Source organism: Capra hircus, chromosome 8 (genome assembly GCF_001704415.2).
Source record: "Capra hircus breed San Clemente chromosome 8, ASM170441v1, whole genome shotgun sequence".
In the NCBI taxonomy this organism is placed as follows: domain Eukaryota; kingdom Metazoa; phylum Chordata; class Mammalia; order Artiodactyla; family Bovidae; genus Capra; species Capra hircus.
In genome coordinates, this window is record NC_030815.1 from 87,140,272 (window position 1) to 87,212,360 (window position 72,089).

Consider the following 72,089-nt stretch of genomic DNA (forward strand, 5'->3'; position numbering starts at 1 on the left):
GAAATAGAAAATAGACCTAAACTTAACTATAAATTTGCTGAAAGAAAATAAGAGTATATCTTCATGATTTGGGGAAAGGCAGAAATTTTGCAAATAGGATATATACAGAAAAGCACTAAATATAAAAACTTTTATAATGATACACTGATTATCATAAATACTAGAATATCCTGTTTATCAAATACATCATGAAAAGAAAACAAAAAGACACGCATATACTGAAAATAATATTCTTGGTACATATACAAATGATTTATATCCAATATACTAATGATATCTTACTAATTCATAATAAAAACACAAAAAACTCCAAAAATGGTTAAAATATTTGAACTTTGCAGAAGATCATAAATTAATGATCAGTAATCAAGTGGAAATATTAGTGTTAGTATTAAGTATTAGCTAAATGCAAATGAAAACTAAAATGATATATAGTTCCACATCCAGAATAGCCAAAATATAAAGACATTCACAACACCAACTATTGGTAAACAATGGAATAACTAGAATCTTGAGTTATTGCACTTTGGAAATATCTTTCTAAAATGTGAAGCATAATGTCTATCCTCTGATGTAGCAAGTCTACTAAGGAATATGCACAAGAGAAATAAAAAATATATGTTTAAAAAAACTTACACAAGAGTATTTATAATAGCTCAGAGCTAGAAAAAACACAAATATCCATCAATAAAAGGATGAATACATTATTGTGGTATATTCATCTTAATGAAATTCTACTTAGTAATAAAAAAGAATTCACTGCTGATAGACTAACAACATGGAGGAAACTCAAAAACTACACTTGCAAAAGAAACAAAAAGTACATTAGAGTATAGTAGTGTAATTCCATTTCACCACAAGTTCAACAGCAGAGAGAATTAGTCCATGGTGATAAGAGACCATAGTGGTTGCCTATGGGAGGAAGAGTGGCTTGAGGCAGACTGGAAAGCAGCATGTGGGAATCTTTGGGGGTTGATGGAAATGTTCTTCACTTTGGTGTGGGTGTTGGTTATGTGATTTAAAATATCTAACAGAAACTCATTGTGTTATATGCCTAATTGTTACAAATTTGCCTATACATCTTCCTTCAGTAAAAATATTTAAAAACACAGGAGCTAATATATGCGAAATGTATGCATGTTACGCCTCACATAGAAGATAACCCTAATGATACCCAGAGACTGCAAATTTTATACAGAAGATGTGTAGAAGAGGTTAATTTTACTCATCATGCCCTAGATTTCACAAAATCACAAAGGCATTAGAGTCATCACTAGTTATGAGTAATTCAATATTTATCACATAAAATTTGAAACACATAATGACTTGAATGCCATAAAAGCTCATTTATGAGTCACATAATTTCCAAACTGATGTTCTTGATTGGTGGGTAGATCCCTTTGAAGTGTCCATTCAGGTAACAACAATTCCACTGGTGGTTCTGCCATTTTCAAGGGCAGACGCCATGCTGTCTCCATCCCAGCCTACTGGAAGAAAAAACAGCTTGGAGAATCACACCTGGTGAGCTTGAAGGTGCTGGGACTGGAGGGAGCACATACCACTTTTACTGACATTCCACTTCTAGAACGCAATCACATGGATATGTCTCATTGCAAGGGAGAATGAAAATACAGTCTAGCTATGTGCTCTGTGAGAATGTAAGTCTAGTGAATGGAGAGCCAATCCTGTCACATCTATGAGAAATTCATGTGCAAGGAGAGAATTCTGTTTCTTTTTTCCTCCTTTTCTTTTCCATTGTCAGCTTCCATTGAAGATGTGCAAAACTTACCCTGTATGAACCTGAATATCAAGTAGTTATCAGTCATTCTTAAATATTCTGAAAGCCAAATTTCTAGGCACGTGTATGAAGCTATCACATTTTTTTTTTTTATGTTTGCTGGGAACAAGTAACCCAGAAGAAATGAGTACCTATCTATAATCCAGAGAGCCCTGGAGACCCTCAGAAAATTATCAAAATTCCCATGAATTCATATAAAACTAAGTAAGCATTGTCTGCAGAAATTTCTCACATTTGCGTCCTTCATTCTTCATAAATAATAGCACATTCTAATTAATGTCTCACTAAATCATAGTAGATTTTTGTCACCATACATGCTTTGAATTACCTTTTATTTTCATTTTAGAATGAAGCCCTTACATTACAGCACTTGGGAATCACATAGTGTAGATGATTACCAGCTGTCATCATTACTGAGGCCAAAACAACAGACTGTTTCAAGACATGAATTAATTCAGATTTTTAAAAAATCAATTAAACTGTTTCTCAGCATTAAAATCTTACACATTCTTAAACTCTCAAAGCAATTATTTTTTTTTACAAGACTTTTTCATTTTAAGAATTAGAAGTCATCAGAACAAATTTCCTGTTGGGAGGCATTCAGTCACCTGAGTAGGAAATAACAAGACCACTGAAGGTTTTTATATAATCACAGATTTATCCTCTGGCTAGGTCTCTTAAGGAAATATTTCTTTCTATCACTCTTCAATCTTTTTACTTTTTTTCTTAGATTTTTGAGATGGGTAAAATCTCAAATTTTCACTCAGTTTCTGAGGATTCTCTCAAACTGACCATCAAAGCATTGTAGTGTCGGTTACTCAGGATTCTACTTTCTATTTTCACTGTACCAACTGCACCAACCAACAGGTTTTATGATTAGTATCTAGTATTATACAAGAATTATATCCTTTGTATTATTAACTCCATATAAAAACACAACTCATTCAATCTATTCTCACATCTACACCAAGAAGAAATGTTATTTCTCTAACAGTGAGAAGTACACAAAACCAGGAATAATCCAGAAAGTTATGAAGCCTCGGCTTTCCATCCAGAATCTAAGTTTCCCATGAATCAGAGCAACTAGAATCTAGCTATGAAAAGAGTAGACATGTAAAATATTCCCTAAAATTTAGAAATTAAAAAAGATATGTATCCTTCAGAACCTTTCATCTTGTGTTTCTAAGGCAAATGAAGGCTAGTCATTTTACCCCATAAAAAAGTGTTATGTCTTCTCTACTAAGAAATAAACCAGTGATGAAGGTAGTATAAGATGCTGTGACACTGATGAATGGAACTGAGTTGAAACATTCCAAGTTCCTCAGTGCCGGGCGCTGGACACTGTTTCTTCCTGGAAGTACAGACTCCTCTCATGACAAACCTAAGATGCTTCAAGTGGATGACAGCTTTTAAACAACAGAGGGCAATGTGAGTATTGAATGAATGAATATTTGTCATCTTGATTTATTTCATTATTAAACAGTGAGTCTTTTAAATCATAATCAAAACAGGGATTTCCAAATAACCTCCATCTAACATCAGATTGTATAATTGGTATTAATAAGTTACATTTTATAACAAAGTTCAAAACACAGATTATTCTAAAAATCACAGAAATATCTGTGATCATTTCTTATGAACTTCCTTAAAAACATTTAAGATATTAAAAGCCTTCCAAATCAGGGTAGCCTGTGGCTGCCAATACCGTTGAGTTGATTGCCTGACTCTAAGTGAATTATTCTAGAATAAAAGCTTATGTTGTTGCCTGAGCAGAAATGAGAAAAAGCAAAATCGTCGATGACAGTTTTTAATAACTAAATGTTAAGAAGCAATGTCTCTTAACACCCTCATTAAATTATCTCTTAAAAGTCATTACAGATACTCTTCTTCTCCGAGGGCTGGGTTCCCTTTTGTGCTCTAAATAGATGTGGGGGTGGGGAAGCTACCGTCACGCTGTCACTGTTAATTAGCGTCTCCTGCATACCTCTTCCTGCCCAAGGCACTCGCCATCCTCTGCCAGACCCAACAGGAACTTGCAGAAAAACCTTGTTTACTCAGCGTGGCTCTTATGCTTGTATTATTTGATGGCATTATGGAGAAGAACTCATCAGTGCCTCTCTGTAGGGGTGAAAGTCAATTTTAAATGTGGTGAGAACTTCACCTAAGCTAATCTTGGAGTGATGAATCCTCAGCTGGACATAGAATTTTACAAAAAAAAAAAAAAGAAAACACAAAACCAAAAACCCTGTGAGGTGAATTATCAGGCAGATTATAAATTGCAAGGAGTGAAAACACTTCTGTTGAGTTATCCTTACAAATTTATTTTTATTCAAGGTCATTTCACACATTCATTATTATTAATTTTCCTCTTAAATATTGTGTTGCTTCTCATGAGAAAATGACTTTCTGAGGAAATAGACATGGCAGTCTTTTCAGACCTGGCAAATAGTTTTTTTGTTTTTTTTTTTTTTTAAATTTATAGTTATAATTATAGAAATTCTTTCTGAGGGATTTGTAGACCCAGACACACACTAATGTGCCAAATTGAGGCATATTTTTGATCTAAGGTATTTTAAATGTATATATTGTTTTCATAATTCTTTCCATTCTATTTTTCCTTCTTCTGGTAATGAGATTGATCTTCTAGAAGTGGGTTTAAGACCCACTCAAGACCTGTTGTGACCTTTCCAGGACTTTTCTCACTGCACTGTGGAGAGAGGAAGCTTGCTGGTCTGTAGCTTCAAGCCTGAGAGGAGGAAGCTGTTAGCTGCTGGCAGTCATGGTCCTTCCTGAAGGAGAAGCAGCCTGGGGAGATGAAGCCGAGGAGGGAAGAGACTCATAGAATATGGAGTGAGGCCTGAGGCTCTTGAGGGTTTGAGGTTGTTGGTAAGGCAGGATCCCCCTTTCTAACGTATGGTAGTATCAGATAATGACCCCTCGCTTTTATTTAACAGCTTTTGAATTGGATGTCCGTCCTTCAGCTGCTCTAATCAGTCTGGGAACCAATGCCTGTCTGGAATGGAGGACGCCATTCGAGTCTTTCTAGTGTTCAGTCCCTCTGCTTTCCATCCCTACCTTCTCTGATTAATGATGATTAGAAATAGACAATAGCTTCTATAAACTAGTACTTGCTGTATGCCAAGCACAGGGCTAAGTATCTCACAAGCATTATCATGTTGAACTCTCTCCACCACCCTGTGAGGAAGATACAATCATTATATCCTTTTGAGAGATGCAGAAGTTACTCAGGCAGGGCACATTGCCAGTAACTTGCCTGATTTGAACCCAGAGGCTGCCTTCTTAATTTCTCCATCAGATAATCTGGAATTCTCAACAGTGGGCTGTAGGGAAGCGTCCATGTAAAGGAGTGGCAGAGGTGATGATGTCTCACTCTCCATGTTTGCTGATTTTGTTATCAGTCCACTCTTAGCATAGGTGGTGCCCAATTTGTTTCTATGGGTTTCTTGTTCACAAATTATAATTTGAAATCTCTCATTTACAAAAAAAGTTAATTTTTGGGACCATAAACCAACTTCAGATTTTTGTAGAAAGCTACTGAATATTCATCGCTTTCATGCAGAATGATGGCCTTATAGTTTCCCATATACTCAGTGTTCCCAGGTATTGACATAAAGAAGTGATTTCTCAAACACCCACAGAATCCTACAAATGCTATCTTCTGAGTGATATTTACAACAAAAATGTTCACACTTTCTCTCACTTCCTGATACAGAGGAATGAGAAACTTTGCAAATGACTAAATGACAGTAATTAATTTATAGACTTTTTTTTTCTTTCAAAATCTCTGGGCTCTTTGTTTGATGCCCAAAAGTCAGAAATCAGTTTTGCCAAAAATGTTGGACTGTGACTCTGCTTCTAGTTTTGTTAGCAATGTTGTATAATCCATATGAGCTTTTGCTTCTCCAGTCATAAAATGGAGATAATAAGAGTGTCATAACATATGACTGTTGTGAGAATTACAGTCACGTCAACACACACAGAGTCGGACACGACTGAGCGACTGAACTGAATTGAACAACACACGGTAACTGGTGGAGAAGGCGATGGCACCCCACTCCAGTACTCTTGCCTGGAAAATCCCATGGATGGAGGAGCCTGGTAGTCTGCAGTCCATGCGGTCGCTGAGTCGAACGAGACTGAGTGACTTCACTTTCACTTTTCACTTTCATGCATTGGAGAAGGAAATGGCAACCCACTCCAGTGTTCTTGCCGGGAGAATCCCAGGGACGGGGGAGCCGCGTGGGCTGCCGTTTCTGGGGTCGCACAGAGTTGGACACGACTGAAGTGACTTAGCAGCAGCAGCAGCAGTAACTGGTGCCGAGCACGTTAGTGATAACCTAAAAGTCACTATTGTTAACTGTACAAGTAGCTTTGTGGATTTATGCCTGTAGACTGTCACCCGTGGGCGGGCAGCTGCTCCTCTATACACACTCCATCATCTCCTTATTGCTCACGGTCTTTATGCTGTTTGTGACTTTTGGTATAGCTCCACCCTCTAAGCAGTTGGGAGACAGTGAAAAGAAAAGGGACACAAAAAAATGGAGGTGTGTTGCATAGAGCCTACCAAGAGTAACTGGGAGCTTAGAGAGAAGGGATAAGAGGACAGCTCTCAAGTGAAGCTCAGCTGCTTCCAGAGACGGCTGAGTAGACTGTATATAGACTTGTCAAATGAGTGTGGAGGTTTGGAATCGTCTTGAGATGTCGCCACTGCCAATTCCTTCTGTGATGGCAGCAAACAGTTGTTAGCTCCTAATACTTGGTGCCCAGAAGTCAGCCACATCTGGGATAATCAGTGGTCAAGTCAGTGGGCTTCAAGAATTGGCCAGAAAAGAGCCTGTAAAGAATGAAAGCTTTAATGCTCTTTACAGAGCTGTAAAGAGAATTACAAAACTCCTGCAAAGCATTTGGCCAATGAGTTAGATCACCATGAAGTAGGTACTGTTTTCAGAAAATAAGGCCAAAATGAACTCAAGTGATAAAATACATCAAGTGAAATTGTAAAAGTAGTCTAAGAACTCTACTGAAAATGAACCAGATCCAGATTAAAAGATGAGCACTATGAGTTTTTAAAGAAAGAGCTATCTCCTATGGCATAAACCAGGTCTATAAATTGAAAGAAAAGTTATCCAACTCAGTTGTCTGAGTTTGCCAAATTATGATAATTAATCTGTACTAATGAAAAAAAAAAAAGAAATTCTTTTCCGAGGATATAAAAAAGATATAAACACATCAAGATGATGGTATTTCTAAAGGGTACACTCGATCTGGCAATTCTCCCCAAACTGATAAATTTAATGTAATTCTAATAAAAATTTCAAGACATTTTTATGCAACTTGACAAGTTAACTTTTAAGTGCATATAAAGGAAAAAATATAGAAGATTAGCTAAATAAATTATGGGAAAAGAAAAATGGAAGTGCTCACTCAGCACATATCATGAGACATGTAAGACAATGAAATGATAAAAAGCAAGATAAAAGCAAATTAATAATTCAGGAATCCAAATGAGTTCACACACACACATATGCACGTATGTACACAGAGTATGTATATCATGTTATAGATCGTGCTGTACATATTATGGTGCATGTATAAGAGTCACAGTGTTTCAGTGTAGTGATGAATGTATGGAAAGGATACACTTGTCACCTGGCGTCAGATATTCTTGATGGAGCGTGTGAGACTGGAGGATTGTAAAAGGGTGTAACCCCATATATTAATAATTCCAAGTGTTTTAATCTTTCATACCCAGAAGTATTTTTGCAACGAATTATGTTATGTTTAAAAATCTTTTCTCTGAGCATTTGTGTATTTTCTATTTGCTCGCTTTGCTATTACATTTATTTTGTAAAATGGAGGAAGGAATTTTAAGAGGGAAGACTTTCCCTAGATAGGAACTGTGTTTGGATCCTGGCTATCCCATTTTCTAGCTGAGGGACTCATGGATGAATTATTTATCTTCTTCCCCTCTCAAGTTCCTCTTTCTATAAAATGAAACTAACAATACTTTTGATGTGGCTATTAGGAATGTTGAATAAGATAAAACATGTCATGTGCTTAAAATAGATTACTAATGAAGCCCCTTGAGTTATTAGCGTGATTCATGTGAGGCATAGAAAGAAAACAAGCATGACTGGAAGGTGTTGGAGTTTTGGGGCTTGGTCTACGAGAAATATTTCAAATTTTAAAGTGATTCCTAAAGGCAATGGGAAGCAATAAAATACTTCTATGCAAGTGAAAGCATGACATCAGATATATCCTTTGAACAGATTCTCTTGGCAAAGTTATTGCAGTGTAATTTATTATATTTTATAGTTTAATTCTATTTTATAGCTAAATCTATTGCATACTATATGTCAAGAACCTTAGTTAATAGTCAACACTCAATGTGAACACAGATATGTAGAGGAATATATATTTTTGAAAACCTGTTAAGTATAATTGTGACAATGATATCTCCCAAGAATGCATATTATGGCTTAGTCAGTTCAAAGGAGTTAAGTTTTGCAGCCCATCTGATTGCTTATGAATAGTAAACTGTGGGAAAGAATAAGCAATTCAGGCAGCTCCAAAGAGTCCTGGGTATTCAAGCTTGTAATATTTCAGTCTTGAAACTGTATGTACTTGGTCGCGCAGGGGTGTCTGACTCACTATGGCCCCATACACCTTAGCCCTCCAGGTTCTTCTGTACATGGTATTTTCCAGGAAAGAATACTGGAGCAGGTTGCCATTTACTACTCCAGGGAATTTTCCCAACCCAGAGATCCAACCTGCCTCTTTTGTGTCTCCTGCAATGGCAGATGGATCCTTTTCCACTAGTGAGAGGGTAACAGGCAGGAAGGCCAGGGGTCTCCAAATGGAGGAAAGAGCCTGCGAATGTCAGATATTTTTTTCTCTCTTAAGCGGCAGGAGGAAACAAAGTAGCGATATTTTTTCCTTCCCTATACAAATTTAAAAGGAGGTTTCTCTTAAAATTCTGTGTTGCCATGACACCTGGTTTCACCTGAAGTTAACAAATGCCTTTTTCTTATGAAAATCTTTATCTTAAGCTATGCTAATGTACTATGCATTTACCCCAAACTCTGTCTTCAAGTCGGTTCCACCTTTTGGGCTCAGAACCTACTTGATAAACCAGTATGTTATACTCCAATATTGTTCCTCTAATCTATGTAAATAACACTATTTGTATGGTGCTCTGCCCTTCTTCAAGATTCAAGTTAATCCTTTTATGGCCCAAGATGAACCAGTTGGAGCCAAGATTATCCCAAAATACATCCTATGGGTGAGGGGCCTGGTGCCATTCTAAGTTTTGAGACATTCTTTTCTTTCATTAACATCCAGCTAAAGACTAACAGGGGGGTACTCTTTCTGCCCCCTTCTGATGCCTATGTCAGAAGCTTTCTCTATCTCCTTTATACTTTAATAAAACTTCGTTACATGAGCTCTGAGCGATCAAGCCTCGTCTCTGGCCCCAGATTGAATTCTTCTCCTCTGGGGGCCAAGAATCCCGGCATCTTAATTCAACAACAACCTTTCACTAGCACCACCTGTGGAGCCCTTAATCTGTATATTTACTTGTTGTTCCAACTTTTTACTTTTTGTCTTATTATCCCAATTAATTAAATAAATACCTTATTAAAATATACCCCATATATATATATTTAATTCAGAAATGTTAGCACAGATATAGGTTTCCGAATAGATATTGCAGTAAAGTAACGTTGCTCACTCGTGTCTGACTCTTTGCGACCCCATGGGCTGTAGCCTACCAGGCTCCTCTGTCCATGGGATTTTCCAGGCAATAGTCCTGGAGTGGATTGCCATTTCCTTCTCCAGGGGATCTTCCCTACCCAGGGATTGAACCCGAGTCTCCTGCACTGCAGACAGACGCTTAACCATCTGAGCATGATCAAAAAGTTTATAGAGAATTTTAACACATGTTCAAGGTTTTGAGAATAAATAATTTTAAATTATATATATTGTTGGCCTTCAAAAGCAGCATACGAGCTTTAGTGCCTCTTTAAGAGGCAACATTATCAACCTCTTTTTCATTTACTCTAAATAAACACATGTAAGTCTTATGACATGGAGGGTATCATAGGAAGCTATTTTTTATCTCAGTGACTTTTGTTTCCTCAGCTTTTGACATTTAATCTTTCAAAAAAAAATTGTGAGAATAGTCAGAGAAAAACAACTCCCTTTTATAATGCCAGAGAGAGGAAAAAAAGACCTCTTGTAAAACACCTTGACGTAATGGGTATTTGGCTGCCGAATGTAAACAAAGATATTAACGTAACTATTGAGCTAAGAAAACAGCTGTGAGGAAGCAGGAACACTTGCTCATAGCTTTGGTGTTAAGAAAGAGAAATAGATGCATCTAACACAGAGCATGCTACTAAATGTTTAAATATATACTTACTAGTCATTTTAAGAAAAGTGAATGGATGGTAAAATATATAATGAATATATTTATAATAGATGACACAGATATTTAGTCTTAAATTCGTATCAGAAATGTTTATGAAAACTCAGAACTCTGCTTTTCTAAGCTAAATCGTGGTCTTATGTGTGAAATTTCTAGGGTCAGAGTTCTGGAAGAGGAGATTCCTTCTGCCCAGGCAAAGATACAAATGCAGCCTTCATTCAAATTTTGTGAAATTTATTGAAATCAAATAATATGCAAAATAGTCTACTGAGTTCAGTCACTGGAACTTTTCATCTCTGGGAATACTGCTCTTTACAGCAAATCTTACTAATCATTGGTAGACTGCATAATTTTTAAGTGTTTATTATAATTGCCAATATTTTTATTATTAGTCTCATTACTAACGCCCTTAATTGGAAACATTTTAAATTTCTAATGGAATATTTGTGAGTTTGTATTTAAATACATAGAATTTCAGAGGAAAAATGCAAAGCATGAACAGCCCCTAGAGCCCTCACTTTCCACATTTCTGCTTCTGTTCACTACTCCTTCCAGAGAGAGCTGCTTTGAACACCATGGAACAGGTTTGTCTGCTTTCATACTTTGTATCAGCTGGTTTTTAAAGTCTTGGCTTTAAAATATAAGGGGTATATAGACTCAGTCATGGGAGAAGAGGTCTATGGATTTAGACCTCAGGGCCAGTGTCAGATGGGGGCTATCTGTGTTTTATACTAATGCAACTGGAGAATCCTCAGGGTGACTAATGAGGATGTCCTGGCCAACATCCCCAGTTGTGTAAGGTAAGCTCAGGGATCTCACCTGCATCAGACTTTTCCCCCCAAACAACAAGGGTGGAAACCAGTAGCAAATAAACTAGATCTTGTCAGATATTTTCCAAATCACCCCTCATATTTACTCCATCATTTCTTTCCACCCTGCTCTGTGTGCTGGGAGCTGATTGTAGGAACCTGTAAACAGGGTCCCCACACTCTGGTTCCCGTATGTGTTCCTTTAGTGGGAAGGACTGGCAGGAGACCTGGGGAAGGAGGAAAAACAATCAGGAAATTGATTCCCCCAGAAATTTGTCCAAAGAGAAGCTGTTAAAGAAGAAGTTCTGACACTTGTGAACATGGTAAGAAAGATTTTATTCAGGATTATTGCAGTTGGTGTCAAGAGTGTTGCATGAGGGAAGCAGAATGAGGCCCAGCTCCTAAGACATCAAGTATGAGCAAGGCTTTATAGCCAAGGAGCAGCTTGAGGGTCAGTGGATGGAAGATGACTAAGAGTAAATATCAAGGGTGGGGCACTATTGCTAAGCTGGCCTGCTAGAGTTCAGTCAAGGAGAGAGGTTATCTGTGCCACGTGGGGTCCATTCTTCTTTCTCACTGCCCATTGCCCCTGAAGCCTGCAATTGGGGTTGGTTCGCTGATATTTCAAACTCCCACTTTTTAGCTTTCCTTGACTTTGACCATACCTTTGCAAATAGTGTCTAATAAATTCTCCTCAGTTACCCCACTGAATAATTCATCTGATACCATTCCTAGTATTTTTCTCTCTCTCTATCTCGCTATGTCTCTGACCCTCTTTTACCCAAACTCTAGCCAGTTGACCTTCTTCCCCTTATTAAAATTTGCATCACATTCAAGGCTGATATTTCCTCTGACCTGAAACTACACTCCCATTCTTCTCTCTGCTACCTCTCTCTTTTTACTGTGGTCTTAGCTCACCTCCCGTCCTCCTCCAAAACATTTTTTTCCCACTATGCCTTGTTCCAATATTAAATTTTATTTTATTTTTCTAAGCACTGATTCCAATCTGAAATTAGATTGTTTAGGTACTTGTTTCCTTTATTGGTTATGCCTTCACTGTAGGCAATGACTTTACCATTTTTAAGGAAAAATAGTAGTTTTTTTTTTTTTTTTTTGCTTTGTTTATTTGTTTGCTTTGCATACTTTGGTTTACAGAATCTCAGAGAGGTTTAGGAAACAAAGTTTGGTTGTTACACACCAAGAAGAAATCTACCTAGAAAACTACCCATCCATAAGGTGGAACTGTTGACTATCCCATTGCTACTGTCATGTGCTGCTGGGGGACCTACAGACCAAACCTAAGATTCTCAGCAATGATAAACAGTACATCCAGGCCTGTTCATCATGAAAAACACAGGGCTTGGCCTCCTGAAACTCACTTCACCTCCCAGGTCTTCATGACGCAGAACCTAGCCGCAAGAGAGTCTGTGAAGTGGATGCTGATGTCCTAGATTCTGCCAAGGAGGGTCAACTTCAGGGGATGAAAATGGTGTTGAGAGAGCTGGCTACATTTTCTGTCCCACTACTGCCTGTAAAAACTGAACTCTCCTGACCAGCAGTGATGTAGATGGTTTTTACTACTGAATAGCCAGGATCTTAACTACTGAGCCACCACAATGCAGGAGACACAGGAGATGCAAGTTCATTCCTGGGACAGGAAGATCCCCTGGAGGAGGAAATGGCAAACCACTCCAGTATTCTTGCCTGGGAAATCCCATGGACAGAAGAATCTGGTGGCCTGCAGTCCATGGGGTCACAAAGAGTCAGACACAATTGAGTACACATGCAGTCAGGGTCTAGAATAATAACGGCTCTGCTCTAAGTGTTCAATAATGTTTTTGTGGAATAAATAAAGTTTAAAATATATATTTGATTTTTAATTACACAAAGGGGTTATACTATATATTCTGCATGTTTTTCCTTTAATAATATATCTTACAAAATTTCCCTATATCAGCACAGATAGGTTTATCATGTTATTTTTAATGGGACACATAGTGATCAGTATATCATTGTACCATAATAACAAAAAATAAGGTTTTTTTATGATACGTTTGTAATCAATGTCTTTTTAATGTTTAAGTAATGACAATGAAAAAACTTAAATTCATACCATCCCAGAAACATCTTAAGGTAAATGTCTATGTGAAGTTGATACCTGAAAGTATTTGTATACATAACAATATAACAGCATTGCCTGATTTCTTTTATATTGAGAGCTCATAGCCCTTTTATTTCAATTTTTATTTTTTAGCTGCTCACCATGTGGGATCTTAATTCCCCAAACAGGGATCAAAGCCATGCCTCCTGCATTGGAAGTGTAGACTCTTAACCACTGGACTGCCAAGGAGGTCCCCTTGCCTAATTCCTTTTAAGGAAAGCAAGCTTTTGCTAACTGTAGAACCTAGCTCCCCACATTATCTTATTGTGCTAAAAATAAACATACATCCTTTAACATTTACAACTGTAGCTATTTAATTATTTAAAAATTAGTAGTATTAAGTAAGTTCAGGATACTCTGCAATCATCACTACTATCCAGTGCTAGAAAGTTTTCGTCATCCAAAATGGAAAATGTTGGGTGATGGTTAACAGTCACTTGCCCATTAGCAGTCACTCTCCATTCCTGTCCATTAACAGTCACTCCCCATACCTCTCTCCCTCCAGGTCCTGGCTAACACAAATCTGCTTTATAGCTCTTTGGATTTTTCTATTATGCATATTGCATATAAATGGAATCGGTTTCCTTTACACGGCATGTTTTCAAGGTTCATCCATGGTTTATTAATAGCATGTATCAGTACCTCTCTTCTTTTTATGGCTAATAGTATTCTATTGTTTGGGTAGAACACATTCTTTATTCATCAGCTGATGGGCATTAGGTTGTTTTTACGTTCTGGTTACTGTGGATAGGACTCTTAGGAACAGTTGTGTATAAGTTTTTAACTCCTGTTTGACCAAACTATTCTGGGAATATAGCTAGAAACGGAATTGGTGTGTTTATTTTATTGAAGAGCCATCAAAATGTTTTTTATGATGGCTATACTATTTTACATTACCGCCAGCAATTTATGAAGGTTTTGATTTATTCATATAACATTTGTTATTTTCTATTTTGTAGGTTATGGTCATCCTAGTGGGTGTGAAATGATTTGTCATTGTGATTTTTATTTGGATTTCTCTAGTGATTAGTGATGCTGAATATTTTTATATGTTTGTTGGCTATTTGCATATCTTCTTTGGAGAAATGCTTATCCAGGTGCTTTTCCTATTTTTAAAATTGGGTTGTCTTTAGTTGTTGAGTTTTAAAAGTTCTTCATACTTCCTGGATTCTAGGCCTTTATCAGATATATGATTTTAAATTATTTTCTTCTACTCTGTGAGTTGTCTTTTCACTCTCTGATAGTATCCTTTGATGACTCCAACTTTTAAATTTTGATTAAGTCCAATTATCTCCTTTGTAATTTAAACTTTTGGTATTATACCTAGGAAACCATTGTCAAATCTTAGGTCACGATTTACAGCTAAGTTTTCTTTTAAGAATTTTAGAGTTTGGGCTCTTATATTTAGGCCTTTGATCTATTTTGTGTTAATTTTTATATACACAGTGAGGAAAAGGCCCAAATTCATTCTTTTTGCATGTGGACATTCAGTTCTCCTAGCATTTGAAGAAAAGACTGTTCTTTCCCCATTGAATGGTCTTGGCCCCCTTGTCAAAAATCAATTAACTATAAACAGGTTAGTTTATTTCTTGGCTATCAATTCTAGTCTATGGATCAATATGTCTATTCATATGCCAGTACCATGCTGTATTTTTTAATATTTAAAAGATATTTATGAAAAATAAAAAGAAACAGCTCCATTGCCCCCTTCCTTGCTTTTTCCTGCCACGGCAAGTGTCACCAGTATGACGTCTTCATTTCTGTATGCAAGTATATGCATGCATACGTGCTAAGTGGCTTCAGTTGTGTCCAACTCTTTGTGACCCTATGGATGGTAGCCCACCAGGTTCCACTGTCCTTGGGATTCTCCAGTCAAGAATACTGGGTGGTTTGCCACGCACTCCTCCAGGGGATCTTCCTGACCCAGGGATTGATCCCTCGTCTCTTGTGTCTCCAGTATTGGCAGGCAGGTTCTTTATCACTAGCACCACCTGGAACACCTTCTGTCTCGCTACCATTGGAATTAAGTTTTACTCTATTGTTTAGAAGCTAAAAGTACACCTGGGAGTACCACACTGTTTTGATTACTATTTTGAAATTAGAAATTATGAGCCTTCCAATTTTTCTATTCTTCTCTAAGATTGTTTTGGCTATTTGGGGTAGACTGGGCATCACATAATGTTTTACAAAATTTCCTATTATACCAAAGTCAAAATTATGCACAGTGTTATTTTAAATTTTATTTCTTTAATTATAGTCTATCCTAGCCATCCCATATGTATGTATGGGCCTATTATATTATTTTTTCTGTCTTCTTTTCAAAAATAAATTCCCTATTTATTTTTGTTACTCATTTTGTTATTGAGTTTTCAGTCTTTTAAACATTAATTTGCATGAGCATTTTTACAAGTTTAGGAAACAACTTCTCAACTCTCATGTGAGATTTTTCCATTGTTTTTGTTTTATTATTTGACTTAAATGTGGAAATTCTTTAGCTATATAAATGTTGAAATTTTTATAATTTCAATGTTAGAAATATTTTCCTTTTGACCTTCTTCACCTTAAGACATAAAGTCATCAATTCTTTCTGATAAAACAATCATGTTTTTTTTCTGTTACCTTTAAATTGCTGATCTATTTATAATTTATTTTTAAATAAACCATGGTGTAGAGATTCATTTTTATCTTTTTTTCCAAAACGTTGGTCCATTGGGCTGACATGAAACCCATTTCTTTATCATATGTGCTTCTGATGCATTCATTTGTATTTATAAATTTTAAAACTTCCTCATGAAAAAATATGTAGGCAAAGATCACAGTTATAAGTATACAACTCAATGAATTTTTACAAAAAGAACACATCTATGCAACCAGCTCCAAAGTAACTTACCTTTGCCAGTTCCTCAGACATCCTTGTCCCTCCTCTCCAAAATATTTTTTTCCTTAGGGCAACCATTATTCTAACTACTAATACTATAGACTGTTTCTTTTCCCCCAGCTGTCAACTTTATACAAGTAGAATTGGAGAAAATTATACACTTGTGTATCTGGATTTTTCACTTGACATGTTTGGATATTCATCCATCATATTGTGTGCATTATAGTGCTTCTGTTCTCATTGTTGCATAGTATTCCACTTCATGAATACACCACAGTTTGGATATCCATCCTACTGTTGATGGGCATCTGGATAGTTTCCAGTGTGAATCTATTATAAGCAGTGCTATTATAAACATTCTTGCAAATGCCTTTTGTTAAACTTATGCATGCATTTCTTTTTTTTTTAATTTATTTTAATTGGAGGCTAATTACTTTACAATATTGTGGGTTTTGCCATACATTCACATGAATCAGCCATGGGGCTACACATGCATTCCTATTGAACATGGAATTGTTGGCTCTGCATAAAATTGGTTGTAATAGAGACAGAGACTGCCAGTTTTCCAATGAGACTGTTCTAATTTATACTCCAACAATCAATGTACCAACATTTGAAAAGCAAGAGAGTTCCAGAAAAACATCTACATCTGCTTTATGGACTATTTCAAAGCCTTTGACCGTGTGGATCACAACAAACTATGGAAAATTCTTAAAGAGATGGGAATAGCAGACCATCTACCTGCCTCTTAAGAAATCTGTATCCAGGTCAAGAAGCAACAGTAAGAATTGGACATGAAACAACAGACTAGTTTAAAATTGGGAAAGGAGTACATCAAGGCTATATATCGTCACCCTGCTTATTTAACTTATATGCAGAGCACATCATGTGAAATGCTGGGCTGGGTGAAGCACAAGCTGGAATCAAGATTGCTGGGAAAAATATCAATAACCTCAGATATTCAAATGACGCTACCCTTATGGCAGAAAGTGAAGAACTAAAGAGCCTCTTGATGAAAGTGAAAGAGAGTGAAAAAGTTGGCTTAAAACTCAATATTCCGAAAACTAAGATCATGGCATCTGGCCCCATCACTTCATGGCAAATAGATGGGGAAGCAATAGAAACAGTGGCAGACTATTTTTGGGGGCTCCAAAATCACTGCAGCCATGGTAACTCCAGATGGTAACTGCAGCCATGAAATTTAAAGATGCTTGCTCTTTGGAAAAAAAGTTATGACCAACCTAGACAGCATATTAAAAAGCAGAGACATTGCTTTGCCAACAAAGGTCCATCTAGTCAAGGCTATGGTTTTTCCAGTGGTCATGTACGGATGTGAGAGTTGAACTATAAAAAAAGCTGAGCGCCACAAGAATTGATGCTTTTGAACTGTGGTGTTGGAGAAGACTCTTGACAGACCCTTGAACAGTGAGGAGATCCAATCAGTCCATCCTAAAGGAAATCAGTCCTGAATATTCATTGGAAGGACTGATGCTGAAGCTGAAACTCCTATACTTTGGCCACCTGATGTGAAGAACTGACTCATTGTAAAAGACCCCAATGTTGGGAAACATTGGAGGTGGGAGGAGAAGGGGACAACAGAGGATGAGATGGTTGCATGGCATCACTGACTCAATGGACATGAGTTTGAATAAACTCCAAGAGTTGATGGACAGGGAGGCCTGGCATGCTGCAGTCCATGGTGTCGCGAAGAGTCGAACCGACTGAGCGACTGAACTGAGCTGGTCCATGTACCTGAGTTTCAATTATTCTAAATACTCATAGACGCTTCAGATCACTGAGTTTTCAATTTTAGTTATTTTACTGGCTAAATTGAGGTTTTAATTTGCATTTTCTTGATGAGATGAGTGGGAGTGCATGTTTTTCTTGGAGTGCATATGTTTCTTGGCCATATAGATATCATCTTTATTTTCTTGCCTGTGTCTTACTTGGTTGTCTGTCTTTTCTTATTGAATATGGTGGTGGTTTAGTTGTTAAGTTGTGTCTGACTTTTGTGATCCCTTGGACTGTAGCCTGCCAGGCTCGTCTGTCCATAGTTTTTCCCAGGCAAGAATACAGGAGTGAGTTGCCATTTCCTTCTCCAGGGGATCTTCCCGACCCAGGAATTGAACCCATGTCTCCTGCACTGCAGGCAGATTCTTTACCACTGAGCCACCAGGGAAGCCCTAACTGAATTTAGGAGTTGCTTATATTATTTATATATTCTTTCCATTGTCAGATATATGCATTGCAAATATCTTCTTCCATTTGGTATCCCAATCTTTTTCTGTCTTATAGTGGTTTTTTTGGACATAATTTTTGAACTTAAGATATTTCAATTGGTCAATTTTTTCCTTATAGTTACTATTTTTTGTGTGTGTCCTTAATAAGAAATCTTAACCTAATCTAAGTTCAGTAAAATGAATTATTTTTTGCCTTTTATATTGAGAACTGCAATCCATCTGTAATTGCTTTTCTTTATGTGTGAGGCAGGGATTAAGATTTAATATTTTTCATATTGGTACTTAGATGGCCCAGGAAGATTTATTGAAAAGGCTCTTCTTCTCCACTGCATTGCAGTATCATAAACATCAATCTGCTTCTGAACTCTGTTTTTCCCTTTGGTGAGTTTGTAATCCTTGCAATAATACCATATTGTTGTTACTTCTTTTAATTAACTTTGTAAGATTTAATTGGTTTTGTAAAAGATCTTGATAAATAATAGTGTAAGTTTTGCCCTTTAAGTAGAAATGCAACAGGATCTGTAAGTAAACTATTATAATTAAATAATATCATAGGAAAATCTCTGCATATAAGGTCATATATAAAAATATGTTTTCTCACATCAGCAATAAACAAATTGAAAACAAATTTTAATAAGTATTTTTTCATCATTGTGATTTCGAAATAATCAAATACATAGTAATAAATCTTAAAAAAAAAATTATGCAAGATCTCTCCCCTGAAAAATTTAAAATACTCTTGAGAGAAACTAAAGAAGCTATACATGTGGAAGAAAGTACAGAATTAGTGGGTTGAAAGACTCACTGTTGTAAAGATGTCTGTTCTCTCCAAAGCTGATGTATATGGAATACTCTTAAAAAACTCCAAAAGTTTGTGTGACTGTGTATATATGCACACATGGAACTTGATAAGCCATAATTGTAAAGTTTATATGGAAATACAAAGGATCAAAAATAAAGGAAATTTATTTGAAAATTATTTACTTATTAAAAAATTCATTGTTTTAAGGTTTATGTTTATTTCATGTTACATTTTATGCTTTCTTTGTTTTTGTGATTTTTTTCTTCTTTGTTATTGTTATAAAATAATAAGATTTTAATATTTTGTAATTTAAAAAATATTTATAAAATGGGACTAATGTAAGTACCTATAACCTGAAAGATTGAGAGACTTCAATGAAATTATCTGAATCAGTTACATATATACACCTCCTTGTTTTTGTTTTTTTGCTAGATTATGGGGTAGCTTTTTCACAGTGATATCAAGGTTTTAAATTCTTTTTTTTTTTCTGTTGGAATTTTATGACTCTTTTGAGGACAATCATGTTAACATTTTCTCCCAGAAAATTAGCCATTTATCTAGATTTTTAAATGTGCTTACACCCATATTTACCCATTAAATTTTTATTATTCTTGAATTTTATTCTGCGGTTTCTCTTTTTTTTTTCTTTTATCAGATTTGGAGATATTTCCCTCCTCAATTAAGTAAACTTGTGATTATCTTAAAATTACTTCTTTTCTGGGTGTAGGTTCTGAACTGCATTGTTTTTTGGAGGAAACAGTTTTGTGCTGGTGCCTTGATGATCTTACAGGTGTATATTCACAAAGATCACATAAGCAAAGATTGAACCACGGTTGGTAGGAATCCAGACAGAACATTTTGTGAGCGTACCAGAACATAAGAGGATGGGAGCCTTGTAAGTGGCTCCTATCAAACCACTTCTCGTATGTTTCCTGCTCTGTGAAGAGGCTGGCATGACATAGTTTCTTACTGCCAGCTGGGTCGTGACAAGGGTCAGTCTCTCTGCCTTGTTGCCCTCAGATTACAGCTGCATGCTATAAAATTGACTAGTAAAGCATGTCTTCGGTTCCTCAGCAACAGAGACTCATCCACTTACTGTCATCTGACTCGTTTCCGTGTAGCCCTGTGCAAGGGCTAGAAAGCAGCACCTGGGTCACCTTTGCCTTCACTGCCAATGTGAGAAATAAACAGCTTCAACCTAAAAAAGGGCTTGTTTCTTTATCAGATGAATCAATCCATCAACCTTGGCCTTGCCTTGTGTATGATACGTTTTATTCTTTTTCAATATGTAAGTTTTAAACTTTTGTTTTTCTTGACTTCTTTCTGTTTCTTTTGTTTAGTTAAACATTTTGAATTATATTTAAGATTGAATTTTATTAGTATCCTTCACCTCATAAGAAAGTTCTTAGCTATAAAAGTATTTTAAGAATTTTCTTCTGAGCACAGTTTTAGCATATCTTGTAAGATTTAATATGCTTTATTTTCTTTATAATTATTTTCTAGATTTTATCTTTCTTGACTCAACTTTTACCTATTCAAAAATATATAACCATTTTTTGTTCATGTTTTGTGATTGCTTTTTGGTTATTTCACAGATCAGAGAATGTAATTTGTATAGTTAAGGTTTCCTTCATTTGATTTTATTGCGATTTTTCTTTGTGATCTACATGGTTCGATTTTGTCACTATTTCATGGATGCTGGAAACACACTCATTAGTTTCTTCAGAATGTCTGTCTTCTCACTTGTTTGTATCTGTCTGACACAAAGTCTGACACAAAGTCTGACAGTTAAGGATCTCCTTAACTCTCTTACTGTTGTGTTTAAATTTATCTCTCCTTCATTTCTTGTCCCTGAGGATTTTTATAAGAGTGACTTTATTACTGAGCACAACTTTTGTCATGATTCCTTGTCTTAACAGCTTCTGCCTTCAGTCCAAGCTTATTAGATTTTAATATCACAAAACCTACCTCTGTTTTTCTTGGGATTTTCTACTATGTGTTCCTAGATCCTCTTGTTTATAAACTTTGGTAGAACTGCCAGCAAGAAATAACATGCTGTTGGATAGTGATTTATTTCCTCTGTGGCATTAATTGACTTTACTTCCCTCACATATAAACATACAGGCATAATTCTACACACAGGTGCAAGCTTCATGAACAACTGTGATTAATTAATTCCCTCCCTCGCATTTTTGGTCTGGTTCTTCCCTTCCCTTGATTTTTCCCTTCCTTCCAGTTCAGGCCCTTCTTTCATGCAGAGAAACCATGATGACAGGTACTGTTTATCTTCTGATTTCCCCCATGTTGCACACACACATCATCCTTGTTTACCTCTGTATCTGTGAATATATCTGCATTTACACACCTGGTCCCCTGCACACCCAGTTCAAAATTCCTATCTTACTTAGCCTCTGCATGTCTCCTGCATTTGTGTGCTGGCATCTCTGGATTCCATCTTTCACTTTTTCCCCTTTAATGTCCTAAAGTCTTAGGAAATTTAAACATTTCTACAAAAAAAAATTTTAAAATTTTACCCACTTTAAAAATTGGTTTTCATTGAATAATTACTCTAAATTACCTTGTCTACCATGTTTGGAAACTAGAAATTCTACTTCAGAATTCAGCTTCATTTTGTATTAGTTTTTGTAAAATTGGTATGTCTATGAAAATAATTTTTATCCTTTCCTCTTGTTCATTTCTTATTTTTGAGTCTCCAGCAACATTATATGGTTTCTGTATATTTCCTCTAGGAGTGACTGGTTTGATCTCCTCACAGTCCAAGGGACTCTCAAGAGTCTTCTCCAACACCACAGTTCAAAATCATCAATTCTTCAGTGCTCAGGCTTCTTTATAGTCCAACTCTCACATCCATACATGACTACTGAAAAAAACATAGCTTTGACTAGACGGACCCTTGTCAGTAAAGTAATGTCTCTGCTTTTTAATATACTGTCTAGTGGTAAAGTACCTGCTTGCCAATGCAGGTGACAGAAGAAACACAGGTTTGATCCCTGGGTTGGGAAAATCCCCTGGAGGAGGACACAGCAACCCACTGCAGTACTGTTGCCTGGAGAATCTCATGGACAGAGGAGCTTAGTGGGCTAAAGTCCATAGGGTTTCACAGAGTCACACATGACTAAAATGACCTAGTATACCTGCACATCTGAACTTAGAATTTAGTTATATTTTTATATATATGAGATTTTCCTATTTTACAATATTGATGTAACATGTATTTGATCTTAATATCTCTTCTGATTTTGTTTCCTTTTTTTCCCCTATCTTTTGCTATTTAGCCTTATCTTTGTAATTTTAGCATTGTTTCATGTATGAATATGAGTACGTGTGGGTCCATCTGTTAGTGATGTGGAATTCATAGATTCTGCTTTTGGGTTTTGTAGTGGTTCTTTTTTTAATTCTTTATATCACACTTAGCCCTCTGCTCCTGAATTTAGAACTCTTACAGAGCATCTGTTGCCTCTGTTATGACTAAGAGAAAATTACCACTCTGCCACTTCCTCTGTCTTCCCTCCACCTCCAGACTTTTCTTGGTTTTCCACTTATTTTTAGCCCTTTTGGTGGTTCCTTTCACAACTCCAAGTAAAACTCAGAGGTTCCTTTTCTTGGCTTACCCACTCGGTGCTGTGACAGATGAAGAAATGGCTGCCCTTACATTGTCTTCTTCCTGCTTTGATCCTGCTGATTTTGGAGTGAGTTTTACTCTTTTGAGGTTCTTCAAATATACCTTCTGGAACCAATTTGTCTTCAGATTATTGTCTCAACTTCTACTGAGATATTTTCCTCTTTACTGCCACTCCATTTACTGGTATTTCTTTCATCATTTGGATATCCATATTCAAGTTGTTGTGTCTTTTTTTTTTTTTTAACCAACAATGGGCTATGCTAATATACTCCTGATCTATTTCCTAATATGAGCTCTTCCACCTCATGACATATATTTAAGCTACAGCTTCTTTTATGTGATTTTCTGTGTCCAAGTTTCTTTCCTGCGGCAACTATAACATGAAAATGCTTTTGTTGTTTTCTGAGGGAGATCCAAGGCAGGTTGTTGCCTTGTCTCTGTCCTTATCTGTTATTTGTTTCATTACATCAAGAATGGCTGAAGAATGGTTTTCTTTTTATAATTATATCTAAAAACTGAGCTGTTTTCCATGTCTTTGTAGATAATTTTGTGCTAGTTTTGGAGGGTAATAAAGGCAATGGCACCCCACTCCAGTACTCTTGCCTGGAAAATCCCATGGATGGAGGAGCCTGGTGGGCTGCAGTCCATGGGGTCGCTAGGAGTCGGACACGACTGAGCGACTTCACTTTCACTTTTCACTTTCATGCAGTGGAGAAGGAAATGGCACCCTACTCCAGTGTTCATGCCTGGAGAATCCCAGGGACGGGAGAGCCTGGTGGGCTGCCGTCTATGGGGTCGCACAGAGTCGGACATGACTGAAGCGATTTAGCAGCAGTAGCAGCTTTCCCTTTAGGTTTGCAGACTTTTTTTTTTTTTTTTTCAAGTTCAGGAAAATATTTTCTGTTATATCTTTGAATGCACTACCTTTTTTCTGTGAGGGGGTCCTGTGTATGGACAACGCTAATCTTGTCTTAGATGTGTCTGCACTCCACCTTACCATTATCTCCACTTCAACTGCATTCATCAGCCTGCCTTTTCCCTTCTGCACTCATAGAGAAGATCTCAGATGTTTCCTGTTAGTGGGTAATTTGGCTTTACCACAATTTGTTCTGTTGTATGGGTGTGCCAGTCACTCACTCATATCTCACTCTTTGCTTCCCCATGGACTATAGCCTGCCAGGCTCCTCTGTCCATGGAATTCCCCAAGCAAGAATACTGGAGTGAGTAACCATTTCCTTCTCCAGGGGATATGCCTAATCCAGGGATTGAACTTGTGTTTCCTGCATTTCAGGCAGATTCTATACCATCTGAACCATATATATATATATATATATATATATATATATATAAAATCCAATGGAATTCCCAAACCAACTTTTTTGCCAACCCAATATATACTTTTTCAGATTCTTTTCCATTATAGGTTAATTTAAAATATTGAAAATATTGAGTATAGTTCCTTGTGCTATACAGGAGGTCCTTGTTGGTTACCTATTTTATATAACGTAGTCTGTATATGTTAATCCTAAACTCCTAATTTATCCCTCTCCACTCCTCTCCACTTTGGTAGCCATAAGTTTGCTTTCTGTGTCTGAGGATCTGTTTCTGTTTTGTATATAAGTTCATTTTTATTATTACTTTTTAGATTCCACAAATAAGTGATATCACGTGGTGTTTGTCTTTGTCTATCCAGCTAACCTCAGTATGATCATCTATAAGTCTTTTCATGTTGTTGCAAATGATATTATTTCACTCTTTTTATGGCTGAGGAATATTCCATTACTCCAGGCTTCAGCAATATGTGAACTGTGAACTTCCAGATGTTCAAGTTGGTTTTAGAAAAGGCAGAGGAACTGGAGATCAAACTGCCAACATCCGCTGGATTATGGAAAAAGCAAGAGAGTTCCAGAAAAATGTCTATTTCTGCTTTATTGACTATGCCAAAGTCTTTGACTGTGTGGATCACAATAAACTGTGGAAAATTCTGAAAGAGATGGGAATATCAGACCACCTGACCTGCCTCTTGAGAAACCTATATGCAGATCAGGAAGCAACAGTTAGAACTGGACATGGAACAACAGACTGGTTCCAAAAAGGAAAAGGAGTATGTCTAAGGCTGTATATTGTCACTCTGCTTATTTAACTTCTATGCAGAGTACATCATGAGAAACGCTGGACTGGAAGAAACACAAGCTGGAATCAAGATTGCCGGGAGAAATATCAACAACCTCAGATATGCAGGTGACACCACCCTTATGGCAGAAAGTGAAGAGGAACTAAAAAGCCTCTTGATGAAAGTGAAAGAGGAGAGTGAAAAAGTTGGCTTAAAGCTCAACATTCAGAAAACTAAGATCATGGCATCTGGTCCCATCACTTCATGGGAAATAGATGGGGAAACAGTAGAGCCAGTGTCAGACTTTATTTTTTGGGGCTTCAAAATCACAGCAGATGGTGACTGCAGCCATGAAATGAAAAGATGCTTACTCCTTGGAAGGAAAGTTATGACCAACCTAGACAGCATATTCAAAAGCAGAGACATTACTTTGCCAAGAAAGGTCTGTCTAGTCAAGGCTATGGTTTTTCCAGTGGTCGTGTATGGATGTGAGAGTTCGACTGTGAAGAAAGCTGGGCACCAAAGAATTGATGCTTTTGAACTGTGGTGTTGGAGAGACTCTTGAGAGTCCCTTGTACTGCAAGGAGATCCAACCAGTCCATTCTGAAGGAGATCATCCCTGGGATTTCTTTGGAAGGACTGATGCTAAAGCTGAAACTCCAGTACTTTGGCCACCTCATGTGAAGAGTTGACTCATTGGAAAAGACTCTGATGCTGGGAGGGATTGGGTGCAGAAGGAAAGGGGAGAACAGAGAATGAGATCTCTGAATGGCATCACCGACTCGATGGACATGAGTCTGAGTGAACTCCGGGAGTTGGTGATGGACAGGGAGGCCTGGTGTGCTGCAATTCATGAGGTCGCAAAGAGTTGGACATGACTGAGCAACTGAACTGAACTGAACTGAACTGAGCATGGCCCCATCCATCAGAACAAGACCCATTTTCCCCTTTAGTCTCTCACGTCAGGAAGCTTCCATAAGCCTCTTATTCTCATCCCTGCGAGGGCAGACAGAATGAAATCCACAATCACAGAAAACTAATCAGACTGATCACATGGACCACAACCTTGTCTAATTGAGTGATACTGGGGAAGGGAATGGCAAAACACTTAAGTATTCTTGCCTTGAGAACCCCATGAACAATATAAAAAGGCAAAAAGATAGGATGCTGAAAGATGAACTCCCCAGGTTGTTAGGTGCCCAATATGCTACTGGAGATCGGTGGACAAATAACTCCAGAAAGAATGAAGAGATGGAGCCAAAGGCAAAACAACACCAAGCTGTGAATGTGAGTGGTAATGGAAGTAAAGTCCATCTGGATGCCATGATCTTAGTTTTCTGAATGTTGAGCTTTAAGCCAACTTTTTCACTCTCCTCTTTCACTTTCATCAAGAGGCTTTTTAGTTCCTCTTCACTTTCTGCCATAAGGGTGGTGTCATATGCATATCTGAGGTTATTGATATTTCTCCTGGCAACCTTGATTCCAGCTTGTGTTTCTTCCAGTCCAGCGTTTCTCATGATGTACTCTGCATATAAGTTAAATAAACAGGGTGACAATATACAGCCTTGACGTACTCCTTTTCCTTTTTGGAACCAGTCTGTTGTTCCATGTCCAGTTCTAACTGTTACTTCCTGACCTGCATATAGGTTTCTCAAGAGGCAGGTCAGGTGGTCTGGTATGTCCATCTCTTTCAGAATTTTCCACAGTTTATTGTCATCCACACAATCAAAGGTTTTGGCATAGTCAATAAAGCAAAAATAGTTGCTTTTCTGGAACTCTCTTGCTTTTTCGCTGATCCAGCGGATGTTGGCAATTTGATCTCTGGTTCCTCTGCTTTTTCTAAAACCAGCCTGAACATCTGGAAGTTCACGGTTCACATATTGCTGAAGCCTGGCTTGGAGAATTTTTAGCATTACTACTAGTGTGTGAGAGGAGTGCAACTGTGTGGTAGTTTGAGCATTCTCTGGCATTGCCTTTCTTTGGCATTGGAATGAAAACTGACCTTTTCCAGTCCTGTGGCCACTGCTGAGTTTTCCAAATTTGCTGGCATATTGAGTGCAACACTTTCACAGCATCATCTTTCAGGATTTGAAATAGCTCAACTGGAATTCCATCACCTCCACTAGCTTTGTTCATAGTGATGGTTTCTAAGGCCCACTTGACTTCACATTCCAGGATGTCTCATCTAGGTATGATCACACCATTTTGATTATCTTGGTCGTGGGGATTTTTTTTTTGTACAGTTCTTCTGTGTATTCTTGCCACCTCTTAATGTCTTCTGCTTCCGTTAGGTCCATACCATTTCTGGTTTTTATCGAGCCCATCTTTGCATGAAATCGTCCCTTGGTATCTCTAATTTTCTTGAAGAGATCTCTAGTCTTTCCCCTTCTATTGTTTCCCTCTATTTCTTTGCATTGATTGCTGAGGAAGACTTTTTATCTCTCCTTGCTATTCTTTGGAACTCTGCATTCAGATGCTTATATCTTTCCTTTTCTCTTTTGCTTTTCACTTCTCTTCTTTTCACAGCTATTTGTAAGGCCTCCTCAGACAGCCATTTTGCTGTTTTGCATTTTTTTCTCCATGGGATGGTCTTGATCCCTGTTTCCTGTACAATAACAACCTCACCAACCTCCTTCCCTAGTTCATCAGGCACTCTGTCTGTCAGATCTAGTCCCTTAAATCTATTTCTCACTTCCACTGTATAATCATAAGGGATTTGATTTAGGTCATACCTGAATGGTCTAGTGTTTTTACCCTACTTTCTTCAGTTTAAGTCTGAATTTGGTAATAAAGAGTTCATGATCTGAACCACAGTCAGCTCCCAGTCTTGTTTTTGCTGACTGTATAGAGCTTGTCCATCTTTGGCTTCAAAGAATATAATCAATCTGATTTTGGTGCTGACCATCTGGTGATGTCAATGTGTAGGGTCTTCTCTTGTATTGTTGAAAGAGGGTGTTTGCTATGACCAGTGCATTCTCTTGGCAAAACTATTAGCCTTTGCCCTGCTTCGTTCGGTACTCCAAGGCCTATTTTGCCTGTTACTCCAGGTGTTTCTTGACTTCCTACTTTTGCTTTCCAGTCCCCTATAATGAAAAGGACATCTTTTGGGGGGTGTTAGTTCTAGAAGGTTTTGTAGGTCTTCATAGAACCGTTTGACTTCAGCTTCTTTGTGTTACTGGGTGGGGCATAGGCTTGGATTACCATGATATTGAATGGTTTGCCTTGGAAATAAACAGAGATCATTTTGTTGATTTTGAGATTGCATCCAAATACTGAATTTTGGACTCCTTTGTTTAACATGAGAGCTACTCCATTTCTTCTAAGGTATTCCTGGCACTGTAGTAGATATAATGGTCATCTGAGTTAAATTCACCCAATCCAGTCCATTTTAGTTTGCTGATTCCTAGACTGTTGATGGTCACTCTTGCCATCTCCTGTTTGACCACTTCCAATTTGCCTTGATTCATGGACCTAACATTCCAGGTTTCTATGCAATATTGCTCTTTATAGCATCGGACTTTGCTTCTGTCACCAGTTACATCCACAACTGGGTATTGTTTTGGCTTTGGCTCCATCCCTTCATTCTTTCTGGAGTTATTTCTCTACTGATCTCCAGTGGCATTTTGGGCACTTACCGACCTGGGGAGTTCCTCTTTCAGTATCCTATCATTTTGCCTTTTCATACTGTTCATGGGTTCTCAAGGCAAGAATAGTAAAGTGATTTGCCATTCCCTTCTCCAGTGGACCACATTCTGTCAGACCTCTCCACCATGACCTGTCCATCTTGGGTGGTCCTACATGACATGGCTTGGTTTCACCGAGTTAGACAAGGCTGTAGTTCATGTGATCAGATTGGTTAGTGGGTGGCGGCCGAGAGGAGCTACCTGACATCTGAGGTCAGGGGCCATGCTCATTAAATTTTTAATCCAATTTTCTTTTGATGGGCAGGGCTGTGTTTCCTCCCTGTTGTTTGACCTGTTGTGTGGCTAAAACTGTGGTGGAGGTAATGAGGTAATGGTGACCTCTTTCAGAAGTCCAGTGCAAGTGCTGCGGCACTCACTGTCCCCAACCCTGAACCAGGCCACTGCCAGCCCACACTCTCACCAGAGACTCCTGGACACTCACGGGCAAGTCTGGGTCAGTCTCTTGTGGATAGACTTTTCATTATAGGGGACTGGAATGCAAAAGTAGGAAGTTAAAAGATACCTGAAGTAACAGGCAAACTTGGCCTTGGAGCACAGAACGAAGCAGGGAAAAGGCTAACAGATTTTGGCCAAGAGAACGCACTGGTCACAGCAAACACCCTCTTCCAACAACACAAAACTCTACACATGAACATCATCATTGGTCAATACCAAAATCAGATTGATTACATTCTTTGCAGCCAAAGATGCAGCCACAGTCAGCAAAAGCAAGATCAGGAGCTGACTGTGGCTCAGATCATGAAGTCCTCATTGCCAAATTCTGACTTAAATGGAAGAAAGTGAGGAAAACCACTAGACCATTCAGGCATGACCTAAATCAAATCCCCTACAACTATACAGTAGAAGTGACAAAAATATTCAAGGGATTAGATCTGATAAACAGAGTGCCTGAAGAACTGTGGAGTAAGGTTCCTGAGATTGTACAGGAGGCAGTGATCAAGACCATATCCCCCCAAAAGATATGCAAAAGGCAAAATGGTTGTCTGAGAAGTCCTTACAAATAGCTGAGGGAAAAACAAGAAGCTGAAGGCAAAGGAGAAAAGGAAAGATATACCTATTTAAATGCGCAGTTCCAAAGATAGCAAGGAGAGGTAAGAAAGAGAGCCTTTCTCAGTGATCAATGCAAAGAAATAGAGGAAAACTATAGAATAGGAAAGACTAGAGATATCTTCAAGAAAGTGAGAGATACCAAGGGAACATTTCATGCAAAGGTGGACACAATAAAGGACAGAAATTGTATGTACCTAACGGAAACAGAAGATATTAAGAAGAGGTGGCAAGAATTCACAGAACTATACAAAAAGGATCTTCATGACCCAGATAATCATGATGGTGTGTTCACTCACCTAGAGCCAGACATCCTGGAATGCAAAGTCAAGTAGGCCTTAGGAAGTATCAATACAAAAAAAGCTAGTGGAGGTGATAGAATTCCAGTTGAATTATTTCAAATCCTAAAATATGATACTGTGAAAGTGCTGCACTCAATATGTCAGCAAATTGGAAAACTCAGCAGTGGCCACAGGACTGGAAAAGGTCAGTTTTCATTCCAATCCCAAAGAAAGGCAATGTCCAAAAATGTTCAAACTACCACACAATTGCACTTATCTCTATGTTAGCAAAGTAATGCTCAAAATTCTCCAAGCCAGGCCTCAGGAGTACGTGAACGGTGAAATTCCAGATGTTCAAGCTGGATTGAGAAAAGGCAGAGGAACCAGAGATCAAGTTGCCTTACATTCATTGGATCACTGAAAAACCAAGAGAGTTCCAGAAAAAAACCTACTTCTGTTTTATTGACTATCCCCAAACCTTTGATTGTGTGGATGACAATAAACTGTGGAAAATTCTTTATGAGATGGGACTATCAGACCAGCTGACCTGCCTCCTGAGAAATATGTATGTAGGTCAAGAAGCAACAGTTAGAACTGGACATGGAACAACAGGCTGGTTCCAAGTTGGGAAAGGAGTACATCATGGCTGTATATTGTCACCCTGCTTATTTAACTTGTATGCAGAGTACATCATGAGAAACCCTGGGCTGGAAGAAGCACAAGCTGGAATCAAGATTGCTGGGAGAAATATCAATAACCTTAGATATGCAGATGACACCACCCTTATGGCAGAAAGTGAAGAGGAACTAAAAAGCCTCTCGATGAAAGTGAAAGTGGAGAGTGAAAAAGTTGGCTTAAAGCTCAACATTCAGAAAGCTAAAATCATGGCATCTGGTCCCATCTGTTTATGGCAAATAGGTGGGGAATCACTGGAAACAATGAGAGAGTTTATTCTGGGGGACTCCAAAATCACTGGCTCCAAAATTCCCTGGTGGCTCAGAGGTTAAAGCGTCTGCCTCCAATGCGGGAGAACCGGGTTCGATCCCTGGACCGGGAAGATCCCCTGGAGAAGGAAATGGCAATCCACTCCAGTATTCTTGCCTGGAGAATCCCATGGATGGAGAAGCCTAGTAGGTTACAGTCCATGGGGTCGCAAAGAGTCGGACACGGCTGAGCGACTTCACCTTCACCAAAATCACTACAGATGGTGACTGCAGCCATGAAATTAAAAGACCCTTGCTCCTTGGAAGAAAAGCTATGACCAACCTAGACAGCATATTAAAAAGCAGAGACATTACTTTGCCAACAAAAGTTCATCTAGTCAAAGCTATGTTTTTTTCATAATCATGTATGGATGTGATAGTTGGACTATAATGAAAGCTGAATGCCAAAAAATTGATGCTTTTGAACTGTGGTGTTGGAGAAGACTTTTGAGAGTCCCTTGGCCTGCAAGGAGATCAAACCAGTCCATCCTAAAGGAAATCAGTCCTGACTATTCACTGGAAGGACTGATCCTGAAGCTGAAACTCCAATACTTTGGCCATTGGATTCAAATAACTGATTCATTGGAAAGACCCTGATGCTGGGAAAGATTGAAGGCAGGAGGAGAAGGGGACAACAGAGGATGAGATTGTTGGATAGCATCACCAACCCAATGGACGTAAGTGTGAGTAAACTCTGGAAGTTGGTGATGGACTGGGAGGCCTGGCTTGCTGCCAGGTCTCAAAGATTTGAACACTGAATGACTGAACTGAACTGAATGATATATACGTAAACACCATTTTTTTTTTCATCCTGTGTGTGCTTGAAGTGTGTAGTCTGTCTTGATCATCTTTCTGTCCTGATGTAGTTGAAACAGATTTTCTTTGATAACTTTCCCCTCCCCTCTGAGAACTAGTTTTGTTTCTTATGGAGCTCTAGTTTTCCCTGAGGTTGTACTGACTCTCTGGCTTTTCTGTATCAGGAGGGGACAGTGTGCATGGCCTGGGCTGTGTTGACTTTCCGGCTGCTTACTTGAGTACTGTGCATCCAGCTCCTTCAGGGGGCAGAATTCCCTTCAGAATTCCCCTCTCCCAGAAGAGAGGTCCGGAGTTCTTCTGCTTCTGATAGCTGTTTCTCCTTGGTGCTGGCTATCTCTGGAGACAGAGAGGCTGCTAGGTTGTGTTTCTACCCAGTTCCCCTACTTCTGCAGCATTCTTTCAGATCCACTTGGAGTAGAAGGCTGAAAAGATATTTGGAAGTGGGTCTGGGTCCCCTGATGGAAGCCTGCAGGGCGTGGAGAGGTTTTGCATGATCTTCTTCCAGTTTTCTTCTCCCATTTCCCACTGACTTAGATTGTTTTCCTACATACTTTCTCTGACTAATGGCTGCTTAATTTTTGGAGTTCATTTCCTCTGCATTTGTGACCTTTGTGTTTTTACTCCTCTGCTCTGGAGAAAAATGGCAGTGACTGGGGGAAGTTTTCCCTGGGTGGACATTTTCTAGTGATTTCTCAGCCCTGCCCAAACCACACTTACTTGACATTTCTCTCCTTGCATTATGCATAATTTTCCCTCAACCTCTCACACATAATTATGCATCTAACCTTTCCTCTCTAATGTTTCCTTCAGATGCAGGGTAGGGACTGTGGTAAGACATTATGCCACCCTGAGGGTCTCCCTGGAAGTTTCTATCCCTGTGATAGGACAGCAGCCCTTTTGGTTGTTATACTGTGGGTTGTTTTTCCCTCATTCATCATTCAATATTTTAGGTTTCCTGGAATATAGGCTTTGGTTTCTCTCTTTACTCTGTAATTTTAAACTGTAAGTCCTGAAATTTGCCTTTTTGAGGGTGACCAAGATGGCCTCTCTCAGCAGAAGACTTAATTATAGGTCTCTATGCATCACAGCTGTGGTGTTGGAGACGACCCTTGAGAATCCCTTGGACTGCATGGAGATCCAACCAGTCCATCCTAAAGGAAATCAGTCCTGAACATTCATTTGAAGGACTGCTGTTGAAGCTGAAACTCCAATACTTTGGCCACCTGATGCAAAGAAGTGGCTAATTTGAAAAGACCCGTATGCTGGGAAAGATTGAAGACCCATATGCTGGGAGGAGAAAGGGATGACAGAGAATGAGATGTCTGGGTGGCATCACCAACTCAATGGATATGAGTTTGAGTAAACTCTGGGAGTTGGTGATGGACAGGGAGGCCTGATGTGCTGCAGTTCATGGGGTCACAAAGAGTCGGACACGACTGAGTGACTGAATTGAACCCATCACACATCTGTCAAAAGCCCATGTGACTTTGGTGAGAATATATAAGAGACTTATTACTCACACGTTGTTCAATGCATTTAAATCTTGCCACTGTTAGACTGTCAAAAAGAGAAGTCAAAAGACTTAAATAAATAATAATTATTTATAATTATAATAACTATTATAATATAATTTATAATATTATATTTGTATTATAATATAATATATAATTATATAATGATATAATGATATATTATATATTTATTATATTATATATTATATAATATATAACATTATATAATATTATATATTTAATATAATTATATATTATAAATATTATAATTATTATAATTAATAATTAATTTCTCTTAATTAATACAATTGGAGGACTCTTTGGAAGGGTGAGCCATGGTTCTGGAAACCATGCTGTGGAAGACACAAAAGCCACCAACCTAAAAATCTGGAAAGATCAGTAGATAAATCACCAACTGTAAAGTGTCCAGGTGTAAGGCAAAGGTAACAAGGGAGGCGCTGCAGTGAATTATAACATACATGGTACACCTAAATCATTCATAATATGGTCATTTATATTCACTGTTGCAGGCTGAAGTTGGAAGGAATACTCTTCATGCTCTGGGTTAGAGAAAGTGTACTGGCTTAATGCATCTAACAAACTCTAGTATGATCAGTTAGATTATGGAGTCGTATACAGTGCACACACATCTAATATAATGTTACCTATGTTATTACACATAAGCACAAATTTACCCTTTCTTCCTCATAAATCATTCATTTAGGTTTTGTATCTTTTAGTTGATTTATAATCAAGAGCCAATTTTCTAGCTGCTCCTATGAAGGCTATTGTTTTTCCCCTTAAAACACTATCAGGGATGATTCAAGATTTTGGAATGGGTACATAGAGAAGTTTCTGACTTGATCTTCTTTTCTGTGGCTGCTCATATTTTCAATGTTCCCATAGAGCCACTTACCACATTTACCCAAGACTTCATTAACAGATGTGCAAATAATTTTTAAAAGACCAAAGTGAAAAATGAGGCTGGAGAGAGAAGAGAGAGTTTTCTTCAGAGAAGGTTGTTAAATCTAGAAATCTTTGAATTTATGTATATATATATTTTTTTTCTTCTTCAAGCAAAATACAATAAGAGCTATGCCTTATTTGTTGTCTATAGTAGGCCTCGGTTCTTTACACTGACCATTGTATTCAATGCTGATCCCAAGCAGACAAGTGTGACTTTCATTGCACAATGGACCATGGAGACAAGCTCATTCTTTTGTTCACTCTAACCAGTGACTGGACCTTGTTAAGTGGTGTGTCTCCAACCCTGAGCTGAGTCTAACACTCATTTGATTGTTCAATTAACATTCTTAGTTGATGAAAGAGAAAATCCCTGGAAGAGAAACTGGACTCTGTTTTATTACTGAACTATTGTTTAAATTATCGTTAGTTTTCTTGATTAATTGTTTTCCATTTGTTTCTGCATTTTCTTACTTCTCTAATTGTTAATTTTGCATGTCTGCTCTCTGGAACTTAGAAGATCTAGGAGACAGTAGCATTTTCTACAAATAAGAAATGGGAGAGAAGGAGGGGCTATTGTGCCTGGGAAGGCCCTGCTGGATCCTGCTTACTTTCAATTCCTACTTTCCTCTAATACTTCTCAATCCTCAAACCAGGGGACAGGACAATAAAGAGAATAAGTTTTGGATAGAGAGATTAATTATAAGTTGGCAGGGGAACTCAGTTTTAGGAGGTCTCAGTTTCAGTAGAAGAGCCAAGATTGAAATTCAGGACAGCAAGACTCTAGACACAGTGATCTTTTGATGATTTCTAGCTGTTTCTCCTGAGCTCTTTCCTTGATGGCTCCACACACTCTTTTAGGCCCCAGCCTTTGATAATAACAGTTCATGATATAGCTAATGGGTCTGCGCCTTGCAAGTTACAAGTTCATTTCTTGAAAATATTTGTTCAGTTAAGTTCCGTTGCTCAGTCGTGTCTGACTCTTTGCCACCCCATGAGCTGCAGCACACCAGGCCTCCCTGCCCATCACCAACTCCTGGAGTCCACCCAAACCCATGTTCATTGAGTCAGTGATGCCATCCAATCATCTCATCCTCTGTCGTCCCCTTCTCCTCCTGCCCTCAATCTTTCCCAGCATCAGGTCTTTTCAAACGAGTCAGCTCTTGTCATCAGGTGGCCAAAGTATTGGAGTTTCAGCTTCAACATCAGTCCTAATGAACACCCAGGACTGATCTCCTTTAGGATGGACTAGTTGGATCTCCTTGCAGTCCAAGGGACTCTCAAGAGTCATCTCCAACACCACAGTTCAAAAGCATCAATTCTTCTGTGCTCAACTTTCTTTATAGTCTAACTCTAGCCTGCCTCATTTCTCTCCTTTCGCCTTTCACTACATTTCACATTGATACCAATAACTGTGTGATTTGCTCTGGAAGTCTTTCATTCTGCGGCCTCTGGGAGAGGACCAGATGATGTACTTTAAGGTTACCAAGGCATCCATCTACACAGTTTCTTACAAGCAAATCAAGCATTTTCACTATGCTGAACAAAACAGTTCTATTCCCTCTGAGCATGAATGAATCAATGACTATTGAATGTTGTCTCTCTTTGCAAGCAGACATTACATCTTTAGTTCAAAAACTATTTATGGAGCTTGTCATATGGATGATATGTTGTGCTGGATTCTAGAAATGAACAAAGATTTTCCCAAAGCTTATGGGCAGATGGTGGAGAAAAAGTAGGACCTTCTCATCATGCTTGAGAGAAGCTCCAAATTTCCTCTGTGATAACCGTGCCCTGACCCCCTGGGGCTCCAGCTCCTCCTGCTTTGAATGTCCCTATGGACTGTAGCCTGCCAGGCTCCTCTGTCCATGGGATTTTCCAGGCAAGAATACTGGAGTGGGTTGCCATGTCCTTCTCCAGGGGATCTTCCCAACCCAGTAATTGAAGCCAGGTCTCCCGCATTGCAGGCAGATTCTTTACCAACTGAGCTATGAGGGAAGCCCCCACCCAGAGCAGCCCCCTCCTTTCTGCTGCTCCTCCAAGTGCTCTCTGCCTCAGGAATCTATGATTCCTCTCCCTGTATCTCTTCTGACCAGGATCTTCTCACGTCTCACAGCTTGATCCTTCAGATGCCTGGTCAAGGGCATCCCCTTAAGAAATCGCTTCCTGAACACTGTAGTAAGATAATCCCAGTTGCTTCCTTCCTTCTTTCCTTCCTTTTTCTCATTTTCCTTCCATTTGCTTGCTTTTCTTTTTCCACAGAAATGTTATTGGTCTGAAATGAAGGTGCTTCTTCGTGTGTGTGTTTGTTTTTTTTTCTGCTTCTTTACTATAATGTTTCCCCAGGCACTTAATCTTGCTTATTTGTGTCTTCCCAGTATTGGAATGACTACCTTAAAGGGGACACTTGATATCTACTTGATAAAGGAATAAAGCAATGAGTAAATAAATGTGTCATTTATAAAGGCATTTGGCTGCAAGTTACAGAAAATGCATTCACAAGGACTGAAACAAATTTGGGTTTATTTCTCTGCGTGATACAAGTTCAGAGAAAGGATTTTGCAACCTTAAGTCAATTTAGTGGTTGATTGATGTAATTTCTGATGTCTTTGAAGTTCATTCAGCATGTCTCTCACTGAACTAAGTCTCTCAAGCAGTTGCAGTATTTTGATGACATATATTTGAATATTAGAAGACATAATTAAAATAACTGAAAGAGTTTTCTCTGGTCCCATAACTTATGGTATGCAATTATAAAATATCCTGTCTTTTAACATTTATTTTCTGGAACTAGTTTTTATCCTGCCTTTGATGAAAGTTTGAGCAGTCCCATAAATGTGCTCTTAGACACCACAAAATCCTCTGATGAATAATTAAAGTTGTTGGTAACATGTAGTTAAAACATCAATGCCTGCTGCTGACTATACAGTCTACATTTTGGGAAAGAGGTTGGGTTCCTTCTTCTGTGCTAATTCTCCTTCTCTTTGAAGATGGAGAAGACTAAAGGGCACAGGGAATTTTTACTTGATTGGTCCTTTCTTGATTTGGGCTCCAACTCACTGAATTTGCTGACATTTTAAAGTAACTTCATTTCTTGTGAGTGTCTTTAATGGTTCCTCAAAGTGGCTTGTTTGTTGCATAACAAAGCATCCCAGGAGAAATGGGCTTAAAATAACCACAGTTTTATTATATCTAACAATTCTGTGGGCCAGGAATTTGGGCGGTACTCAGCTTGAAGATTCTCCAGCTCCTATAGCCTGGATTGGGGTCAGTTTTTCTTTGACACTGAGGTGGTGCTCAGTCTCAGGTGACCTGTCACCTTAACTCCTTTGTTTGATAACTGACCACTCCCGTGGCTCACCATGTACCTCACCCTCCATCCTCGGTCCCTAGCCATCTGTGGCTTCTCTTTGCTAGGACCTGCCTTCCCTTCCAGCTGGCCCTCATGAGCAGACCCTAAGGTGGCCCCAGCTGGCTCTCTTCTACCTGGACAAAACATCTGGTCCAGAGGGAAAAACTTAGGTTCCTTTTGTCCTGATGACTTCCCAGATGTAACCACTTCCCCACAGCTCATGAGTCAGCACTCTGAGACTGTCTCTAACTCTGGATTCCGTGGGCTGAGGTCAGACTCCCCATCGCAAGAAATCATTAGGTTAGAGGGAAGGGAAAGCCCATACAGAGACAGGTGTAACCTTGTTTTATACTGACAGTGTGGTTAATACAGGGACACTGGTCTATATAAATAAATCATGCTATTTATAGCCTCCTTAGCTAGCCCTTAATATACATAATAAGCTGCATACTATACATATGTAAAGTGTAAGTTTTTTAAAATTAGTTTTTTATTGGAATATAATTGATTTACTATATTGTGTTCATTTATATTGTACAGCAGAGAGTTGGTTATACATAAATATATATTCAATATTTTTTATTCTATTCCCATATAGGTTTTTACAGAGTACTGAACAGAGTTTCATGTGCTATAGAGTAAGATCTTATTAGTTATCTATTCTCTATATAGTAGCATGTATATGTCAACTCCAATCTCCCAATTTATCTCTCTCCTCACCTTTCACCTTGATAACCACAGGTTTGTGTTCTGCATCTATGAATCAACTTTTGTTTTATAAATAAGTTCATTGGTACCATTTCTTTAGCTTCCCCATATAAGTGGTATCATATGGCATTTGTCTTTTTCTGTCTTGACCTTTGTCTTTTTCTGTCTTACTTCACTCAACAGGACAATCTCCAAGTCTATCCATATTGCTGCAAATGGCATTATTCTGTCCTTTTTATGACTGAGTAATATTCCATTGTATATACGTACCACATCTTCTTTATTCATTTCTCCATGGACATTAACATTGCTTGCTTATTTTGGCTATTGTAAACAGTGCTGAAATGAATATTGGGGTGCATGTATCCTTTCAAATTATGGATTTATTCGACACAGTAGGAAGGTTCTCTTTTCTTCATACCCTCGCCAGCATTTATTGCTAGTAGATTGTTTGATAATGATCATTTTGGCCAGTGTGAGGTGATACCTCACTGCAGTTTTAATTTTCATTTCTCTAATAATTAGTGATGTTGAACATTTTTTCATGTGTCTCTTGGCCATCTGTATGTCTTCTTTGGAGACCTGTCTTTTAGAATACACTGTAAGTTAAGATTTAGCCTTTGGAGTGATATGCCTGAATTAGATTATCATGCCTCGTTTTGTTATCCTAGATCTAGCAATTTATTTCATCTTCTCAACCTGAATTCCCTCCTTTGTAAAACTGGAAAAATATTGTATGCTTCATGAAGATTAAATAAGACAGACATGCAAAGTATTAGAGTGTTTTATGCCTTCTTTTAAAGGAGGCAATGATAGTAATTAGTAATAATCTTTGATTAAATTTTCACACATTGTCAATTAGAAAGAGCTTTTAAAATCTTTCCCTGAAAATTGTCATTTCAAATGCTTTGATATGTCATTCCATCACATTTCATGTGAAATCTCATTGTCAGTTTTATCACTTTAAGAATTAATTGAGTGTTTTGTGATGAGTTGCCCATTCTATCCATCAAACTTTTAATTTGCATTTAAACTTTATCATTTTAATAGTGAAGAGTTTGAGTAGAAACTGCCTTTATGGGAAATGATGTCATTTCTGAATATTAAAAGATCAAATTAGCAAAATACAGTTCAATCTGATTAATTTTCCAATCATCATAGCCAAAAAAATGCCTCTGCAACAGCAGTGTGACTCATCATCGGTTCACAAAACATAAGGAAGCAATCAAGACTTGTTCAGTTAAAATAGCAGTGATATTTGCCTCACTAGGAGACCATGGAAAAGGTCAATTTTCATTCTAATCCCAAAGAAAGGCAATGTCAAAGATGTTCAAACCACCGCACAATTGCACTCATCTCATACGCTAGTAAAGTAATACTCAAAATTCTTCAAGCCAGGCTTCAACAGTACATGAACCATGAACTTCCAGATGTTCAAGCTGGTTTTAGAAAAGGCAGAGGAACCAGAAAAAGCAAGAGAGTTCCAGAAAAACATCTACTTCTGCTTTACTGACTATGCCAAGGTCTTTGACTGTGTGGATGACAATAAACTCCGGAAAATCCTGAAAGAGATGGGAATACCAGACCACCTGACTTGCCTCTTGAGAAATCTGTATGCAGGTCAGGAAGCAATAGTTAGAACTGGATATGGAACAACAGACTGTTTCCAAATAGGAAAAGAGTATGTTAAGGCTGTATATTGCCACGCTGCTTATTTAACTTACATGCAGAGTACATCATGAGAAATGCTAAGCTGGATGAAGCACAAGCTGGAATCAAGATTGCTGGGAAAAATATCAATAACCTCAGATAGGCAGATGACACTATCCTTATGGCAGAAAGCAAAGAAGAACTAAAGAGCCTCTTGATGAAAGTGAAAGAGGAGAGTGAAAAAGTTGGCTTAAAACTCAGCATTCAAAAAGCGAAGATCATGGCAAATAGATGGGGAAACAGTGGAAACAGTGACAGACTTCAATTTTGGGGGGGTTCCAAAATCACTACAGATTGTGACTGCAGCCATGAATTTAAAGAAGCTTGCTCCTTGGAAGAAAAGCTATGACAAACCCAGACAGCATATTAAAAAGCAGAGACATTACTTTGCCAACAAAGGTCCTTCTAGTCAAAGCTGCAGTTTTTCCAAGTAGTCATGTACGGATGTGAGAGTTGGACATCTATACATGACTACTGGAAAGAAAGCTGAGTGTCAAAGAATTGATGCTTTTGAACTGTGGTGTTGGAGAAGACTCTTCAGAGTCCCTTGTACTGCAAGGAGATCCAACCAGTCCATCCTAAAGGAAATCAGTCCTGAATATTCATTGGAAGGACTGATGCTGAAGCTGAAACTCCAATGCTTTGGCCACCTGAAGCAAAGACATGATTCACTGGAAAAGACTCTGATGCTGGGCAAGACTGAAGGCAGGAGAAGGAGATGACAGATGATGAAATGTTTGGATGATATCACCTACTTGATGAACGTGAGTTTGAGCAAGCTCTGGGAATTGGTGATGGACAAGGAAGCCTGGCATGCTGAAGTCCATCATGGTGTCATAAAAAGTCAGATACAGCTGAGCAACTGAACTGAACTGAACTGATATTTGCCTCCAGTGGTTTTGAGTCCATCCAAGAGAACATGCTAGATTCAAAAAATGTGAAATCACCTTGTAGTATGGCTGTAACATCTTCAAAAAGATAAAAGAGGTTACTGGTGTGGATCTCTGTATGTCACTGCAAGGGGAGTGTGAGTTGCAAAAGATCTCTAAGGTCAAATTATAAATCATTTGTTCATTAGTTATTTTTTTTGTTCACCTCCTTGTGCATTCAGTCAGTCAAATCAGTCAACACAGCATGATGTAGTGGAAAAGGTTTGACTCTGAAGTAGACAAACCTGATTCTTAAATCTAGCTCTAGCATATATTAGCTGTGAAACTGTAATAAGGCATCATTTCCATTCTTGACCTCAGTTTCCTTTTTTGCAATTTGCAGGACTAATTACCTCTGATGTTGCTAAGAGGATTGCATAATATTAATGGTTCCCATCTGAGGCAATATCACCTCTTATGCAAAATCTGAAGATTCATTGGGCATTTAGAGAATAAGGATTGAAATTCTAGATGGTCTGCAATGTCTAGAACCCTTAAAAATCTGGAGTATACGTTTCTGTAGCTTGGAAAGTCATGCTTGTCCCAAATTACTCTTGAATGTTCCAGTGAAAATGATGGAGCTTTGAAACCAGAGTCTAGACCCTAGCACAATTTTGTGTATAATAAAGACAATATTCTGTTACAGTTGTGATATGCATTGAACTTTCAAATGAACCTGCCGTATAAACCAAGGGAAGATTGCACATGGTTTATCTGGTACTTTACTAAAAATTCATCATTAGTTTGGAAAGGTGTTGCCATCAAGAATTTTATCCTGGTTAAATCATCAATAAAACACACTTTATCAGTCTTCATTTTTAGCTATCAAATTTACAGTTATGTGTACACATATATATCTCTTTACATATGTATGTAGAGACAGAGAGAAAGGCAACTTTAGCCATTATTTTAAAAATATTAAAATGCCAAATAGTGTTCAATAAAGTATTTTATATTGATTTTATCCTAATATTTACTCTGCCAAAACAGAGTGGAACCAAAATTAGATAAACATTTTCCCAAGAAATACACTAGGGTTGTCAGAAATACCACATTTTCAAGATGTAAAAAAATGATTTGAAAAAGGTAATAATAAAACTGAAATATTGCATTTGACCAGAAAAAAAAGATTTCATTGGTTCTTAGATAAAACGACAAATTAATCTAAAATATGGCAAATTGCACAATATTAGACAATATTATATTTACTATTAGTATTATATTAATATTTTACTATCAGTATAATATTAGATGCAAAAGTGGAAAAAATTAAAAAACATAATTTTCAACCAAGCATTTATCATGTTTGAGAAGAAAGGTAATGTGGGGAAAGAGGCAAAATACAACTTTACACTGTGCTTTAGTGACATAAATGTTCATTTTAAGTGAGTGAATGATTTTTATGTGATAATGAAGATTTGCTCTTGCATATGTTATGTTTGTAAGAAAGGACATGTTTCAAATGAAATATTATTTTCAAAGTTGCTGCAAATGGATATGAAGAAAATTTCAATACCCGAAAGCCTTAAAATGTATACAAATAGTTCATTTCTCCATGCCATTGCTTCTGCTGCAGAGGGAGCAATAGCCATGGTGAGTCATGTGGACACCATGGGAGGACTTTTAAATGCTGCACCAGGTGTCTTTAGCACTTATTTGCCTTCTGCTCAACAATGCTTCAGGGCCAAGGATTGTAGTGAAAAGTCACTGAGTGGACAACATTGTCATTGCTCCTAAGGCATGAAGACTGCTCCCATGTACCTCAGATAGTTTCGTGATCTGTACATTACCACTGAAGACATGTTTGGACATCTCCTTCTATACGACAAAGGAAGTAACTATCCAAAGGAAGTGGTTGTTGCTGTTGTTTTAAGATTGTTGTTTTTAAGATCCTATTCACTTCCGGATGTTACTGAATACTTTTTAAGTTGAATTATGAAAAAGGTGTACACTGAAATAGTATTATTGAGAAAGTATGCAACATATGTTTTAGACTTATTTAAAAATGTTAAATGGCTTTTTTTCCCCTAAACTATAAACAAATGAGATTAACTTTATTAAAGTGAAGGAGAATATCAAAGTATTTATCTCACTCACTAACAATGACATATGCATACACTAAAAGGTTCTAATTTGGAAACATTTGCTCATAATTAAATACTATTTAATATGTATAAATAATTTAAAGATATTTATCAGACTAATTTACTAATCTACTAAAAAGGGCTAAAGACTATGTTAAACATTTGCAGGAAGTTAAATAAGTTAAAAATAATGCCTTTGAGACCAAAATATCTTTTATTGGATATAGTTAGAAAAGATTTTGTGTTTAAGATTTCCCCACACACTCATTTGGAAAGAAACTAAATTACTTATTTAGACCAATTTCCAATTCTGTATTTAACTAAAGATGGTTTTAGTGCGATAGGGTGGTTACTAAAAAAACCTGTGGAACCATTGTAATGTCTAAGGAAAGGATGTTAAAGACTCCTTTTAACAGTTGGAGAACCAAATATCATTAAGTTACCGAAAACACAGGAAACATGGGGATCTTGGTGCATTTCATCAGTGCAGCTTGCTTGGAGATATTTTGAATTATATATACATTTACGTATAACAAATATACATACACTATTGTGCAGTATGATGATCAGTAACCCATATTAAGAAAAATGTGCCCTAGGGCAATTTAGGAGTTGCCTCCCAGGTCTACCACATTATTTATGTTGTGCAGTCCACTTATGCCTTCTTCTCTTACTTTGTGTCACCAGCTGAGGAATATGGGCCCCAATATATGGTCCATCATGGTGTGAGTTGCAAAGAGGTTTCCTGGAATAAACTATGATAACACAGGGTCTTATTTCGTGTCTGCATCTGTAAAAAAGAGTAGGCTCATATGTATGAATTTCATGCCTCATCACTTTTTTCCCCATTTCATCAGTCTGTAATTTGCCTTGGATTATTCCCCCATTTCAATTAAAGGTATTTCCTCTTTCTTTTGTTATATAATTACAACTTTTAGTTGTTTCTTCTAACATTAGACTTTATTTTAATCTCTGTCTTTCCCCTTACATTTTCCCTATCCCTTGCCTCTTGCTAGAATGGGCTTTGAGTGTCTTTCTTCTCTTACTTACAAATTTATTCATTATAAAAAATTTGAAGTATTGGTCTATTTTATTATGTTCTTCAGGATAGCTGTATCCGAACCTTTGCTTCTTGAATGTATGCTGTGTAATTACAACTTAGTTTCCACTTATATCTCTGTCATATCTAATTTCTGATGGGTCCCATCATTTGACATTTTATTGGTTAAACACTGTTAGATTTTGACAAAGTTATACAGTTCAATGATATACCATTATGGCATTATATTGTTATTTTTGTGGGTGCAGCCTCAAGACCACCCTCGGTTTCAATAATTCACCAGCAAGACACACAGAAATTGCTGAAAGCTCTTATACTCATTGTTGCAGTTTATTATAGCAAAAGAATATGAATAATATTCGCTCATGAAAGAGACATGTGATGCAGGGTCCAGGAGGATTCTACCTCTGTAGCTCCCAGTCATCCTCTCCTGCTGGAGTCATAGACAGCCTCAGCTCCCTTCTTTACCGCAGGATAGGATGTGAAGTTTCATTTCAGGATAGCAATGGGAGCTTCACAACATACTCATTATAAAAAAAGAGCTTTGGTCTGCTGGAACTGAGAACCACAAGAAGCAGGGATGTAGCTGGCCGAGTACTGGTAGAGAGGTTCTGGTACATGGCCATCTCTTTCATGATTATCCTTAAATCATGCAAATCCTCATTCTGAAGATGACTGTATTTCTCCAACTTACGTCTCAGCCTCTCTCAAAGTGAAGAAAGTAAGATAAGATGATATTATCTTCATGTTGCTAGAGAGCTCACACCATGAACGCATTACACTTGTCAGAGGCTCAAAACAGTCTGATGAAATGTTGGATATGCACTGTATATTATGTACGTATTCAATAAGCTCACAGCTTCATTTTTTCCTAAACCTTAAGAAATGAAAATCGAAACATTCATTTAAATCTCTGTGTCAGTTTTTCTTTTGTGGAGTCATGAGCAAATGTTTTCTGTGTAGATGGTCTAAGTTTCAGGGTGACAGCAGGAACAAATTGAAGAATATTAATTATAATCTCTTAGAATAGTTACAATAAATTGGATTCTATGAACTCTACCCCTCAAGCCTAGTAAATCTGTAGCAACTTGTTTCTGCTAATCAAGAAAACATGAAATTACCCTAAATATATTAAATCCCAGCAAGAGTGTAGTTTTTATTTCATCCTAAGTGATAACAAAAATGTAGTGTTTTAGGCAGCAAAAATCTAGCAACAAGATGGTCATCCAGGGATGCACATGGTAGATAATGTTGGTAACACTAATCTTGGCTGATGACATTTATATGAGAATTGTCCATCACACTTCAACCCCATGCTGATCTTTCCTCCCCAGTCCTGATTTAAATGCACATGCCTAATTTGCATTAAATCTCAGTCTGGAACCCAAACAGTGAGGAGACATCATATTTATTTACTGATATCTTGCTTTCCACACTAAAAATATTGTTATTCAATAGATTCAGTGCTATACATTTCAAAGAAAAAATCAGAATACACCCTAGCTAAGTCACTCCGGTCATGTCCAGTTCTTTGGGATGCTATGGACAGTAGCGCCTACTGACCTTCTCTGTCCAAGGGACTCTCCAGGCAAGAATACTGGAGTGTGTTGCCTTGCCCTCATCCAGGGGATCTTCTTGACCCAGGGATTGAATCCAAGTCTCTTACAGTCTCCTGCATTGGCAGACAGGTTCTTTACCACTCGCATCATCTGGGAAGCCCCAAAATTGGAATAGTAGGTATCTAACTTAGCCCAGGCAATACTTTACCAACATATGTTAGTTATATGCTGCCTGCCTTCACACACGCTCTCCCCCGTTCTGGGGAGCACTTTCTCTCCTCAACCTGCCAACTTTGTTGACTCACTGTTTCAGATCCACTCTGTCCAATGGGGCTCATCCAGGCCTCACCTGAGCCGTCACCTGTGATGACGTCCTGAGAGCCGTGGTCAAGCACACAGCTTTATAAAAAGACTCCTTACAGGCACTATAACGTTTGACTTATATGCTTGCCTCCTCTTAGATACTGTGGATTGTTTGAGAGCAGAGATAACGGTTTTTCATCTCTGGAGCCAAAGCGCAAGCATGGGGTGGACACAGGGTAAATCCTCAGTTAATGTTCAGTGAATGAAAAAAATGTTTTCCTTGAAAAACCTGCAGCCTCCATATGATGGTATGGTGCTGAAGAAAGAAGGTGGGGGCCTTCTGGCCCCTGAGGGACAGGGCTCAGATACCCAGCACTAGCCAGGCAGGTCACTGTCCAAGAACTGGGAAATGATGCCCTGACCCTTCAGGATACACCCTGGATGCAGAGCCCTCTGATCAGGATCCTGGCCTCTCCATCAGGGAGTGCCCTCGCCATGATGTCCCACTGCTAAGCAGAGAGCTAATGGGAAGAGACAATTATCAAAGCTCCCTGAAGCAGCTGAAGGCCTGAATATAACAATAAAGATATTGTTATATTTCTTGTGAAATAAATTATGGCATACCTTGTAATAGAATATGCAGTTATTTTTAAAAGTTGGGGCAAATCTATGAATACAAGAGAAAGAAGGGAGAAAGAGAAGTTAATCATTTGAGGAGGGGTTCAGAGCTTGTTATCCTCACTGTGTGCAGGCTGATTGGCTGGTGGTGAGGTAACATGGAGGTGTTCCAGGACTCTTTTTCTTAGCCTGAATTTGTCATCCTTCACCTGGGTGGGAGCCTTCATTCCTAAAAAGGAACTCAAAAGTATCACTATACATATTCCTTGAGGGGACGCCAGGACCCTGCTTTATCCCTGCACTTTTGTTCCTTGACTTCTCTTTTGTTTCGCATTCCCTCCCTTCCCATAGCCTAAGAAAAGAACCATCATGTTAAGCAAACCAGAAAAAGGCCTTGGAAAATGAGCAAAACCTACGGGTCCAGGAATATGTCTGGTGTAACTGTTAGAGTTTAAAGTTAAGTGGGCTCTAGGGCTGAGGGACTGATTATAGATCCAGTTTCTGACATGAAAAGATGCATGTGCCATGTTTTAATAATGCAAAAGCTTCATTACCGGTAAGTTTTTTTTTTTTTTTTTTTGGTTCCTTTCTTCATAGATTCAATTGTTTCCTAGTAAAAGTTAGTAATATGTTTTCAAGTGTGAAACAATTTCAATTTAAAATAGAACTGGAGGATATAAAATAGAGACTCTCATAAATGTGCCCCCAGGAAAACTCAAGGACTGAGAAACTGCTTTCCCAGTAATCCCTGATTTACAGAAAACTGATAGTGTTGGAATTTTCTTGGATAATGGGGGACTGATCAGAGGTAATCATATTCAACCTTGGGCTGTTTTGCCAAATGCATGAATAGAATGACCCAGGTGAGTTGGTCTCACAAAGTGGACTGAATTAAAGTTTGTGACCCAACTGATTTTGTCTGTTTGGAAAAATTTCAGGGTTGGTTTCCATTTCTTTTAGATTTGAACCAACTTTAATTGAACTCTCCCCTTTTCCCTTCCCTACTCATGAGTATAATCTGCTCCAAACCCTCATCTGTAGCTTGCTAGAGTTTTCTTGTCCTGAATTAATCTGCTATTCTCAAATATTAGTTTCTTTTGAGCTTGCCTCAGTTTACCTCTCTATTTAGGCCAACAAGCTATTTTAATTTAGAAAAAATAAATCTGGCTTTTAAAAACATTGAGTTGATATAATTGTATAAATTAAATAAGTGATGACACAGATATTGGCAAACAACAATATTTCATTTTGGAAAGTAAGAAACTTTAAGTGGGAAGTCAAAGCAGGTATATAAAAATCTTGCAATCTTAACTTTAAATTGGGTGTCTCAGGAACATTAGTGTTATTTTCTCACTGTAACAGTTTGTATGTATTTCCAGGTTTAATCCGCTGGAATGTTCCAGGAGCAGTGAAAATCCAGTAGCATTGAGCATACCTACTACCCAAAGTGTGATCACCAAATATCCATTACCAAGGAATCCAATAAAGGCTCTTAAGAAAAGGGCTAATTGCAGCACAATGTTAAAAACTGTGGAAGATAAGTCTGGGACTACACATTATATTAGAAAAAGATGAAAGCTTACTGGAGTCAGGGTAAAAGGACCCAGAACTTTATCCAAAAACTAATAATAATAGGAAAAGGTCAAGTGCTTACTTTGCTTCTCTGATATGAAAGGTTCAATTCAGTTCAGTCGCTCAGTCGTGTCCGACTCTTTGCAACCCCATGAATCGCAGCACGCCAGGCCTCCCTGTCCATCACCAACTCCCGGAGTTCACCCAAACTCATGTCCATCGAGTCGGTGATGCCATCCAGCCATCTCATCCTCTGTCATCCCCTTCTCCTCCTGCCCCTAATCCCTCCCAGCATCAGAGTCTTTTCCAGTGAGTCAACTCTTCCCATGAGGTGGCCAAACTATTTGAGTTTCAGCTTCAGCATCAGTCCTTCCAATGAACACCCAGGACTGGTCTCCTTTAGGATGGACTGGTTGGATCTTCTTGCAGTCCAAGGGACTCTCAAGAGTTTTCTCCAGCACCACAGTTCCAAAACATTAATTCTTCGGTGCTCAGCTTTCTTCACAGTCTGACTCTCACATCCATATATGACCACTGGAAAAACCATAGCCTTGACTAGACAAAGGTAGTTCAATGTAAACAAATAACTATTTAATTATATGCTTTTATAAGCATTTGATAAACTTAAATTTATATTATCATTATGAATTCATTTTTTTCACACATGTATTTACTGAAATACATGAGAAGAAAGGCAAGCTAGTAGTATGCCTGTTTTTCAACAAAAGGAATAAGATTTCTTGGAGAAATTGGCAGGAATGTGCAAATGTATACAATTCTCCATTCAGGGCTCGGGCAAGAAATATGAACCTAAGATATCATATTCTGCCAGAAAGCAAGGAAGTGTTCAAAGACAAATGGGGTCATGATAAGATAATGTACTAACTTGATCAGATTCTTACTGCTAAAAATGTTACGCCTTAATCAATAAGAATAAAGTGATGACTGTGGACTGAAAACTGATCATGTGTAAAATCTATGATTACTTTTGCTTTCATCTTGAATATTTAAAGAGTTTGGAAAATTGTCATTTCCATCATCACAACGGGAAAAACCTAGACAAACTGAAAGTCAGCAGCTTTCTTAGGATACATTAGAGAACTAAGGTCGCAGGTCAAACTACTACCCTGAATTTGAAGAGAGATCCAGAAAGATAGAGCAACTGAGATCTACTTATCGATAGCAGACACACTCTAACCACCAACTGCTAGCACTTAACATGGTAGTTTTGACAAATTACTGGAGGTTTATTGTGAACTAGTGTGAGAACAAGAAAAACCCAGAGCTACAGTCTTCGGGGGTGCTCTGCATTCATGGGATTTTACTCTAAGAACCCCTAAGAAAGATCCCAGTGTAGCCCTGGCCCAGGAAGAAGAGTAACTATTGTGAAATGTCTCAGAACCTTCTTCATAAATAAGGCTTACTTTCCAAGGGAAAGAATTTCACCAGAGTCACCTTTATCTTAGCTAAAGAAAGGGAATTCCTCCCATACCAGTCACCCTTCAATATTCCTGTCTCATCCAAGAGGGAAAAATATAGTCAACAGGAGAGAGAGATAAAGGATATAGATTGGCAATGTCATACCCAGAAAGAAGAGGATGGAGTGAAGGGGGAAAGCTGCACCACAGGAGGAGGAATGTAAATGCTCATGAAGGCCATAGCCCTGACACACAGACTCACAAAAAAACTGAGACTTGATCAGAACAGCATAGAATGCTCCCCAAAACCCACACTTCACCACCACATGGACCAGGCTCCAGGAAAACAACAGGACATTGTAGCTGAGTTGCAAGATTCACGCTCTATCTAAGCAGGAAAACTTAGAAACTAAAGTCCAGAAGAGAGGTCTCTGACACCTGCAGCTATGGCAAACAGTAAGCCCAGTTACTTATCAGCCAGGTGAACAAAGATGCTCACAGTAAGGCTTATTTAACTCAGTTAACATTATCTGAAATAACGTGTCTTGATTTCAACAAAAAAATATAAGATACACAAAGACAAGAAGCAACACCACTTTGTGAAGAAATAAGCCAATCAAAACTCAGATATAACACAGATGTTGAGATTATGTCAGGGAATTTAAAATAACTTATGATTCATATCTTAATGACTATAACTAAAACTTACAACAGATAAGAACTGATAGCAAATGTAAATAGAGAGATGGGAACTAAGAAAGAACTGAAAGGAAATGCTAGAAATAAATGATAAAGTAATGAAAACAAAATGTGTCTTGATTGGTTAATCATGCCCACATTGATGGGGCATGCCAAAGAGTCATAGGAGCAAAACAAAAGATCTCCCAATGGCCAAGCCTGGAACAATTTGAGCAATAAAATAAAGTAGTGTTGGATTATAACTCAAAGTTTAAAACAGGTGTTTCAACCCATATTGCTTAAATATATGTTAAGGATTGAATACGTAAATAAATGGAGAAAACATAAAAATCTGTGGAACAGAATAAATACAAATAATTTACATAGATAATGTTCCACTCCTTAAGTTCAGCCTGTGTGTAATAACTTTCTTCTTATACTTTTCAGTGGAGAATCCTGAGAAACTCTACCTCAGCCAGGTGATCAAAGTCAACATCCACAGTATCAGTCATGCTGATGGCATGTACTCTTGCTACGAGGTGACTAAAATGACACTACCTCTGCAGTCTTCCTTCCAAAAATACATAACTTTTGTCTAATCATGAGAAGAGTATGAGATAAAATCCAATTGAGGAGTATTTTATAAAACACCTAACTAGTACTCCTCAGAGTCATGAAAAGCAGAGAAAATCTGAGAAATTATCACAGTCAAGAGTGGCTAGGGACACGTGACATTTAAAAGTTAGTATTTTGGATGAGATCCTAGAACAGAAAATGGGCATTAAATTAAAAAAATAAAGAAATATAAACATAATATGAACTTTATAGTAGTATATCAATATTGCTTCACTCATTGTGACAAATTTACCATCTTGATGGAAGATGTCAACAGAAGGGAAACAAATAATGTATCTTTATCAATGATTTAACTGATATCAGCCATCATTACCTGGGGATCATAGGCCTATTTTCAAAAATAATTCAAAAGGACAATATATTCGAAAGAACTTGCACTGTGTCATACTGAAAACTTTTTTCTTTTACCTCTGTATTTCCAGCCTATCATCTCTTTCTCTCTCTCCATTTCCTCCTCCTCCTTCCCTTCCTCCCCCTTATCTTTCCTTCCCTCCTTGTTTCCTTCCTTTTTCTCTTCTTTCCTTCTTTAATTCCTTCATGTGGGGTATATAGGAATTCTCTTCACCATCTACGACGGCCATTTTTATTGTTAATTTGAGAGGCTAGACTATTCAATCAAACGCTAAGATAGGTGTTGCTGTGAAGTTGTTTTGTCAATGTGGAAAACATCTGCAATCAATTGACTCTCAGTCCAAGACTGTTTTCCATAATACTGGTAGGGTTCATTCAGTCAGTGGAAAGGCCTTAAAAGCAAAACTGTAGCCTCTCTCAACCCTGAACTCTCCAGTCTAAATTAGATCAAAAGATCCCTAGTTCTAACCTGAGAATGGTATAATTTTATCCCACACCTGATGTTAACTAAATTTTTCTAAGCAAAAGTGAATTAAAATACAAAAAGCAAAATTAGTGTTTCCTGAGGAAATTCTGCTCCAAAACTGAAGCATCAACTTCCGTCTGAGATTCCAGCCTGCTGGTCTGTCCTACAGATTTTGGACTTGCCAGCCCCACAATGATGTGAACCAATTTCTTGAAATAAATCTGTATAAATAGGGAGATAGGTAGATGATCCTATAGATGTAGATGATAAAGACGTAAATATAGATCCTACCAACTCTGTTTTTTGAAAATACACTATCTTCACAACTTTTCTATCTCAATCTATTCTAAAATAAGAAGTATAATTAAAAAGCTATTATTTCAAAATGATATTTAAAAAGATTGTATTGGTAACTATTGGTAATTGCTAAGACTGACTGTTCTAAAACTTCAAAAACAATTGGAAAGAATTAAACATATTTTTCTGTTTTTTAGAGTAGCCAACAATTACATAATAAAAGTTTCTTTCTATATAAATTATTTCCAACTAATAAATGAAGAGGAAATAACGGAATTAGAAAAACATCATTTTGTAAACTCCAAAGGATCAAAATCACCCAAAGATTTGTTGGTGTGAAATTGTTTTTTGGACAGATCACACTGACACAACCTGAATGTTCCAGAGAATGTTAGGACCACTAGTTAGCACCACTAGGAGAAGGGGAGGACAGAGGATGAGATGGTTGGATGGCATCACCAATGCCGTGGACATGAATTTGAGTAGGCTCTGGGAGTTGGTGATAGACTGGGAAGCCTGGTGTGCTACAGTCCATGGGGTTGCAAAGAGTCGGACACAACTGAGTGACTGAACTGAATTGAGTTAAATTTCTCATAAAAATAGGAAATTTACAATACCATGTATGATGTCTTATATTGAAGAAAATTTACCTAGATTATAACTGCACCTCACTACCAGTGTATAGGATACACACTGAGAAAGAGAAATACATTAAATGATGCCACAAATGATTCATTGTGATATGCTGTGCTTAGTTGCTCAGTCGTGCCCGACTCTTTGTGACCCCATGGACTGCAGCCCACAAGGCTCCTTTGTCCATGGGGATTCTCCAGGCAAGAATACAGGAATGGGATGCCATGCTCTCCTCCAGGGGATCTTCTGAACCCAGGGATTGAACCCAGGTCTCCTGCATTGTAGGTGGATTCTCTACCATCTGAGCCACCAGGGAAGCTCAAGAATACTGGAGTGGGTAGGCTATCCCTTCTCCAGGGGATCTTCCCAACCCAGAAATCAAACCAGGATCTCCCACATTGCCAGCAAATTCTTTACCAGCTAAGCTACCAAGGAAGCCCAAAGGACTCACTAACCAGATGCAAAATGTGAGAATTCTACAGAATAAATAATGGATTCTTTCCTAATCCCTCAGAAACAGCCAATGGGAAAATCAGAGAAGACATAAGAACCAAATACAATTTATGGATATTGTTTGAATTCTGATTCAAACAATCTCACAGTGAAAAAATGGTTTTGAGATAATCAGGGCAATCTGAGTATGAAATATTGGTGTGAAATAGTGCTTTATTTTAATTTTAGATGTGTTAATGGCACGATGAATGTGTAAAAAGGAAGTGTATGTTAGCAGTGCATGATAATGTATTTAGAGGTGAAATGGCATTATGCTTGGCATTTTGCCCAGAAAAAAATCCCCAAAACCATAAAATGAAAGTGGGAGATTGGTGAAAGAAACTGTTTATAAGTTGGCAATTGCTGAAGATGAATATTGAGTAAAAGGGATTTATTTTACCATAATATCAGCTTTTGGTATGTTTGAAATTTTCCATATTAAGAAATCTTTAAAAATGTTTCTAAAGATATGTTTAATTTTGATAATGCTACATTTTCTAAAAAATTGAAAAAACATAAAATTAAATTAATATTGTGACAGCTTCAATTCAGTTCAGTTCAGTTCAGTCGCTCAGTCGTGTCCGACTCTTTGCGACTCCATGAATCGCAGCACACCAGGCCTCCCTGTCCATCACCAACCCCCAGAGTTCACTCAAACTCATGTCCATCGAGTCAGTGATGCCATCCAACCATCTCATCCTCTGTTCTCCACTTCTCCTCCTGCCCCCAATCCCTCCCAGCATCAGAGTCTTCCAATGAGTCAACTCTTCACATGAGGTGGCCAAAGTACTGGAGTTTCAGCTTTAGCATCATTCCCTCCAGAGAAATTCCAAAGCTGATATCCTTCAGAATGGACTGGTTGGATCTCCTTGCAGTCCAAGGGACTCTCAAGAGTCTTCTCCAACACCACAGTTCAAAAGCATCAATTCTTCGGTACTCAGCTTTCTTTATAGTCCAACTCTCACATCCATACATAACCACTGGAAAAACCATAGCCTTGACTAGATGGACCTTTGTTAGCAAAGTAATGTCTCTTCTTTTGAATATGCTATCTAGGTTGGTCATAACTTTTCTTCCAAGGAGTAAGCGTCTTTTAATTTCATGGCTGCAATCACCATCTGCAGTGATTTTGAAGCCCCCCAAAATAAAGTCAGCCACTGTTTCCACTGTTTCCCCATCTATTTCCCATGAAGTGATGGGAGCAGATGCCATGATCTTCGTTTTCTGAATCTTGAGCTTTAAGTCAACTTTTTCACTCTCCACTTTCACTTTCAAGAGGCTTTCTTTTCTGAAATGACAACTTTTTCACAAAAATGTTTGGACTATGAAAATGCAGTGATCATCCTCTAAAGTTACACAGCTCTAAAATAAATAATATAAACACAGAAGGAAAGCAATGGGTGCAAATAACAAAGAAAAGAAGAAAAGTAGAAGAATGAAGGAGAGGAAAGAAATAACATTATTGATTACAAATTTTTATCTGTAAAAAGTATTGCTTCAGCAGTAAGCATTATACCTTCTTTTTTTTTTTTTGATGGGAGAGGTAAGGTACCAGGACTGATGATTACCAGCTGCCTAAGTACAAAAGAAATTATGCTTCCAAAATTTCTTGATATCGATTCTCAGGAAGAACAAACCGCCCTATGTGCAGCACTCATAACAGAAACCCCCTTTCTTAATATCTATTTTTAAATCTTCAAAAACCATTATTTTGCCTAATAGCATCCTAGAAAGAGATTCTTGCAAAACTATAATTTGATTGTCTTCTTGTTAAATATTTATAATGCAAGACAAGCAAGTGGCTTAATAATGAAGCAGAGCAGGACCCTGTGGGGCCCTTCCAGGTACAAAAGCTCCTTCTTGTCTCCTCTTTCTTGTTTTTAGATAAAAGCTTGAGTCTCTAAGGCCTTCCCTGTGTTCCAAAGAGCAAACACATGCAGTTATTAATTAGAGAAGTGAGAAAATGAAAAGACAAAGGAGAAGCAGTTAAACAAGAAAAGTAGTGATGATAGTTCAGTCATAGAGTCCTAAATTCAATACAGACATAAAAATGATCCACATCAAGAAATCCAAAATAAAGAAAAAACAGCAACAAAAACCCCAAAGTCCTAGTTCCCCCTCAAGCAATATACGTAACAATTTGACACAGATCTTTGAGTTGTTCTGCAGTAACTAAGAACCCTCCTGTCCTAATTTACTCAGACTGGTAGATGATGGTGACTACATGCTGAACAGAAGCATGTGAACTCAACTGCAACCAGAAGTTTGATGATCAAGATTCTTGAAACACCACTCTTTCACCTCACCATCAACCAGTCAGAAGAAAGTCATGCACCATGCAGCCTTCACCCCAAATGTTGCCTTTAGAAACCTTTCCTTGAACTTTCAGGGAGTTCAGGTTTTTGAGCATAAGCCACCCATACCCTTTGCTTTGTGCCTGTAATAAGCACTGTATTTTTCTTCACCACAACCTGGTTTCAATAAATTGGTTTTGCTGCATGGCAAACCCAAGTTCATTTCAGTAATGAAGCTAAGGATAATTCACTGTGTACCCTAACCATCATTGAAGTTGCATAAATACTTTCAAATAATGCATTAAGAAAGTAGTTATCACAAGTTTGCCTCTTACTTGAAGGGTGCTGGAATTTAATACAAGGCATAGAAGGAAACAGATTTTTTATTCTTTGAGAGAGAAGAAAGACAGTCAAGTCATTATGTAGAAGTCCTGTAACCATTTGTGTTCTGAGAGTCCATGTATTAGCAAGCATTCTGACAGCACTGAGAACTTCTGACAGTTAAAGTGACAAAGAAACAGAGGGAAAAATTAATGATTCAACAGAAGAGAAAGATGCTAGAAAATTTGTTGCCAATATGAAATAATTAAGTATGTTATATTTGCAAAAGACGTTGTTTTTTAATTTTTAGTTTCACTTCAAATTTTAGTACTAGAATTGAAATATATTTTAGTATATTATATGGTCCTTGAAATGCACTGTCAGACCACCTGACCTGTCTCTTGAGAAACCTGTATGCAGCTCAGGAAGCAACAGTTAGAAGTGAACATGGAACATCAGACTGATTCCACATAAGAAAAGGAGTATGTCAAGGCTGTATATTGTCACTCTGCTTATTTAACTTATATGCAGAGTACATCATAAGAAATGCTGGGCTGGATGAAGCTCAAGCTGAAATCAAGTTTGCCAGGAGAAATATCAATAACCTCAGATATGCATTTGACACCACCCTTATGGCAGAAAGTGAAGAAGAACTAAAGAGCCTCTTGAAGAAAGTGAAAGAGAAGAGTGAAAAAGTTGGCTTAAAGCTCAACATTCAGAAAATTAAGATCATGGAATCTGGTCCCATCACTTCATGACAAATAGATGGGGAAACAGTGGAAATAGTGGCTGACTTTAATTTTGGGGGTTCCAGAATCACTGCAGATGGTGATTGCAGCCTGAAATTAAAAGACACTTACTCCTTGGAAGGAAAGTTATGACCAACCTAGATAGCATATTGAAAAGCAGAGACATTACTTTGCCAACCAAGTGCCTCTAGTCAAGGCTATGGTTTTTCCTGTGGTCATGTATGGATGTGAGAGTTGGACTGTGAAGAAAGCTGAGTGCCGAAGAATTGATGCTTTTGAACTGTGGTGTTGGAGAAGGCTCTTGAGAGTCCCTTGGACTGCAAGGAGATCCAACCAGTCCATCATAAAGGAGATCAGTCCTGGATGTTCATTGGAAGGACTGATGTTGAAGCTGAAACTCCAATACTTTGGCCACCTGATGAGAAGAGCTGCCTCATTTGAAAAGACCCTGATGTTGGGAAAGATTGAGGGCAGGAGAAGGGAATGACAGAGGATGAGATGGTTGGATGGCATCACTGACTCAATGGACATGAGTTTGGGTAAACTCGGGAGTTGGTGATGGACAGGGAGGTCTAGCCTGCTGCTGTTCATGGCGTTGCAAAGCGTCGAACATGACTGAGTAGTAGAACTGAACAGAACTGAAATGCTTTGTAAGTTTATTGCAATTTTCTTTGTTGTCTTTTTTTTTTCCCTTGGACATAACTTTAAAGATTATATTTCACCCTTTTTGTGATTTATTAACTTTCTACCAAAGAATTGCCTCCTTGGCCAAACTTTGGTCAAAATTCTCTGAATTCTTCTTTTAGCTATTCATTGTCCTTGGCCTGCCAAACCTGGTTTTAGCAAAGAATCCTGCTGTCAGTTTATTGAGAATCCCCCAACCCTCTATAGCCAATCAACCTTCTCTTCCCCTTCATCTTTGATTAGTAACTAAGTTCCTGTTTGCAATTGTCCATCTTCTCTTTTATTCTGCCCTGTGGTGATAAATCCCCACTTATGCCAGTTGTATTTGGGGTTAAGGTCAATCTCTCTTCTTTATTGCAACAGTCTTTCCCACATTGCCAGAATCTTGAATAAAGTCTTCCTCGCCATTTTAAACAAACATTAGAACAATTTCTCTTATTATTCTATACCCAAACTTAACCTTACTATTTTTCTGGTGGCACTGGAAAAACTTAAGGAAACAAATAAATATACTTTCATAGATGTATATATCTTTGAATTTTCATATATTTTTAAATTGAAATAAGGATCATAGCACACTTTTTTCTTGTATTATAACTTTTAAAATTATTAGGAAAAGTTACGAAGGATTAAAATAGGAAAAAAGAAAAATAAACTCAGTAAATTCTCTGTCTAGGTCATCTATTTCAGCTGTCTCTACTTTTCATGGTCTTTGAACTGTTTAACAGCTCTGTAAGTTACAGAAATCTGACAATAATGTAAATGATTCTTGTTTATAGAAACACAAATGAATTAGGCCCAGTGTGTTGCAATTGATTATTGATCTGTAAACAGATCTGTTTTGCATCAATTTGCAATTTGATTTCAGAATTATTTTATTCCTTATATATATGAACATTTTGAACTTTATGACGTATTACAGATTCTCTCATTAACTATGAGTTATTTTTGACATATGTTCCATATGGTAGTTACAAATTTCCTTTAAAAATGTATCCTTCAACGCAATGTTGGAATTTATAATCGTTGTTAACCTTTTGAATCATATTTCCCACCGCTTAGTCATTTTTCTACATGAAGTGTTTAATGCCTTACACCAGACATTTTCCCTGGCTTCTGGTTTGAGCTTTTCTTTGGCTAAATTCTGCTTGTATCTGGTTCTTTTTCAAGAAATGCTTATGGATGTCATACGTTTCTTTATGTTTGAGAAGGTCTGACTGCTCTCTTCACCCTTGAATGACAAAGTCACCAGGAAGAACATCATGGACTCAAATTGCTCTAGTCAGTTTATTTCTTACTCTTTATTTATAACAATTATTTACATCCTTTTTCTATAGCAATAATTCAGTACTAAGCTATTATCTTTTTTTGCTGGGTTTATTTTCTCTTTTTATTTAGTAGTATATTGATTTTATTTGTAATTTTCTGTCTATAATCTCTCCCTTTACCTATTTTTATTTCAATGCCCCTCGTTTAAAATCCATTAAAATAAACCCATTATTAACATGTTTTTCTGTGTACAGTAAAATATTAGGGTTTCATATTTCCCAGAATTAAGTATTTTTTTCCTAATTAGATGCTTCATCTTTCTTTTGCCTGCCAACTTCTTTTTTCCTCACTTCCTTTCTTTCTTCTCTCCTTTCTTGTGATATACTCCCATGCACTCCGTTCCCCCCTTTTTTGTATTTTTAACTGGGGGATAATCACTTTACAATATTGTGTTGGTTTCTGCCATGCATCAACATGAATCAGCCATAGGTGTGTATATGTCCCCTCCCTCTTGAACTTCCCTCCCACCTCCCACCCCATCCTACCCCTCTAGGTTGTCACAGAGCACTGGATTTGAAGTCCCTGCATTATACAGCAAATTCACACTGGTTATTTTTACATATGGTAATGTATATGTTTCAATGTTATTCTTTCAGTTCATCCCTCTCTCTCCTTTCCCCACTGTGTCGACAAGTCTGTTCTCTATGTCTGCATCTTCATTGCTGCCCTGCAAATAGGTTCATCAGTACCATCTATCTAGATTCCAACATGTGAGTTAATATATGATATCTGTTTTTCTCTTTCTGACTTACTTCACTCTGTATAATAGGGTCAAATTTCTTCCAACTCATTAGAACTGACTCAAATATATTCCTTTTTATGGATAAGTAATATCCCATTGTTTCCCCCCATTTTATATGTCAATTGCTTAGTAATTGCTGCATAAACACCATGCTGTTAGAAGTGGATAAGTCTGTCCAGAACTTTACTTGTACTGATACGGTAAATTCTCCTGGACTTTCCTTTTAAGATTCATGGGCATGCTTCACTCCTTCTATGAAACGATATGATGGCTATTTGTTCAGGGCTTGATGTTTCAGGGGTATGAAGGTTTAGGGCTCAGAGAGGACTACATATAGTGATGGCTGGCAGTCCTAGACTCTGCCCTCTTATCTTGAATAGCTTAAATTAAAGGGAACACATCCTATTCTAAAATGTCCTGAAGTTCATTATTTGACATTTGACTTGACTGTGCACCATTTCTGGGTTTTGTCCTACTTCAGGGGTTGGAGCTCTGTCCAACTGAATGGAACTAGTCCCTGCCCTCATCTGGCTGTCTTACTCCCATGGTGATATGCCTTCCTGCAAGCAGAAAGGGGCAAACTAAAAAGTGTTTGGGCCTCTCTGAGACACTGTATGTATGTTTCATTTGCCTAGTTTTCCATTTGTTGCTCAAAATAATTAAGCCCTTCCTTTTTCCCTCCCCCTTGAGAAAATCATCAGCATGAAATCTCTGTGTCTGGGAGATTTTTTTTGCTGTTCTTGCAGAATGGGAATGGTGTAAAAACCTTCAACATTCCTTTTCTTTTTACTTCTCCCAACCTTGGGCTCATGATGAGATTGTCTGGACCTTCCTCAGCTCTCTCCAAGGTGTCTCCATGGGACACAGAGTAAAAACTATGTGGAGAGGTACCATGCTGAGTTTTGAGGATTTCTGGACAATCTTTTTTTCTTGCTTAGTTGTAAGCCACCAGCCATCAAACCATCTAATTTAAATTTGAGCAAGTGTACTTTTCACTGCTTCTCCTCATGGGATCTCTCCTTCCCTCCTCTTTCCATCATCACTGATTTTTTTGTTGTTGTTGTTGTGCACATTGTTTAGTTCTGAGGTGGGAAGGTTTTCATACTCAGCTTCACTTTACTTATTTAATCCCCAAATTACACAATGCTTTTATGAATTCCTCTGGCTGCAAGGCTTGGTGGCAATTTTAAGACATCTACAGATGTTAAAATGCATACAACAGCTTGGTGCCTTCCATGTGGCCCAGAGGCACTTTTAAAACGCAGACTGAGAGTACGTTTATTTCCAGCCATCTCTGGAGAAGCAATGACGGTTTTGAAATGTCACTTTTAGATTTTTAGAACGTATGTTCTAAAAAAGAGAAAAAAAAAATCATCCCCCTGCCCCGCCCTCTATTCAGTGTTACCTGGCAGTCAAAAATTAGAGTTTTAGAAAAACTGGGAATGGTTAAGGCACTTTTGAGTTCAAGGCTAATCTTCCAGTAATACAACATGAAAATGACCACTGCCCCTTTCCTTGACCTGATGGCCATGAGTGAATTTATAGCCATTGAAAGGGGTACAAGAAGGTGTGCGTATGCCCATGCTAAGTTGTTTAAGTCGTGTCCGACTCTTTGCATCCCTATGGAATGTGGCCTGCCAAGCATCTCTGGCCTTGGGATTCTCCAGGCAAGAATACTGGAGTGGGTTGCCATGCCCTCTTCCACGGGATCTTCCTGACCTAGGAATCAAACCCACATCTCCTGCAGCTCCTGCATTGCAGGCGGATTCCCTACTACTGAACCATGGAAAAAGCCCACAAGAACATGTGGGGAGAATCATTGGGATGTTCCTGGTTGCAGAAGCAAGAGTGTGGCCTTCCTGCCTTAAACAGAAAGGAGACACTAATTAAGAACATAGACCTTATGTTCAAACAAGCAGTGGCTTCTCTTTCCTTAATGCCTTGGCCTTGCTATCGTAGAAAGTTATAAAATATTATGTTCTAAGTTACCACTTTATTATTATTTTATTACACACAATGATATTATTATGCATTACATGTTTCTTACGTGCCAGGCAGTATTTCAGATACTTTATCAATACAGTCTCATGTAATTTTTAGAACAGCCCTAAGATACGTATATGGATTTGGTTGTGAGAAACTGAGACATTGAGCAAGTAAGTCATCTGTGTCTGTTCACACTGCTAATGTAGAAGCTGGATTTAAACCTTTGCTGACTCCACAGAACACAGTGAGACTGTGTCCTCCCTCTCTCGTATGTATTCTTACAGAAGGCATAGCTCCTTGCATGGTGCTAAGCAGATCATGCAGGGAAAGCAAGCAGAGTACAAAAGAATCTGAAAAACCTTTTGGGGGTTCCAGCCCTCAGTCCAGCATCATAGGACTGAGACCTTCACAGCTTCTTTGAACCTATTTTCCATTGACTATAAAATGGTCCAGTGCTATCCACTCTGCAGAGTCGTGCTAGGAATTTCAGAGATGATCTCTGTGGGGTGTCTAACTGTGTCCTGCATCTCCTAAATATTTGGTTATTGACTGACCCTTGGTGTAGAATTGACATTGTCTACCTTTTATAACTACATACATTCCCAAAGAAAGAATTCTTACACATACTTCCCATATGCTATACAATGAAAGATGAGCAGTTATATAAATACTGTCAGTAGAAAATAGTTTAATATATGTTTTCAGAATTAAGCTGGTGGTTTAATGATATTCGGAAAGTAAAGATACACTAACATCCTCAAATTGCATGACCTAAAAACTGAGTCCTCCATCCACAACTCTGGTAATTACTTTAGCGAATTGTAGTCCCTTCCTCTGGCCACATTTCTAGCTAGTGAGAACAGAGGACCTATTCCCAGAGAGAATGAGTCACCTATAGGGACTGTGAAATTTGCCTCCAGCTGCTCCTTCTTTTGTGCAGATGGGAGAACTGGCATTTGAGTCTGTGTCCTGTGGGCCCCACTTATTGACAGTCCTCTTTATAAATAGGAAAGAAAAGGACAGTTATCTTGGCCACGGAGAACAAATATGAAGTAGTCTGTTATGAAATAAAGTGTGTCACCACAAAAGATGTTGAAATTCTAACCCCAGTACCTGAGAATGTGACGTTATTTTCAAATAAATCTTTGCTGATACAGTCAAGATCAGGTCATTAAGGTGGATCCTAATCCAATAGGACTGGCGTTCCTTAAAAAAAAGGGTAAATTTGGTTACAGAAATAGACATACCGGGGGAATGCCATGGGGAGGGGAATGCAGAGATCAGGGTGATGCTTCTGTAAACCAATGGATACTGAAAATTGTCAGAAACCACTGGTGACTTGGAAAGAGGCCCAGGACAGTTTGTCCCTCAAAGATCTTGGAGTCTGAGGGACAACCAATCCTGCTGACACCTTGATTTCAGAGTTCCAGCCTCCAGAACTGAGAGACGCTACATTTCTGTTGTCTAACTGCCCAGTTTTTAATACTTTATTAGGCAGCCCCACGCCACCAGTGCATGCTCCTCAACAATGAGCCAAATTTCCCTTCAGCTCATCTCAAGGTCAGAAGCACTAAAATGCTGTGCCTGATTTAGAACCTCAAAGACTTGAAGTTTGGGGGTTTCAGGTAGAGGGCTGGAAATATAGCTGAAAAGCATGGGATAGATCAGTGAGTGTGGCTTGACTGAGCACAGCAGCATCATCCTGTCCTTGAATAGCTGAGACACAGGTTGACAAGTGAGTGAGGACAGGGAACTAGTGAAGGGAGAAAAGGCCATTTCCAACCTCCCAGCCTGGTGTCTCCTTGTGACCTGGACAGGATTCACCCCTCACGTGCAAGACCATAGAAGATTTGCTGAGAAATATTTAACCAATTAGAGGACATATTTAAATGAAACAAAGTCATGGATTCAGGTAAAGTTGGAGAAAATTGGGGCAGAGAAGCATAAAAGTGACCTTTACCTGATAATGTTGAATTATTCATAACCTTTGATGCATATTTCCAGCTGGAACTCAACATAACTTACAAAAAACAAAGAATTTTTCTTCATACTTTATCATAGAGCTTTTTGCAAGAAAAATGAAAGAGTGGGTATAAGCCTACAATAAAGTTATCCTGCAAGTGGGAAAGACATTATGGAGAAAACTTGGAATAATAAATACTGACAATTCTATCACTAAAGCAATAAAAGCAATTCCCTACAAGGAAAGAAAGAAGAAAAGTAAGATTTATTGCTATACACATTGCTCTCATATATGATGAAAACTTTAATTCTCATAATGTAAAGAAAGATATGATAATAGTATACTGGAATAATAGTAAAAAGGCATGGATTATCCGTTTTACAAATAAGAGATATGATGCTCACAGTCATTAAGTAAATTGCCTCAGGTCACAAAGCTGGTAAGATTCAAAATCAGAAATCAAACCCAGGTATATTCAACTTGGAAAGCCAGGGATTTGGGATCATAAGGAAATCATGACTTTCACCTCTGAGGCAAAATTAACATTGTAGAGATAGCTAAATTATTTCTGCCCAGCATATTCTTGAAACCACCCAACTTGAAATCCATTTTTATCATAAAAATGAAGTGTCTAAAAAGAAAACTTGAAATCAAAACTGATTCAAAGCAAATGCATTCTAAGGTATTTCCTGGGAAGGGGGAAGCCCATTCCAATCTAGATTTGGTAGCATTTGCCACTATGGCTAAATTTCCAGGGCATCAGATGACCAATTGTTTAAAGTTGGTTCTACATCAAGTGAATTTCAGAGGACATTAGAATCATAAACAGGCTTCCAAGCAGCCGTCATGAATTAAGTCTATTTGATCAGAAGCTGGGGAGGCAAGAGAAATGTCTTAAGAATTCACAGAAACACAGCCTCAAGTCCAACAGCATCAGTGCAAAAAAATGGTTGTGACTTGGAGGCTAGCTGGATCCACAAACCTAAGTTATGATAGAAGCCATAGAGATAGTAGCTACCACATAACAAGCACCTAAGTAGCAGGGACTTTGCTCACATTATTGTCAACCTGCATATCAACAATGGAAGGGGAAAGTATTTATTACTCCCTCTACACAGAGGAGAAACAGTTTCAGAGATGACTCACGTCCCCAAAGACAAACACTGTCAGGAAAGATGCAGTGCAATTCTCTTTGGAGCCATGACCTTGTGTTAGTATGGAGCCATGACCTTGTGTTAGTATGGAGCCATGACCTTGTGTTAGTATGGAGCCATGACCTTGTGTTAGTATGGAGCCTTAGAGCCATCAGCAGTGACAGTTCTGCAATGGTGGCTTGAGTTGGCAGTCCATAGACAGAATTCGGGCTTGGAGGAACTGGCTTGATGTGGAACTTCTCAGCAGCGGGTGGTCACACAAGTGCACTTTCTTTCAGAACAAATACTTTTTTATTATTGTAGGCCCAGACAAAAAAGTAACGTGTAATGAACTGCCATATGCACATTTCCCATCTTCAACAGTCATCAACTCATGGCTAATCTCAAAAGGTGGTATCTGTAACTAAAAGAAAAATCTGGATGTGCCCCTGTATCCGCTTTTCTTTTGTCTTAGTTTGTCCACTTGCAATGACCAATACTGTAGGTGTGGATTTGAAGGGGGAGAAACTGCTAAAAGGAAGGGTAGGAATTCCTGAATTAAGAGTTAAACTGATCATCTTGACTACTAATTTGTTAATATGGGAAAAATCTAAAACATTCAAAAACTCTGCACATTTGGATCTGAAACAAAAACTGGACATGTTTTAGCAAATAAAATGTCTTCCTTGTTATTTGTTCATTTAAGACTATATTCAGCATCCTTCTTGACACCACAACTGGTACTTACTGAATGTCAGTGAGTCTGTTATTCACCCAGAATCTCAAATTGTAATGCTCAGGGCTATCAGACCAACAAAATTGATGATCTTAGTCTTGGACTGCAAGGAGATCCAACCAGTCCATTCTAAAGGAGGTCAGTCCTGGGTGTTCTTTGGAAGAAATGATGCTAAAGCTGAAACTCCAGTACTTTGGCCACCTCATGAGAAGAGTTGACTCATTGGAAAAGACCCTGATGCTGGGAGGGATTGGGGGCAGGAGGAGAAGGGGACGACAAAGGATGAGATGGCTGGAGGGCATCACTGGCTCGATGGACGTGAGTTTGAATGAACTCCGGGAGTTGGTGATGGACAGGGAGGCTTGGCGTGCTGCAATTCATGGGGTCACAAAGAGTTGGACATGACTGAGTGGCTGAACTGAACTGAACTGAACTGAGGCAGCACCCAGGAGTCCTGGGGAGCTTGGTGTTTCTTAAGAATGTATGCTTATCAACAGTGTTTGAATTCCAGGCCAAATTCATTGTTCAGGCTGTTTGTCCTTGTCTAAGACATTTATTATCTCCCACCAGTTGTGCAGGGATGTATTTGTTCTCATTTCACAGAAATTCAAAAGGAAGCTCAGCCTCAAAGCAGATGACACAAATCATCTTTCCTCCCTTCACATCAGCCAATCCCAAGGCTGCAAACTAGAACTTGTGAGCAGCGGATATCCAACAACACTGGCATCGCAGTCTCCAATGGTCCCACTTTCTGCCTCTCTTGCAGGGCAGTGTTTCCAACTTCACAGAGATTTCAGTGTTTTGGTTCTTCTGTTATTTACTCATGACTTCACCTCCAAGATACAGATATGAGGGTGCCCAGTTGTCTTTCCTCCAGGCATGATTTACAGATAGTTAATTCCATACCACTTTGGCTGTCTGCTGCACACCTAAGGAAACCACTGTATGATCTGGTGGTCTGGTGCTGGAGTAAAGCCATCCACAATCTCCAATCCCAGATGAGAGGGCAGTTTTGCTAGGCCATTTTCTCATCTCTCACTGACCACTTAAGCGCACATTTAAAGATTGGATGAGTTTTTTTTTTTCCCATTTCCGGGCCATAACGTCCAGACTTTGTCTAATGTTTTCTAGAGAAAGCAAAAAAGTTCTTTGTCTTTCTGCCCCTGCCACCAATACAATACATTCCCTCCCTTTCCTACAGCTCAAGGGTCCTCTCAGCCTTGGCCCTTGCTTGTGCTTTGGGTCCAACTGTCCCGCCTTCTCAGGGACACCTTTCTACTGAGGAGTCCCTCATATCTGATCTTCAATTCTTCTCTCAGTTCCGTTCTTTATTTTTTTCTATCAATGAAGGTCCTTTTCCTATTCTACAGTTTCCACCTTATCACATCTATCTCAGATCTCCCAGAAAAAGGAAACCAGAATAATGGCTCCTCAAAAATGTCCGAGTCCTAATCTTCAGGACCTGTGAATATGTTATATTTTGTTACATTAAAAGGGGAATTACCATTGCTAACCAGCTGATCTACAGATAAAGAAATTATCCTGTATAATCCAGGTGGATTCAGAAATCTTTGAAAGAGGAAGAAGTAGACAGAGAGAATGACAAAATAAGTCCATGTGAGAAAGACTCAACCAGCCACTGCTGACTTTAGATACAGAAGGAGACATGAGACAAGGAATATAGGAAGCTTCTAGAAGCTAGAAAAAGCAATCACATTATTCCTCTCCTAGAATCTCCAGGAGTACAGCCCTGCTGCTATCTTGCCTGATAATAGATATAATCAATATATTTTGTTTTAAGCCAGTAAGTTTGTGATAATTTGTTATAGCACCAATAGGAAATTAATACATACTCCAGCCACATTGGGCTTCCCTGATAGCTCAGTTGGTAAAGAATCTGCCTGCAATGCAGGAGACTGTCCATGGGGTCGCAAAGAGTTGGACATGACTGGGCAATTTTCACTTTCACTTTCACTTTCCAATCACATCATCCCTCACTATGACTGATCTCCTTTTGACTCAACTGCTCAATCAAGGATGATGTAATTAATAAATTCAGTATGGTCTTACATGCATTTAAGTAGTCACAATAGCTTTTTCATATATTTGGAAAAATAATATATTTACACAGATGAAAGTGAAAGTGTTAGTGGCTCAGTTATGTCTGACTCTTTGCGACCCCATGGGGACTGTAGCCCACCAAGTTCCTCTATCCATGGAATTCTCCAGGCCAGAATACTGGAGTGGGTAGCCATTGCTTTCTTCAGGGGATCATCCCAACTCAGGGATCAAACCTAGTTCTCCTGTATTGCAGCCAGATTCTTTACTGTCTGAGCCACTAGGGAAGCCATGAATACATGTGTGTAATTAGGATTAATTATATGAAATTGCTGCTTACAGAGGTCAAAATTGATAAATGCAATTTCATATTGTTCAATTATATATCTATATATATTCTAAAAATTATTATTCCATATGCTGACAGTGGTTCTGAGGACAACTCGTAATGTTTTTGTCCCCCCATAATTGAGGGCCAGACTTTGGGAATCATTGCTCTAAGGATACAGACAGATGAAAGATACTTACATTTACAAATCTCTTTGCCTTTCCTACTGTTTCTTCATAGATTATTTAAGTGATATGTCTGTGAGAAGAAAAAAGAATATGTTTTGTGGTAAATGTCCCAACTGTTTTTATTTTCTCCCAACTCAGCAGGAGAGGGGAAAATAGCCAAAAAAGGAAGGAAAGAAAGGAGGAGGAGGAAGGGAGGAAACCATGAAGGAAAGAAAGAAGAGAAGAGGAAGAAAAGATGGATAGGAGAGAGGGAAGGAAGGAGGAGGAGGGACTGGAGAGAGAAAGAGAATAGGCAAAAATACAGAGGTAAAAGAAGTCTTAAGTATGACACAGTTCAAATTCCTTTGGTATATTTTGTCCTTTTGAAATATCTTTGAAAATAGCCATATGATCCCCAGGTAATTATACGTAATATCATTAAATCATTGATAATGATATGTGTTTCACTGCTGCTGTTGAATACATGACATTTAACTAGTACAATGGCTTAAATTGACAATAATAAATGTCATTGAGTGCGGCTAAATCTACTTTTTAGCATCATCTGAGAAGACTAATTTAGCTTTAGGATTAAAGTATTCATACCTTATTTGTCACTGTTAGAAAAACTGTGTAGTCCTTTGATATATTTCCAATATAATTATTAGAAGTCTCAGTTTATCATTGAAATTTTTTAACATGAACACTGATTATTTATAGTTAGAACATTACAAAGTAAAGTACAGTTCTTAGAAAAAAAATAATGACTTTGGTATGTGTAGTATTTACAAGGAGAATAAGCTTCTCACACTATTGTTAAAAATGAAGTTAGGTGAGGTATTTCATAAGTTAATTTTTTCTGTTTTAATATACTTTAATTTTTCTATTTTATATTGGATTATAGCTGATCTAAAAGGTTGTTTTCATTTCATATGTACAGCAAAATGATTCAGTAGATACAAATACATATATATATACTTTTTCAAATTCTTTTCCCAAATAGGTCATTACGGAACATTGAGTAGAGTTTCCCGTACTATGCAGTAGGTCAGCAGCATGTGTATATGTTAATTTCAAATTCCTAACTTATCCCTGCCCACACACCCACCCCCCCCACCCCCCCCCCACCCCCCCGACATTTCCTCTTTGGTAATCGTAAGTTTGTTTTTGAAGTCTATGAGTCTGCTTCTGTTTCACAAATGAGTTCATTTGCATCATCTTTGTTGATTCCACATATAAGTGACACCACACCATATTTGTCTTTCTCTTACTTTCTTCATTTATTATGATAGTCTCTAGGTCCATCTATGTTGCTGCAAATGGCATTATTTCATTACTTTTTGTAACTGGGTAGTATTCCATTGTGCATATCTTTTTTATCCATTCTTCACATTTAGATTACTTCTGTATCTTGACTATAGTAGGATTTGTTTGTTTGTTTTTTTAAAGAGCGTTTTCAGGTTCATAGAAAACTTGAGCAGAAATTGTAGAGATTTGCCATATACCCTTTCCCTATGCACAGGCGCAGCCTCTCCCGTTGTCAACATCTCCCACCAGAGTCATACATTTGTTAGAATTGATGAGCTTCCATTGACACATCTTTATCATTCAAAGTTCATAGTTTACCTAAGGATTCATTCTTGGTTTTGTACATTCTGTGGGTTTCAGAAATTGTATGATGACATAAATGCATCATTGCAGCATCGTACAGAATATATCTACTGCCTTAAAAATCCTCTGTGCTCTGTGCATTCATCTCTCCCTATCACTTCTGACAAGCACTGACAGTCACTTCCTACTATCTTCATAGTATTTTCTTTTCCAGCACATTGTATAATTGGAGTCAACTGTGTAGTTTCCAGATTGGCTTCTTTCACTTATCCATATGCATTAAGTTTCCTTTATGTCTTTTCCTGGCTTGAAAGCGCATATATTTTTTTGGTGCTGAACAATAATCCTTTGTCTGGATATATCATAGCTTATCTTTTCACTTGTGAAGGACATCTTGGTTGAATCCAACTTTGGGCAATTTTGAAAAAAGCTGCCACAAATATCTGTGTGTAAGATTTTGTGTGGACATACATGTGTTATCTTTTAAAAGAACAGATGAACTCTTTATGATGTAAGATAAAGTAAAGTTACATGATTATACAAAGTTGATGGACAGAGGAGCAATGTAGCAGACTCCTACTGAAATCAAGACTCACTTGAATCAAATGTATTCAGTCTATAAAAATACATGAGTTTATAATTTTATATGAAAAAGAAATTATAAAGCAAACAATAGAAACAAGAGACTGAGGTAAAAAGTGGATGGAAAATGTTTTAAAGGAGAAATTGGTACTCACCACTCTCATCCATTGATGATTCTTGGCGTCCTTGAATGTGGATAAGCAGATTGTCAATGCCTCATTAATGTGATACAACATGAAACACTCCATCATCTAGGAGCCATGCTTGACAGAGAGCTGAATCTAGGTTTAATAAAACCTTTCAGATCAGTTCAGTTCAGTCTCTCAGTCGAGTTCGACTCTTTGCGACCACATGCATTGCAGCACACCAGGCCTCCCTGTCCATCACCAACTCCTGGAGATTACTCACACTTATGTCCATTGAGTCAGTATTGCCATCCAACCATGTCATCCTCTGTCTACCCCTTCTCCTCTTGCCTTCAATGTTTCCCAGCATCAGGGTCTCTTCAGATGAGTCAGCTCTTTGTATCAGGTGGTCAAAGTATTGGAGTTTCAGCTTCAACATCAGTCCTTTCAATGAACACCCCAGACTGATCTCCTTTAGGATGGACTGGTTGGATTTTCTTTCAGTCCTAGGGACTCTCAAGAGTCTTCTCCAACACCACAGTTCAAAAGCATCAATTCTTCTGCACTCAGCTTTCTTTATAGTCCAACTCTCACATCCATACATGACCACTGGAGAAAAACTACCATAGCCTTGACTAGATGGACCTTTGTTGACAAAGTAATGTCTCTGCTTTTGAATATGCTGTTTAGGTTGGTCATAACTTTTCTTCCAAGGAGTAAGCGTCTTAATTTCATGGCTGCGATCACCATCTGCAATGATTTTGGAGCCCCCAAAAATAAAGTCTGACAGTTTCCACTGTTTTCCCATCTATTTGCCATGAAGTGATGGGACCGGATGCCTTGATCTTTGTTTTCTGAATGTTGAGCTTTAAGCCAACTTTTGCACTCTCCTCTTTCACTTTCATCAAGAAGCTCTTTAGTTTTTCTTCATTTTCAGCTATAAGGGTGGTGTCAAATGCACATCTGAGGTTATTGATATTTCTCCCGGCAAACTTGATTCCAGCTTGTGCTTCATCCAGCCCAGAACTTCTCATGATATATTCTGCATATAAGTTAAATAAGCATGGTGATCATATACAGCCTTTATATATTCCTTTTCCTATTTGGAACCAGTCTGTTGTTCCAGGTCTTGTTCTATCTGTTGCTTCCTGACCTGCATACAGATTTCTCAAGAGGCAGATCAGGTGGTCTGGTATTTCCATCTGTTTTAGAATTTTCCAGAGTTTATTATGATCTATACAGTCACAGGCTTTAGCATAGTCAGTAAAGCAAAAATAGATGTTTTCCTTGAACTCTCTTGCTTTTTCCATGATCCAGCAGATATTGGCAATTCTCTGGTTCCTCTCCTTTTTCTAAAACCAGCTTGAGCATCTGGAAGTTCTAAGTTCACATATTGTTGAAGCCTGGCTTGGAGAATTTTGAGCATTACTTCTCTAGCATGTGAGATGAGTGCAATTGTGCAGTATTTTGAGCATTCTTTGGCATTGCCTTTCTTTGGGATTGGAATGAAAACTGACCTTTTCCAGTCCTGTGGCCACTGCTGAGTTTTCCAAATTTGCTGACATATTGAGTGCAGCACTTTCACAGCATCATCTTTTAGGATTTGAAAAAGCTCAACTGGAATTCCATTATCTCCACTAGCTTTATTTGTAGTGATGCTTTCTAAGGCCCACTTGACTTTGCATTCCAGGATGTCTGGCTCTAGGTGAGTGATCACACCATGATGATTATCTGGGTCATGAAGATCTTTTTTGTGTAGTTTTTCTGTGTATGCTTGCCGCCTCTTCTTAATAGCTTCTGCTTCTGTTTGGTCCATACCATTTCTGTCCTTTACTGAGCCCATCTTTGCATGAAATGTTCTCTTGGTATCTCTAATTTTCTTGAAGAGATCTCTAGTCTTTCCCATTCTATTGTTTTCCTCTATTTCTTTTCACTGATTACTGAGGAAGACTTTCTTATCTCTCCTTGCTATTCTTTGGAACTCTGTATTCAAATAGGTATATCTTCCTTTTGTCCTTTGCTTTTTGCTTCTCTTCTTTTCACAGCTATTTGTAAGACCTCCTCAGACAGCCCATGTTGCTTTTTTGCATTTCTTTTTCTTGGGGATGGTCTTGCTCCCTGTCTCCTGTAAAATGTCACCAACTTCCATCCATAGTTCATCAGGCACTCTGTCTATCAGTCCCTTAACTCTATTTCTAGTCCCTTAACTCTATTTCTCAC